This window comes from Aquila chrysaetos, chromosome 2, assembly GCF_900496995.4.
Source record: "Aquila chrysaetos chrysaetos chromosome 2, bAquChr1.4, whole genome shotgun sequence".
In the NCBI taxonomy this organism is placed as follows: domain Eukaryota; kingdom Metazoa; phylum Chordata; class Aves; order Accipitriformes; family Accipitridae; genus Aquila; species Aquila chrysaetos.
The window spans coordinates 23507735-23579823 of record NC_044005.1 but is presented as its reverse complement, the minus strand read 5'-3'; the positions used below and the strand labels follow the sequence as shown (position 1 = coordinate 23579823).

The window sequence follows — 72089 nt, the reverse complement described above, 5'->3', positions numbered from 1 at the left end:
CAGTGTGTGTCAATGTGACCTCCCATTCCCCCTCATTATCTTCCACTTATTAACCCTGATCTAACTGTTATTGATAGCTCCATTATTCTGCTTGGGACAGCAGTGACAGTCTTACTGACCTTGCCCTGGGTGATCAGAAACTCATTTAATTCTCAGCGTACTCTTTGCAAAAGTATACTGAGGAAAAAGTATATTCAGCATGAGAAGCAGGCATATGTTTTTACAAGGATTTCTTGTGGCACTATTAATTATCTCAAGAGGTGCATTGTGCTCCACTAAATATATTGAAAACTTGTCTAAATTTCTCTTTAGTCTTAGAGATAAAGGTTGTAATAAGAACAAGAGAATAAGAATTGCTAATCCTTGAGGCTGCATGGTGTTAATTGTGGGAAAATAGCCCAGGAAAGCAAGACTAAATGAAAAACTAAGGGTCTAAGATTTTGCTTGCATGATTCTCAATTTCTAACCTGTCTACCTCTTGGGCAGTATCATTAGGTGCTTTCTAAACACTCATTGTCACAGGGAATAAAATTCCACCTCCCACCCTCAAATTTTGCGTAGTCAATTTACTGGCACCGTGACAGCACTTCTGTTCTATAAAGACTATATAATCACAAGGATTGCATTCTATCAGGACCAGATCCTGAGCTCTTCATGTATGTGGAGAATAGTAATACTCTTAGAAAAAAGGAATGAGAATTGTGGCTGTCTGGCTCTTCCCTGAAGACTGGAATTTTATGGTATTCTGGCTTGTGCCACTGAGGCTTAAGGTTTTACATGTGAAGTTGGAACACTTAGGCTGTAAGAAATATTTCTGTAAGTTTATATTGATTTATTCAAGCTTCTATAGAAATATTTATTTATGATAAAGTTATAGTGTATCTTTTTGTGATGGAAATGGGTTAAAACGTTCATTTTCTGTAGTAATTATTTCCTTCTTTTATATATCTCAGTTTTGGCAATGGAAATAGTCATGTTGATAATAATCAAGCGTGTTGATTAATCACTGGTTTTAATTCCTGGTTTTGGTGTACTTGCATGTTGTTCCACTGCTTGCATCACACATAGTATGCAGGAATATTTAATTGCTTTAAAATAAGATCCTTGATGGAACTGAGATGTCCTTTACATCTGCTCACACAAATATGCATATGAGTGTTTTGGTTTTACAAAAATAATATTTTGAAAATCTAGTTCCATGAACAAACTAGACCTTTTAATCTTAATGGAGATAATACTGTTGGTGTGCTTGCTAATTGGAGACAAGAACGCTGAGGTTTTCTGAAAATACTAGCTAAATTGCATACAGACACATGAAAAACCCAGCACAGGTTGTTTGTTTCAATGATGCTTCATGTCATAGCTCCTTGTGTTGGCAGGAATTTTATTAAAAATAAGTCACCCATTTAATACATACAGAGTGCAGGAGAATGCAAAATAGTATTTGGTAAAAATGGCAGGACCTCAGTTTTTCAAAAAAGGATGTCCAAATAATGTATCCAAAATGAGTGTGTGTGTCATAGGGAAAACCTCTGATGTTCATTCCCCGTGGATAATGAAATACCAGGTTCACACAGGCTAGGTCAGCATTGGAAACAATCCTGTGGTCCCTATGGAAGTGCTCTTCAGCGGATTTCTGATTCTTGGGGGTTTGTTTTGTTTTCACCTTCAGGTTTCATGCCATTGGCTCCTGATGCTCTATTTCTTTCTTACTTTTGTGTGTCTTCAGCAGTAGCTAAATTGTAACAGATTAGCAGCTGCTGAGCAACCGAAGGTAGAAAAGTCAAAATATACTCTTCTTAGCACTGAAATTTCTCTTTGAGGCATTTTTTCAGGGATTCCAGTGTTAGAGACTGATCTAAGGCAGAGATAGCCAGATTTAGGTGAAACCATATTTTATGGATAAAATGTAACAGTCAGGCAGAGCTCAATAGGTGCTGTCCCTTTTTATGCTGGGGCTGAATTTTTCCTTGAAAATTCTAATAATAAGTAAGTGAGGAAAGGATGGTTATCCCACAAACAGAGAGGAATAAATTCAGATATGAATTTTGTGTTTGCCCTTTGGAAACATTGAAAAGATCTCAGTATGGTTTCCTGTAGGTGTTAGGTTGAGCTGTCTGAACATTACTGTAGGAAAGAAAATCATAGAATCATAGAATCATTTAGGAAGAAAAGACCCTTAAGATCGTTGAGTCCAACCATAACACTGCCAAGTCCACCACTAAACCATGTCCCTAAGTGCCACATCTACACGTCTTTTAAATACCTCCAGGGATGGTGACTCCACCACTTCCCTGGGCAGCCCGTTCCAATGCTTGACAACCCTTTTGGTGAAGAAGTTTTTTCTAATATCCAATCTAAACCTCCCCTGGAGCAACTCAAGGCCATTTCCCCTTGTCCTATCGCTTGTTGCTTGGGAGAAAAGACCAGCACCCACCTCACTACAACCACCTTTCAGGTAGTTGTAGAAAGCGATAAGGTTTCCCCTCAGCCTCCTTTTCTCCAGGCTAAACAACCCCAGCTCCCTCAGTTACTCCTCATAAGACTTGTGCTGTAGACCCTTCACCAGCTTCATTGCTCTTCTCTGGACACGCTCCAGCACCTTAATATCTTTCTTGTAGCGAGGGGCCCAAAACTGAACACAGTACTCGAGGTGCGGCCTCACCAGTGCCGAGTACAGGGGGACGATCACTTCCCTGCTCCTGCTGGCCACACTATTTCTGATACAAGCCAGGATGCCGTTGGCGTTCTTGGCCACCTGGGCACACTGCTGGCTCATATTCAGCCACGTCCACCACCAACCCCAGGGTCCTTTTCTGCTGGGCAGCTTTCCGGCCACTCTTTCCCAAGCCTGTAGCAGTGCATGGGGTTGTTGTGACCCAAGTGCAGGACCCGGCACTTGGCCTTGTTGAACCTCATACAGTTGGCCTTGGCCCATCGATCCAGCCTGTCCAGATCCCTCTGTAGAGCCTCCCTACCCTCGAGCAGATCAACCATGCCTCCCAACTTGGTGTTGTCTGCAAACTTACTGTCGGTGCTCTCAATCCCTTTGTCCAGATCATTGATAAAGATATTAAGCAGAACTGGCCCCAGTACAGAGCCCTGGGGAACACCGCTTGTGACTGGCCGCCAACTGGATTTAGTTCCATTAACCACAACTCTTTGGGCCCCGGCCACCCAGCCAGTTTTTTACCCAGTGAAGAGTACACCCATCCAAGCCATAAGCAGCCAGTTTCTCCAGGACAATGCCGTGGGAAACGGTGTCAATGACTTTACTGAAGTCCAGGTAAATAACATCCACAACCTTTCCCCTGCCCAGTAAGTGGGTCATCTTGTCATAGAAGGACATCAAGTTAGTCAAGGAGGATCTGCCTTTCATAAACCCATGCAGACTGGGCCTGATCACCCAGTTGTCCTGTACATGCCCTGTGATGTCAAATAAATGCAAGGAGAAGAAATCTGAATGTAGATGATAGCATATTTCCATACATTCTGTATGATATTTCTAAATATTTTGATGGTTTTAATATTTTGTACCAACCGTGGAAACTGGTTTGCTGCTAGGTGACTGTAAAAGTGAGATTTGGTAAATAATTATTAGAAATCTTATACTAACACTATGATTGAAACAATAGACAAAAGTATAGCCAAGCAATTAACTAGTAGAGGTAGTTTTTCATAAGTTTTGCAGTTCTTTGCTCTTATGACTAGATGTTCCTGTACACTAGATGAGAACAATGTTGAAACTGACCACATGTGATTGAAGCTGCGTTAAGCTTCAAGATCAAAGAACAAGGACAAGAATAAAGACTTCAAGGACAGCCAGCAAGAACTTCAAATGGGTTGGTGGTCGCAAAAGCAGCCCTTCGACTCAAATGGATCCTTCATTGCGCATGATCGGATGTAGGCAGTACTAAGATAATCAGTTGCAATTATTTTTATGTATATGTATACTGATCTGATTAATATGCAATTAGTTATTCTATATAACCTGTTAGTGCTAAAGCTGTGGTATGCATGCTAGGTGGAATTATCCCCCGTGCATCCAGCGCTGCAATAAAGAATGCATGCTTTCTAAAACTCCAAAACGAGTCTTAGAGAGTTTCTTCGACCGGCTTTTCGGTATCATAGACATTTTTATACAAGAAAATTTGATCAGTTTCTTAATCCAGGATCCTGCTTTCTTCTACCCAACCTCTTATCCTTCCTTCTTTATGAAAAGAAATTGGATTTTTGGATTCTAGATCATATCAGAACTTCTCCCTCTCTGACTTGTCAAAAGGTTTTGCTAGAAATTTCATTCTTATTCAGTGGTCTATGCTATTAAATCTAGCCTAAAATATTGCTAAGATCATTTTTCTCTGGAGTATCTTGGTACTTAAATTCTGATCTTGGATAAATCCCACAATGATTCTGGAAAATTTTGGAGCCTTCAATGAGATTTTTTTCCTTTCTGGTGGATAAAGAGTTTCCAGGAAGTGGAGGCTCTTCTGAAACAATTGATTAATTTACTGTTTGTGGCTAAGCTAGTGTTTTTTATGGAGAACTCAATTTCTATGCTTACATTTGTTTGCATGTGGTGATTCTAAGATTAACACATCAGTTTGGAGGGTGAAAACCTCCAGGCTCGGTGTTCCCCTGTTCTGAGTCTGATCTAGCTCGTTTTCCCACCTCCCATAGAGTTATCTCTGAATGCTTTGTAAACACTATTGTATTGTTGCCACCGCATGTCTATGTCCTAGTTGACTTTTACGCACTTGAATGAAAGCAGAGTTGGAGTAAGTGTGTGGGGGGTGGGACTGCAGCCATGTCTCAGGTCTCCTTCTGACTGTGCTGCTGGGAAAAATCTTGAAGTGATGAGAGTGAAGCTTTCTAAGGGGCTGTGATCACTTGTCCTCTTGTTAGTTCACTGTTAGCTCTCCAACAACTACCTCTGGGGAAGAGATGGCAGTTTTGAACTTTGAAATGGATTATGAATTATTCATTTCTTCATTGCCTAAGCCAAAGTGGTATGAATTTCAGTAACTGGATCCAGAATTCATTATCCTCCAGTCAATTTTTGCAATAAAGTTGAATATTAATCTATCACTTTTTTCCCCCCTCTCTTCTCCTGGTCGTCTTTCTCCTCTCTGATCTCCAAGGCTGTTCAGAACTGTACTGCACACATAATTTTCTGGTCTCCTCGCTATTCACCCTCCAACTCAGTTGTCTGGAGTGTTCCTGCCTCAATTCTGGTGTCACAAAAGCCTGAACTCTGAGTGTGTTCTTTTTGGGCTTGATTCTCTGTGGTACCAGTGTGAACTAGGATAGGTTCACCGATGTCAGTGAAAGACCATTAACACATAACTAGCAGGAATCAGTGGAATCAATCATGCTGGGTGATTCTCCCACTGAGATTAGCAGAAACGCTACCTTCAAAAGTACTGCAGAGTTCACCTATTGAAACAGTTTGGCTCATAATATGTCACACTTGTACAAAATAAATAAAATCTGTGTCTGTACATGCCTGTATCTTTAAGGGTGTTTGTTTAAAATCTAAGTGTGAGTCAGGAACTGGATTTGAACCTAAAATGTGCTGTCCCCAAACAGACAATGTCAATTGTCTGATTTGTACTAAGATAGATCTACCATTGATTTGACTGACCACCATAATAATTACCCAAGGAACTGATATTACTGTAGCTGTTGCCCAGGATTAAGGTATATGCTTACTTTGCCTCTCTGCATCAGGAAACTGGAATGTGTCTGTGGTGAATCTGTGACGCTATTTTCAGTGCAACAAAATCATTTTATGAGTGCCAAAGTCACTTCACTTCCATTGCTGAAAGTCAGATAGAATCAGATCTCAGAACCCAAGCTATTCTGGTTTGACCATTTAAGGACATAAACCTAGAAGTAGAGGAGAAGGGTAAAGAAAGGAAAATAATGGAGAAAAACATTCTCAGAGAAAATATTTGGAGTCACCTGTAACTGCTGAAAATGGTTCATTTTGTAAGAAGGTAAATACAATGTTGACATATATTTTTTTTCAACTCTTCAGTGGTTCCTCAAGTGTCTCTAAACTCCTCTCCTTCCTTATTCCAGTGGTAACTTACTGTGGGAACATCAAGATTTTAGGCTGTTTGATTTATCAACAATTTTCTAAATTAAGATTTTTTGTCTTTCAGGAACCCTGGATGTTTCTGGCACTAAGTACCATCTTACTTCACCAGTGTGACTAGAGGAAAGAGGAAAAGAATCTAAATCTGTCCAAACACATCACTGAAAGATTACAAAGGTGGTGGAGAATGAACACATGGAAATGCCCTCATCAGGTATATTCTGGTGCATGTGTAGTCTAAAAACTCCTTCTTGAAAACCCACTAAGAACCAGTGTTGGTGTGTGTGAACTGTGCAGAGACTCTTAGAACAAGAGCCTCCAATAAGATGGAAAATTTTCATTAGAGCTGGGGCCTTTGGAACTTTCAGGCTGCTAAAATATGTCCTTGCTGAGCATGAGAGCTGCAGTTTTTCAAAGACCTATTGGTTAAATGGGAGGTTTTTGTAAGGTCCATAAAGGCCACCTCTCTGGTTGCAAAAGAAATCCCCCAGCTTCCCTGCCAAAATTCAATGCCTTATTCAAAGCAGGAAGGCAATAATGCATTTCAAAGAAAGTAAAGTTTCAGTAATATCTTAATACAACTAAATATTTTCCTGTGGATAAATTCTCAGAAACAGCCTTCGGTTAACTTTTCGTTTGTTAAACAGTAGTAATGGTGATCAGCCTGGCAGATACCTGGCATACAAACTTAAATTCAGGTTATGTAAGTGGCATGACATCATAACCTCTAAGGCTGCCAGACAATTTTCATTATAATGATAGGCAGCACTGTCAACTTGGCTGATAATGAATCCAGTTTACACAGTGCAGCCTGCTATTTTAGGAAAGAAATGTAGATGTTCCTTTGTTCACACAAGGGCCATGCATCATTGTATTGGCTTTGTGTGGCAAGGTTTTGGTAGCGGTGGGGGTTACAGGGGTGGCTTCTGTAAGAAGCTGCTGGAAGCTTCCCCTGTGTCCAACAGAGCCAATACCAGCCGGCTCTAAGATGGACCTGCCGCTGGCCAAGGCCGAGCCCATCAGCGATAGTGGTAACGCCTCTGTGATAACATTAAGAAGGGAAAAAAGTTGTGGGACAGACAGAAACGGCAGCCGGAGAGAGAGTGAGAACGTGTAAGAGCAACAACCCTGCAGACCCCAAGGTCAGTGAAGAAGGAGGGGGAGGAGATGCTCCAGGCACCAGAGCAGAGATTCCCCTGCAGCCTGTGGGGAAGAGCATGGTGAGGCAGGCTGTCCCCCTGCAGTCCATGGAGGTCCACGGTGGAGCAGATATCCACCGTGGAGGACCCCACGCTGGGGCAGGTGGGTGCCCGAAGGAGGCTGTGACCCTGTGGGAAGCCCGCGCTGGAGCAGGCTCCTGGCAGGACCAGGGGATCCATGGAGAGAGGAGCCCACGCTGGAGCAGTTAATTAAGAACTGCAGCCCGTGGGAAGGACCCATGTTGGAGAAGTTCGTGGAGGACTGTCTCCCGTGGGAGGGACCCCATGCTGGAGCAGGGAAGAGTGTGATGAGTCCTGCCTCTGAGGAGGATGAAGCGGCAGAAAACGACGTGTGATGAACTGACCGTAAACCCCATTCCCTGTCCCCCTGCACCACTGGGGGGTTAGGTAGAGAATCCGGGAGTGAAGTTGTGCCCGGGAAGAAGGGAAGGGTGGAGGGAAGGTGTTCTGAGATTTGGTTTTATTTCTCATTACCCTACTCTGGTTGATTGGTAATAAATTGAGTTAATTTTCCCCAAGCTGAGTCTGCTTTGCCCGTGACGGTAATTGGTGGGTGATCTCTCCTGTCCTTATCTCGACCCACAAGCTCTTTGTTATATTTTCTCTCCCCTGTCCAGCTGAGGAGGGGGGAGTGATAGAATGGCTTTGGTGGGCACCTGGCATCCAGCCAGGGTCAACCTGCCACAGTCATTTTCCCTGCTCAGGCCTTATTCCGTGAGAACAGCTGGAGTTTTGCCTGAGTAAGGATTACATTATGAAGTTGACAGCATCAAAATGGGAGGTGATCTCTTTCAAGGGATGCTCCAGAAGCTGTGGAATCACAATCCAGTCATTTAAATGGTCTGTCATTGTGAAAACCTGTGCTAAATCTTTTTTGAGTTAAGTATTTCATTAAAAGACAAAGGAGCCATGTCTTCTTAGGTGAGTTTTTAGGAAGGATGTTGCCACTGAATCCATGCATAATGCTGCAGATGAGGAGTATGCATAGTTTTCTTTGGCCAGGAAGGATCATTCAGTCTAGCCTTGTGTATATCATGGGCCAATTAGAGTCACACAGTTTTTCTTGTATTGAATCTAGCAACTCGTGCTGGACTGAAGTTTATCGACTCAAAAAAATGGTCATCAAGAAATTGGCAATCTGCTGCTTCTTTGGGTAGTTCGTTTGAAGGTGTTTTTTTTCATCTGCACTGTTTAAAAATGTTCCTTATTGTATTAATTTTAGTTTGATTTTAATTTCCAGGAATTGCTTCTTGATTTGTCTTTCTGAATTAGACTGAAAAATTCCTATAGTAGAACATACCACCTTCCTATAGGAATCTGTGTGAAACATTCAAATTACTCTTATTATTCTAGTGATAAAAGTGGTTAATGTGTTTAGTTTCATTTAAAATTGCACTGAAAACCCTTTTTTCCCTCGTTCTATATTTGTTTTTATAATATTTCTCTGTGTCCTTACCTTCTCAGGGAAACCGATCTTCAGCATTTTTCAAATTATTGTGGGAAAAGGGACAAGTATTGTTACATTAAAAAGGAAAAAAAGACTCCAACTTTGTTTAGAGAAAGGCAGACACACTGTTCCAACAATGTTTAAGCCGGATTACACATAGTGATTCAGTGGGGAAAAAAAATCACTGAATTCTGTGCATCTTAAAGGATAGATGGAAGTACAGAGTACATTTCTTCTGTGTAATAGCAAACTACTGGCCAAAGTATTTTGAGTGCCTTGCACTTGAAGGTACCAAGAGTGATTTACCGATACTATCGAGTAGGCTTTGCAGCACTGTGTTGACAAAGATAAAGTAGTGTTCTCCTTCTACAGAGGAGAAAAGAGGCAGACTAAGTGACAGGAGGAAGTTGACATGAGTCTGAGGAAAAACTGAACCCAGAATCCCCAGAGTTCAGTTTCTTGGGTTCTCTGGTTGCTCCCCAGTAAGAATTAACCCATCATGGGTTTGATAAATACAATGTGATGTTTTTTTCTTGGAAAAATCATAGAATTATAGAATTATTTAGTTTGGAAAAGACCCTTAAGATCATCGAGTCCAACTCTAAACCTAACAAATGTTGCTTTGTGTATAGAATATAGAAATATAGAATTATTATATCTATATAGAAATATAGAATTATTATACCAGTTGTGAGATCTTCTCATGTAAGTGAAAAGAGGTGCAAAAGTGCTACAATTCTATTCAGCATAATTTCAAGTTTAAATCCTATTACTTTTCTTAGCACAATTCTATTCTTGGATGTAGGTGTAATTGATCATTAATGCAAGATGCACTGCTGTTAGGCAGAAAGGCAATTCATCTCATGTTAGCTTCTTTATTTCAAAGTCATAAAATACTTCAAGTAAGATGAAAATGAAGTGTTTAAAAATCCCACACTGTGAATCGCTGATCATTGCCATGCTTTCTCCATTTCCAAGGGTGAAGGACATTATTTACTTTTAAGAACATTCAAAGATTTCAGCTGTGATGAAACAGCCACCTTGTGCTTTGAAAGGAAACATGGGACAGTGGATGTTCCATCATGTCTGAAAGGTACTGAGGTGCCAAGTCAGAAGACCAGTAATCAGCATTTATGGACACAGCAGGGTGCCAGACAAGAGAGGAGCAGCAGCCGATGAGAAAATGGCGGTTTAAGAAAATATCCAGATTAACTGAATTGTTGATACAATGATAGGTATCAAAAAAGCACATAGGTACAGTGATCTGATCAGACACAGTAGGGATGTGCACGTCACAGAGAATTTATACCAATGCATACAAACTCTTCTGCAGTAATGAAATAAATGCTCAATAGGTTTTAGTAGAGTGAAGTGTATTTTAATAACAGATTTTACAATAGGATTCCCCACAGCATCCCATATGCTGATAAATCCATGCAAGGTACATAGTCACACTTATTATTTGCATTTTGGAGACAAAGAAATGGAAATATAGGGTAAAACTATCTATCCCAAATTGTAAGAGATCTGGGATAGAATCTAGGTTCTTATCCTACTGTACATTAGAGGAGCGGAATTGTTTCTTCTCCCCAAGAAGCAGCAATTCAACCATTCTTAATACAAACAAACAAACAAAAAGAAAGTATGAATTGATTCTCAGTGGATTAACCCGCTGTCAGAATTTAAATCCTGCTCGATGTTGTTACCAGGAGTTACCAGACTTCTACCTTTCATTTTAATCTGCACAGATTCAAATTAATTGAGACTAAGAAAGCAAAATATGAAATTATGAACAGCTAGCTTTAAGCTGATTTCAAAAGAAAACTGCATGTTGGGGCAGAGGTCTTAAGAACCTTAGCAAACCCAGCAGAGAAACATACTGTATTTGTGTATTTGAAAGTCAGACAAGTCCTGTGGCTTTGAGTTCACCATTTTTGCTCCTCTGGCTTTGTGAACAGGATTAACATTACAATAGAATGAGGGATGCTTTGTTTCAGTGGGAGCCTTGTTCTGGAGAGATTTTTAAAGGTGAATTCATTCTGGAAATTACTAGGTGTATGGCAAGGACTCTCAGTCTCACTCTATAGCTCTTTCACATTCAAAGATAGGATGAGATTGCTGAACTTGATTATCACAGTGCTTTTAGTAAGATACCAAGTTACTTATAGCACGGATCCAAACAAAAGAGCAAATGGTACAAGTCACTGGTAGCTTTATTGCTGCAAATTTTCCTGTTGAAAAAAAAGCTTGTAATTGAATCAAGTTTTTCATACAAAAGCATCAATTTCTGAGAACTACTGAGGGTTTTTTTTTTATGGCAGGAAATATAAAAGTGATGACTTTTATGCACCAAGTATGATTTTAATTAAAATGTACTTGTTATTTTGTTTCAGTGGATAAACAGCTTTCATTTCTTTGGTTTAAACAATTAAAAACTTCACAAAACAACAACAAAAGTGCCCAAATAAATCCATCTTCTACATATAAATGTCAATATGAAATTAAAGGTCTCATTTATTTTTACTGAGCGGGTACAAATTCTTTGGCACTTCCTTTCTCACAAATTTTTGTGTGTGGGTTTTTTTTTTCTTAAAATGATCAACAAATTTTTTTTCTTAATTGAACAGTCCGTATGGTATGAAAAAAATTCGGTATCTAGTGCTACCTTTCTGCAAGTGCTGGTGAGCTTAAAGAAAGGGAACCCAGGTTTGGGGATTATGTATTCAGCTAATTTTGAAACTTGTGCAGCTTTGGACAAATCACCTTCATTTCTTGTTCTTTAGTTCCCCAAACACAAAAGGGAAATAAATGCTTCCCTCCCTCAAGCAAATGCTGAGAAGCTCAGATGGAAACTACTGGAGAAGGATGAAGCACTGTGTAATATTATTAGCTTCGTTAATCCAGGTCAGCCCATTTGTTTCTCACAAAGACTGAATTGCCTCTGTTCTCCTCTTTGTATTTCCTCAGTGTTCTCCATCCTGTCTCCAAATTGAACAATTTTAGCTGTTCTAAATTTAGCTGTTGCTAAAGGGTTTAAAACTCTTGATTTGTGGCAATAACTCCCACAAAGATGCATTATGGGCACTGAAGTGATTATCCTGAACGGGCAGAAAAAGGCAAACTAACTGGAAATTGCATTCCAGTGTCTGCCCCTCAGCCTAGCACCTGCTTTACAGACTCACTGTTCCATCCCAGAGAGCTTTATTCATTAGTAAGGGCCATTCAAGCATTTAATGGAGCTCTTTACATTGAAACAGTTTTGTTTGCTCCTATCTATCTTTTAGGCTTCTTTTGCTGAAGACAAGTCTTTTAAAAGGATGTAGTTTTGCTATGACTACTCAGTGAGTCCCTCCTTGCTCCCCTGGGTAGCTTTGCTGCCGCTCACCTGCAGATGGAAAAGGTACCCAAAAAAGCAAATTTGTATTTTTTTTTTTTTTAATCTCCAGGCAAAACATTAAGAAAGTTCAGCTTGTTGTTGCATATACTAAGATGCTATTGTAAAGCTTTGTTTTATGACACTTGGAGGGGCTCAGAGGATTTTAGCAGTTTGTACATTTTTTCTGTGTATGATTCCAAGGGGTTTGGACCTTGTGCTAGGTTATACCTACAGGCACACTCTAATATTAAAAGTAACCAATTATTTTGGTTTTAATAGACTTTTAAAACTCTCAGAAATACAGCCCCCGAGCATGGAGAATAAGACTTTTTAGAAAATTCTAGGAAATGCATGAATTTAGAGTTAAACCCAAGTCACAGTGCAAATAACACATGGGTAAGAACAATGGCAATAATATATTCAAATGAAACATAAGCCATTTCATTGGAAAAAGGTAAAATTGAAGCATTAATTATTGAAGATCCACATATAAGTTCACCTCTTTACGGACTTCTGTATGGACAGCATGATTAAGCTATGAGCTTAATCCTGTTGTGGGAAAAAAGTGCGACAAGAAAGCAGGAACCTTCTCATTTAACTCTTTCTATCTCAAAGATCCAGCTGAGTAAGCAAAGAATAAGCTTACCTTCTCTGGACCTAGAGATGGCAGTCCATCTGGGTGTAAAATTCCCAATGGCAAAGTCCTGTGGAGTCAAACCTTTTCTTCTGTTCAAGGCTATGAATGTTTTTTCTGCTGAATTTTAGCTTTTGGAATTTAGTTCAACCTATATAAATAATGATCCATGTTTATTTTTCACTGCTTAGCTTCTGAATATCACCAGTCTCTGAATCCTAGCTGCACCAAACTTTCTTTTCCTGTTGTGATACACAGAACTCTTTTGAGCTTCCGAATTACTGATTTTAGACTTTGGAGACTCAGTCCTGATCCTTTTTAAATTGGCTCAAATCCTGTTGTCAGTTAGGGCTTACTTTAAGTTGGAGGAACTATCCTATTAAATATGCAAAGGTAAACAGCCTCTATTTCTTTCATTTTAGGCTTGAGTCTTATTTTTTTAAAAGATTACTGACTGTCAAACTGTATTCAATAGTAGTTCCATTTGTATAGGAATAACAGTAGAATATAGTTTCAGCCTGAGTCTTCCAGTCAAGGAAGTTCAGAACTTGACTAGCACGCTCCAGTTCCCTTTTTTTGTTGCATACCTTGCTGTTGTCCAAAGTATTAGTGTCTGCTCTAAATAGGAACAAGACATCCTCTCCAAAACACTCTGAAAACATTTATGGATGTGTAATTACTGAGTAAAAAATGCTGTTTGACTATATGCCATTTCTGAGTGGTGCTAATACACATTACTCAAACAAAAAGTATTTAATTTTTAACATCTATATTTGCTTGCACTTCTTGAATGAGGAATACTTTTTTAAATTTAAAAATATGTGCCAAAGTGGATATACAGGCCAATAATAGTCTATTAGCTTTTGCATCAATATCATAGTTTTCCAACTGGACTGAAATTAAATTTCTATTTAAGACACCAAGGAAATGATATAGTATGGTGATAGGCCAATTTTTTCCTTAATACAATGTTTACAAAGTCTGCGATGTTAGTCAGGGGATAAATTTAGTGGATAAAGCCAGATCTTTCTCTCTATAAATCAGCCTGCCACCTCTAGTGGCAAATAAAAGCAGGTTTTGCTGTATCATATTTATGGAAATAGCCAGGGAGATAGTATAGAGGGAAAAAATAATCTCTCTTTTTATGGGATTTAAAGTCTTTAAAAACATATCACAAGCCCATTAAATGCTTCAAATAGCTGAAGAAGATGCCGGTCAGCTGTTACTTGTCTCAGATATGTGTTGTGGCAGCCAACTCCTTCTGGTTAAACCCTTATCAAAAAGCCAGTAGGAACCTGCACAATTTCCCTCCATTTAAACTAATTGATTTTCACATTTGGATCTAATTGCAAGCCATAAAACCCATAGATAACATGGAAACATTATTCTGTTATTCTATGGGCAGTTTTGGCTTTAAAGAAACAAATAGGGGCTTCCACTTACTGCATAGACTCAGAGGCAACGATTTTTCCATTTTGCTTCCTTTACTCACTCATGTCTACTAACTGCTTAAAAGTCAACAGTGCCACAACGTTTACCAGTAGTGTTTAAGCCAACCTGTAGTAAATATGGATGGGCTTGAATTTACACCCTGAAACCTAGGAGATCAGAGTGAAATCTGAAAGCTTCATTTAATTCTGTAGCTTTGACTTGTCCTAAATTCATAACGAGAGTTAGGCTATGTTTCTGACTGTGATTCATGTTTTGCCAGATGGGTACAAGCCATCATTTGCCAAAAGCACAGCATGTTTCATTGTGAAATACAGAAAAACACTTCACGCTAGTATGTCAGAGTGCTTTTGACTAGGTCTGTGTCTGAGATATATGCAACCTTTCCCCTTTGGGTTATCTGTTTAGATCAATGTAAGTGCTGGAAGGGATCAAATGGATCATTTCCATTTAAGTATTATGAAAGAAATGTTTGGATTAACCCCAAGAGATTATTCTGTTTATTGGCGGGTAATAGTATCTCCAAGTATAAATCTGTGCATACTCACAGGCCGGGAAAGAGATTCCCCTACATCGCATTTGGCTGGTGATACTTGTTCTACAGTATACAGAAACTGTTGCTTTCTAGGGTTGTTAATTCACAGAACTAAATCATTCGCAGATAAAAAGATTTTAAATGGTATTTTTGGCATTGTCTTTACAGTGGCCCAGAGAATGGAACTCAGTGTTGTCCAGTGTATTTTTACAGAACTGTGCAAAATAGTTTAGATAACAAACCTGCTGCAGATTTGTACCTCTCTAAGTTCTCACTGTTCTACGCTGCTTGTTCAGCAGCTGCCTTTCTTCATAACTGGGTTTTGGCAAAGAAATTGCATCAAGTTCATATACAGTAAAAAATACTCAGCAAAAAACCAAAACCAATCTTTTTGTATTTCTGTTTGTGAATCAAAATCAGATCATAAAGAAGTCTGTTCCTTGAACCAATGAGGCTGCTCAGTAACTTAGAAGATGGTCTTGGATATATCTATATGCAGCCTCTCCCTTCTGGAGCTTTGCATGAAAGCATTTGTCATTTCATTTCACGTAATTATACATCAATGAAATGTGAAAATGCCAACACTTGTTCCATATTTTTTTGACTCTGCAGCTGATTCATAAGGTGCTGCTTTCCTTCGATGTCATTATTAGGAAAAAAGAAATGTGAGAAATGAAGTAGAACTTTAGCATTTGAATTTTGGATGTTGGATTTTCAAAGTTTGCTCAGAAAAGCAGCGTAAGTTAGGAAGATTTATAACAACGCTGAATCTTAAACACATAACTCTGCATTTTTTCCCTTTTGCTCCTTCCCTGATTCTATTGGGGCTCAGCCACCATAATGTATATTAGAGATTTTCAGGAAAGCCAAATGAGTGATCATTTTTGGCCCATGGAAGGGACAGTAGAGACACTTTCACTATGATTCTGAAGAGCCAGGAGCTGCAAATTGACTGTGACATTGCATTCTTGCATAGTCTCTCACATTGGAACGACTACTATCCTAAAAACTATCCTTTCTGCTTCTCTTTGTGCTTCATCAGAGAAACACAAAACCAGTGTGAACAACCTGTAACACCACTTATGGGAAATGCTTAGGTGGGATGCAACGTCCAAGGAGAGGTTCCTGCACCTTCATTGCTCTACCACCTTTTTCTTCACTATCATTTCTTTTTTGAATATCTGGCTAGACTTCTGTCCTTCAGACCACAAGACTTGGATCATGGTGGAGCAGCTACTTTAACTTGTAAGTTTTGGTCTCCACCTGAAGGGTACTTCATGGCTTTCCAAATTGCGTGGAATAATGGAAGCAGATTCAGGTGTCATTTGAACTTGTTTACTGGCTGATCCTGTGGGGAAACTGAGTGGCACAGAGTGTCTTTTGTCAGGGAGAGGTAAAATACGTGCTGTTATTTAAAGAGAGATTGATAAGAGGTACTTTGACTAGAAGGTGCCTGGGAGACATGGCAGTTACTTTGATTGATTTTGAGCCTTGATTCCTTGATGATGGTATTTTTTATAATCCTAGTGACCGTTACTGCCATGTAGCCATGATGGTGCTGAATTAAGGAAGCAGTGGTTTTCTCCAGGCCCAAGCAGCTGCCAGTTTTTCTAGTTTAATATGCATTCATCTTTGCTGTATTCAGAGGAACGTGTAATGAAAATCACCAAATTAAGAGCTGTCTACAGTGAAGAATTTCAATTACTGTGGTAGAGTGTCAGCTTACTGCAGAGAAGGGATACAGCATGACACATCAGAATAACAAATGCATGAGAGTTTCATTTTAATTGTCTTTCTTATCTGTACTTAACCTTTATCATTGTAACAAAATGGAGAAGGGAAGACAGGAGCTAACCTTCTTTTCTTAAGGATGATGGTAGAAGGCTGCTCATGGCTTGGATGGGTGTACTCTTCACTGGGTAAAAAAACTGGCTGGGTGGCCGGGGCCCAAAGAGTTGTGGTTAATGGAACTAAATCCAGTTGGCGGCCAGTCACAAGCGGTGTTCCCCAGGGCTCTGTACTGGGGCCAGTTCTGCTTAATATCTTTATCAATGATCTGGACAAAGGGATTGAGAGCACCGACAGTAAGTTTGCAGACAACACCAAGTTGGGAGGCAGGGTTGATCTGCTCGAGGGTAGGGAGGCTCTACAGAGGGATCTGGACAGGCTGGATCGATGGGCCAAGGCCAACTGTATGAGGTTCAACAAGGCCAAGTGCCGGGTCCTGCACTTGGGTCACAACAACCCCATGCACTGCTACAGGCTTGGGAAAGAGTGGCCGGAAAGCTGCCCAGCAGAAAAGGACCCTGGGGTTGGTGGTGGACGTGGCTGAATATGAGCCAGCAGTGTGCCCAGGTGGCCAAGAAGGCCAACGGCATCCTGGCTTGTATCAGAAATAGTGTGGCCAGCAGGAGCAGGGAAGTGATCGTCCCCCTGTACTCGGCACTGGTGAGGCCGCACCTCGAGTACTGTGTTCAGTTTTGGGCCCCTCGCTACAAGAAAGATATTAAGGTGCTGGAGCGTGTCCAGAGAAGAGCAATGAAGCTGGTGAAGGGTCTACAGCACAAGTCTTATGAGGAGTAACTGAGGGAGCTGGGGTTGTTTAGCCTGGAGAAAAGGAGGCTGAGGGGAAACCTTATCGCTTTCTACAACTACCTGAAAGGTGGTTGTAGTGAGGTGGGTGCTGGTCTTTTCTCCCAAGCAACAAGCGATAGGACAAGGGGAAATGGCCTTGAGTTGCTCCAGGGGAGGTTTAGATTGGATATTAGAAAAAACTTCTTCACCAAAAGGGTTGTCAAGCATTGGAACGGGCTGCCCAGGGAAGTGGTGGAGTCACCATCCCTGGAGGTATTTAAAAGACGTGTAGATGTGGCACTTAGGGACATGGTTTAGTGGTGGACTTGGCAGTGTTATGGTTGGACTCAATGATCTTAAGGGTCTTTTCTTCCTAAATGATTCTATGATTCTAAGGTAAATCAGAGACTGGAAAGGCAGCCAGCAGCTATCAATTTATGAAACAACAATGTCAAGAAACCTTTCCATGGAGACAGGCTGGTATGTGTTTTCTGTCCTGATCAAAACAGTTTCCATATAATCATCTGATTGGGTATTCCTGCTGCTTGCCACTGCATTATTCATGAGATAAAGAGGACCAGCTGGCAATCTTTTGTCTTAATCAGGGTTTTGAAAGAGGTAGTAATAGAAGTTCTGCCAGTGATTCCCTGTAGCCATACAGGAGTGCCTTTAAGTTGCTCCCTCTAGAGCAGTATGGACTGGCTTTTGTCCTGTTAATCTGTCTTTAAACTTTTCATCTCTGCTCCAGAATTATCTTTGCCCAGGTTGGGGAAAGGGTTTGTTTGTTTAATGGTGTCAGTGGGGTTATCTCCAGACTTGCAATCTACTCAGCTCAATGCCCTGCAGCTGTGCATCGCTGCACAAATATCTTTCCTGCCAAGCATCTCTGGGGCAATGACACAAGTCTTGAGCTCTTTTTTGGAACACTTCCCATACTTCAGTACTCAAGATCAACATCATACTGCATGTACAGAAATATGCTTGGTTTTTTTTTTTGGGTGGATGCTATAAACAAGGTAAGTCAAGGTGGGAGTGTTTGAGAAATCAGTAAATCATTGGGTGGGGATTATTTTCCCTGGGAAATAAAAATGAATTTAAAAGCAATAGACTTTTCTAGTATGTCAGAATTATAATTACTGCAGCAAAAGGAGGCCCTAATAACCTCTAATCCATCCCATGTCTACCAATTGTAATTTGAATTTTAGGTGCTGATTCTGGCCATCTGTACTGTGGGCAGAGCAAGATGAGCCTAGCGTTGTATTTCAAGATGACTGAAAGGTGCAAAGTAAACAGTATCAAAGATGAAAAAGCAGCCTAGAGCTTTGAATGGGCTCTTGGGATCTGACTCATGATTTCTGCTTGACAGTGGCCTTTTACGTTAGTCTAAATATGTGACATAAATATTCATGAGCAATCCTGATGAAACATGCCACACAATTTTTTCAGCTGTGTTTGTAGTTTCTTCACCTGGTTCCTTAAAGATGCTACTGTTATGTTGTTAACTCATAGGTTATTTTATCCATTTTGATGGATTGGATGTAATGTTTCAAGATACAATAATCAATATAACTTTTTGATATAATGTTTCAAGATATAATAATCAAGATAATTTTTTTTATTATGTACCTGTACTTGCCTCCCAGATATCATTCCTTCAAAGACTTAGAGAATTTCAGTGGAGATTTTTAACAAGACCTTGATTTTTAAGCACATGAAAAAATACTAATTCTTTAACAAAGGCTGGATTTGATAAGACTACTTATGTTACATGGAAACATCCTGAGACTTTTTCTTTGGATTGCTACTGTCCAGTGAGACAGAAAATTTAACAGTCATTTAATCCTAAAAGGGATGTTCTTTTCTCTGATGGAAAAGAAAACCCTGGTTTTCACAACTAATGTGTGCAGCTCATTGTGCTGTGCTTCCTTGGCTTCTCCCTTGGGTCTCTGTTTCAAAGTTCTTTTCATATCTACATTGCCAGAATGCTACTGTACCCTAAACCACTTTATTATGGGGCTGGGTGGCTGTCTGTGCTGGATAAATTCCAATTTCTTTGTCAACAGTTGATTGTGCCTCATTTGAGATTGTGTTGGTCTGTGGTTGCTATTGTGAGCTGATCTTTCCTTAGTGTTGAATCCCAGGAATAACAAGATCCATTCCTTGGCTTCCTCTCAGTTGCAAAATCTCCCATACTCTCTTGCTGTCTTTGTAGCCTCTGTGTTTCATTTTTGCCTGGAATTCATGTTTCTGTTTTAGGATTTCATAAATAGTGTACTTAGTTTGAGTTAACTGAAGCTGCTAAACCGCATCAAATGACTCAAGGATTGCTCATTGTCAAGTACAAGATATGTATAATGTTTTTTATTATCTTGTATTCCTTGCAGGTAGAGCACACAAAGCTGGGTATTTTCCAGTTTTCTGCAGTTCTGGAGAATTTAAGCCCTCATGGAGCTTGGAGCTGCTCCTCACTTCCTTCACACAGTTCACTCTTGCCCCTGGCAACATGCACTGTTCAGAATTATATCTGAACAGAGAATCTGATGTCTTCAAAGTTTATCTCAGTCCTTTGACTTCAGTTTTGTTACAAGTGAGACTTAAATCTCCCACTACCTATGTACTTTGTCAAAGGCAATTTCATTGTCCTTTTAAAGAGACAGAAGAATGTTATCAGCATCACTAATGCTATGTACAGAAGTGTTGACTAACCAAGCCCGGGAGTTACCTACATGCTGAAGCTGTTCCTTGGTTTTCACATCCAAATTTTAACCTTCTTTTAACTTTGGAGTAATTAAGATATATTTCCACTTCTGACAAGTATGACTCTAAACAGTTTTTAGGTTTAGATTCAATTAAAGAAATTCCAAACATATATTTCCAGCTGGCTATCCCCCATCAAATTTCAAGTTAAACCAAGTAGTGTAGTTTTTGACCAAAAAAAAAAAAGGGGGGGGGGGGGGGAGGAAGGAGGGATAAAAAATTCTTCAGGTGTTATTTTCTATGGAACTGTCAAATTGGATTACGAAGTAATAAGGTTCTGTTTTGTATGCTTCACTGAAGTGCAGAAAACTACCATGTAGTCATTTAAATGATTAAATTTAGTGCGAGGGTATAGGCTACAGGCCACACAAGAACCAATGACTCCACTTTTCAGATGAGTGTGGCTCCTGAACTATTTTTGACCCACAAGGCAGGAGTGGAATTCAATCCAAATGAATGAAAAATTATGTGGAGAAAGCAGTCCTGTGTAAGTATTTACCATGACATTTTCTAAAGCAGATAGCCACAGAAAAATCCCTGTATTTGTGTACAAAGCTTTAAAGTGTGATTCTATGCTGAAGAATGATGGAACCATCCTAAGAGATCTGCTCTTTGTGTGTGTTCAAAGTCAGACTACCTGACTTCTGAGATGACTTATTAATGGGTTTTGATGATATCCACAAGGCATTAAGATGACCTGATTAATTCAGTAATGGCAATTAAAAGACAAAGATATGGGGAGAATAGGAGGAAAGAGTATCGTGTATTAAAAAAATCCAGTTGTAATTGTCTGTATTTTATTAGACAGTTATTTTTGTGGGGAGAGAGATGGAGTAACTCTGTGCTGAGACTCGGACTTTAAATCAACTCAGTTGCCAAGTTGCTTTGGCAGATATGGTCCATACATCTTTAAAAAGATTTAAATGGGCATACTGGTATCCTAAAAATCAGCTCCAGCAGTTTATTCCCTAGAATGGAGACTCTGAAATAGAACATGAAGGAGATTATGGCAGAACTAAACAAGCAGCTCTACTTACGGGGTGGTGGGAGTAATAGACAAGCACAGACTAGGTCACAGATGTAAGCTGAAACAGACAATGTGAATGTGTGGCTCTTATGGAACCAAAGGAGACTGAGTTTGGATCTATTTTAACAGATTCAGCATAGAGCTTTCTGCCAACTTCCACTCCGTTGCCTGTGATCCCTCAGTCAGTGGCAGAGCTACAGTATCACCTAGAAGAAGGCAGCTTAGCAAATGTTGATGGGGATGGCATCCTATTGGAGAAAACAAACAAACAAACCTCCCCCAAAACTTAGTTTAAATCTACAGTCCTGGCCTGGATTTGCTGTGATCCCAAAAGTCCACATGTCAGCAAACAAGTAAGTGTCACCTAGTCACTGGAAGATTAGGAATGGGAAAACCTATACAGGCTGGTTAAAGGAGAAACACCCAGAAGTGTTATAAAACTGGACTATGAAGTCTCGGTGTATCCCCAGCGCCCCCTCATTTGACTATGTCCAGATATCACCCTGCCTTTTTACCACCTGCACGTCCCTGGTAGGACACATAGCAAGACTGCTGGAGCTGGATCCTGGCAGGTGTCTGGGGCTGCTGCTCTGCACCTCACTGTGGCAGGACACGGGCTGTACCCACCACTGGCTCTTGAAGCCTCTGTGGAAAAATCATCATCCCACCTCTCCAGGGCAGTGGGGCTCCATCTTGGGCAAGCTGGGACTGTCCTGATCAGCCTCTGTGGGAGACTATAGCTCTGAAGTAACCTCCCTTGTTCGTCTGGTTCAGCTTTGGCACCACGCAAGCCGTCAGGCAGCAGCCCTGGGCATGCAGCCAGGGTCAGCCCAGAGTCCAGGCCATCAGGGAAGTCTGTGGTTAGGAGACAGGTCCAGGATCAAGCTGGGAATGCAAATTGGCAAATCAGGATCAGGCCCAGTGAGGAGAGCAGGGCCATGGGGATGGGCCGGGGAGGCCAGGCAGGGGCAGTAAGGCCATGGTGGGCTAAACTGTCCTTTGGAAATATCACTTCTTCCCTTCCAGGGCAAAGCTGTACTCACTGCTGGAATGTGCATTTCTTGTTTTGAATCTATTGGTTAAATTCAGTCATAATATATGTCTGCATAGCAGCCAGGAGTAGCCAGGTTCTCACCCCTTCAGAATACTTATCCCTCACATAATGTTGGAAACAGTTAAGATGGATGCAGTCCTGGTCTGAATGGGCAGCCATGACCTTGCAATACAGTAATGTGCTGTGTTTACACCATTAATTTAGCTTTAACTGCCTCACATTTAACTTGAATCTCCAGATTGCCTCTGTTTGCTTTGTGCTGTTTTGGCTCCCACTGTAATTCTGTCATTGGAGAAATGAAGTAGAGTGATTAATGACATTTAAATTAATTAAAACAATCAATTAATTAAATTAATCAATTTAAATTAAGTTAATTAGTGAAATGAATGCTAGTAACTCAGATTGTGCTGCCTGCTTTAACTCTGTGTCCTTGGTACCAGGGCACGTTGTGGTGGACTGTCTGATGGGCACCAAGAGGAAGTCCCCTAAGGGACAGGTGCAGTGAATTTATCACCAGAGGCCTCAAGAGCCTGTGATATGCCTCAAGTGACTTGTTTAGAATCTATTTCTCAACCCTATTCCTTACTTACCAGAATTAGGAAATGGCTAAGGAGGCCCTGGTTTTACTTTTTTTGAATACTAACCTGTACCACCAAGAGATCACTAGTGCAGGTGTATTTATTGTTTGAGTGTGTCGTGGTTTAACCCCAGCCAGCAACTAAGCACCACGCAGCCGCTCACTCACTCCCCCCGCACCCAGTGGGATGGGGGAGAAAATCGGGAAAAAGAAGCAAAACCCATGGGTTGATATAAGAACAGTTTAATAGAACAGAAGAAACTAATAATGATAATGATAACACTAATAAAATGACAACAGCAATAATGAAAGGATGGGAATGTACAAATGATGCGCAGTGCAATTGCTCACCACCCGCCGACCGGCACCCAGCTAGTCCCCGAGCGGAGATTCCCTGCCCCCACTTCCCAGTTCCTCTACTAGGTGTGACGTCCCATGGTATGGAATACCCCTTTGGCCAGTTTGGGTCAGGTGCCCTAGCTGTGTCCTGTGCCAACTTCTTGTGCCCCTCCAGCTTTCTCGCTGGCTGGGCATGAGAAGCTGAAAAATCCTTGACATTAGTCTAAACACTACTAGCAACAACTGAAAACATCAGTGTGTTATCAACATTCTTCACATACTGAACTCAAAACATAGCACCGTACCAGCTACTAGGAAGACAGTTAACTCTATCCCAGCTGAAACTAGGACAGAGTGTCTCCTGCCATGTTGGTATCATGGGGAATGTCCAGAGTAGTCTGCATTTGTTACTGAGTTTCTGTTTAGACTGTAAGTGATCCTTTTGGTATCAGCACAGCTATAGATGTCCAGTGAATTTGAATGGTACACTGAAGTGTAAGGAAAGGGTCCTGCTCTTCCGTCACAGTAACCCCATGCAGCGCTACAGCTTGGGGAAAAGTGGCTGGAAAGCTGCCTGGCAGAGAAAGACCTGGGGGTGCTGGCTGACAGCTGGCTGAATGAGAGCCAGCAGTGTGCCCAGGTGGCCAAGAAGGCAAGGGCATCCTGGCCTCCATCAGAAATAGTTTGGCCAGCAGGAGCAGGGAAGTGACTGTCCCCCTGTACTCGGCGCTGGTGAGGCTGCACTTCGAGTACTGTGTTCAGTTTTGGGCCCCTCACTACAGGAAAGACATGGAGGTGCTGGAGCGTGTCCAGAGAAGGGCAACCAAGTTGGTGAGGGGCCTGGAGCACAAGTCTTATGAGGAGCGGCTGAGGGAACTGGGGTTGTTTAGCCTGGAGAAAAGGAGGCTGAGGGGAGACCTTATCACTCTTTACAACTACCTGAATGGAGGTTGTAGCAAGGTGGGTGCTGGTCTCTTCTGTCAGGTGGCTGGAGATAGGATGAGAGGAAATGGCCTCAAGTTGCGGCAGTGGAGATTTAGGTTGGATATTAGGAAAAATTTCTTTACTGAGAGGGTTGTCAGGCATTGGAATAGGCTGCCCAGGGAAGTGGTTGAGTCACCATCCCTGGAGGTATTCAAAAAGCATGTAGACAAGGCTCTTCAGAACATGGTTTAGTGGACACAGTTGATGGTTGGACTTGATGATCTTAAAGTTCTTTTCCAACCTAAATGATTCTATGATTCTATGAAAACTCCTAAGAGATGTCATAGAGTGGCTGCTAAAGACCCCAAGCAGTTGACTGATGTCAGCTAAGAAGGTTATAACAGGGGCATAATTTTATAGATTCATTTTTCTTGTGAGGAGAATTGAAAACATATTGGGATCGCATCGCCCCAGCATGGGAGAAATTTAACCCCCCCAAATTTTCCAGATACTTCTGTTTAAACAAAGTGAGGAATCTTTGTAACAAAAAGGCTGCTTAACATAAAAGGCTGTAAATTTGTACTGAAAATATTAAGAGGTGAAAGTCATCTGGATTTTTTCATACTGAAACTAGTCACTGAATTTTTGCAGAATGTAAGGCATTTGTTTGAACACTTTGCAAAGTCCTAATTACTCTTACTTGCATGTATACCCTAACTGTTGTCTCATTAAGCATTTTGTGCCCAGAGTAAGCTATAATCTCAATAGTTAAGATTAAGAACAGAAGACAAAGAGATGTTGAAGGCAAGGAATAGAGATGAAAAGACAACAATGTTATATCTACACCACTTGGTTAAGGAAGTTCTAACAGGCTGCAAGTGCAGATTGCAAACTTGCAGATGTAGATTATATATAGTTCTAGGCTATACTTTCTGAAGCACATAAGGACTAATGTGTTCAAACATTTGGGTGTTCAAATATCCTGCCAATACATTAACACCCTAGAGCACACAGAGTCTCCAATTCATCTTGAAGGCAATGATTTGAAGAGGGGATATGTAGAGGGAGAACTTCATTATCTCTTTAGAGACTTCTGTTTTATAATGATATAGCTGTAACTGATGATCACATGCAGCATTTGTGAGTCAAGGAGTAATCCCAGACCTTTTAAATCCCAGTCCAGAGTCCTGATCTTTTCTCATATAGGAAATCTTTCTTGTATTTAGGTTCTTGTACTCTGCGTTCAAGTTTGTATCCTATAAACCTAAGGGATTTCGAAGTACAAGGTAAATACATTCTAGACAAATTCTTGAAGCATATAGCACAAAACTACAGAATTAAGGGGTTACTTGTTTCCAAGGGATATACAGTATTCATATAGCATCACAGACAAGCCTGGAAAATATCAAGGGACTTGACAGAATACAAGAGCTGCTAAAAGCAAGAAACAAAATAAAGCAGAAGAAAGGATGGCATATTCTGGAGACGTCTGACTACTGAGTCTGTAAAGAGAAACAGCATAACTTCTGACACAGTTTGAGTAGAAATTAAGGGCATTAAAAGGGGCTGGATGATGTCTCCCCTGAGAGCTTTAGAGCAATTAGAGAAAGGAGAGGATCAGGAGATGTGTTTACAGATAAAAGACAGTAAGAAGGCCTAAGACTTTGATTGTAAGATTAATTACTTGAATATTGATTTAGGTAACAAGTATGCAAAACCTAAGGAGGGTGTATGTTTGCAAAAAAACTTCTAGGGGTTGCTGCCTTAAACACATTAAAAACTATGTAATATGAGGCCATTTGGGTATGCTAAAACATGAAATGAATGACAAGGTAATACCCAGTATTTCTCAACGATCTTTATTTCTCATGGATCTCGATGGAACTTCATAAGTTGTGAACCAGATCTACCATTTTTTCCTGCATCCAGAGTCCTGTATTCTTGTACCCTTGAGTAATAGCTCGAGATAAATGGAACTATTGGCAGAGTCAAGCACTGCACTGAGTGAATGAAGCAGAATTTAATCCTCAGTTTTTACTCCTACACTGGCCAAATTCCCTTTCATTTTTGTGTGGGTAAGGACAGAATAAACACCTCAAGTTTTGGCAGAATTATTTATTAAACACAGACTTAACTTCCATGCTTGTACTGCAGCGATGCTTATATTTCTGTTAAGTATACAGAGGGGAAGAAAGCAGTGGATGCTTTTGTTTTAATTCAGTCCCTGCAATTAAGTAAAATATAAACACAGGAGAGCTAAGTCATCTGGAAAGAGGTGAGGTAATGATAGGGCATGTGCTGTGGTGTCTGAAGCAGCAATGCAGCAGATTTTTGGTAAGAGCAAACAGATAGCTGCCAAAGAGATGGCTTCTGAGAACTGAGCCAATCAACTCTGGTGCAGGAAAGGAGGAAAATAATTGGAGGGATAGCCATGATGAAGACTATGGAGGTGGATAATGAAGTCTCATGCTGTGTCTGAAGTGAAGACTGCATACAGACACTTTGGATCCAGCCATCTTGTTTGAAGCAGAAGCAATGCTTGGTAAGTGGTATTGCCAGTACAGCTTTCTCATGGCAAAAAGCTTGCGCTCAAAACAGCTTTTATGTACAACTTGTACTTTCAGGTGAGAGTGTTTATACTTTTGTTCCTAAGAGCTTGCACGGTACTGGCATTCTCATTGATCTACTCTTACTATTACTGAACTCTGTCTTGTGTAGCCACCATAACCTGCTCCACAGGTGTGCTATTGTGTATTGACTCTCTTTCCATCAGTGAAATTCTATTGCTGTTGGGATGGAGTTTATCATTTGCCAGTAATGCCAATTCATTCCTGCCTTAACTTCCTTGCTTTCAAAAGGAAGCCAGCTTTGACACCATTACTATGTAGCATCTTCTTATGCTTTACCTGCATTGCAAATAATTGCCTTTTCTGGAGTATAATTTAGCCCGAGTTGATGAAAAATCCCTGTATACTTTTAGAATCACAAGGGACGAACCCTTGGGAAACTGATCATTGACCAAAATATACTTTGAATCACAAGAACTAGTCATTGATAGGACTAGTTTTTGGGTAAGTGTAGAGTTACACAAGACACTGACTACAAGCACTGAAAACGGCTCGAGGAGCTCTTGCTCTCTCTTGCTTGTTAGTGCTCTCATGCAACCCTGTGTTCTCCCTTCTTTGTGCCAGTACAACTGCTAGTGGGATTACACCACTGTGTTCTGGATTCAGCCCCTCTTCAGTAAAAAAGAGAAAGGGTTACCTTTTAAGCTGAATTATTTCAAAGAATCCATTTGTAATGTGGTTTCCCAAATAGCTCTATGAACAAAACTGAAGAGGTGGGAGGAATAGGAGCCCTTTTAGCTATCTCCATCAACAAAGTCACAGTTTAAGCATATCCTGACAAGTAGAAGATTCTACTGAGTAATCTATATGCCCTACTAAAGCTTTTGCAGTTTCAAATGCTGCATTGCCTTGAAGTACCAAATGGGCCATGACGCAAGATTGATTTCAGTGAAAATAAAAAATAATTTGCTGTTAAATGTTCATAGAGCATTATCACGTACTGCTTCTATGAAATCCAAGACAGAATATTTAAAGTGAGATTGATGTTAGAAGAATAGCAGGAGAGATGATGCAGCTGCAAGAAAATTAATATACTTGTATGTATATGGTTATATAGGGTTATTTTGTCTTAACATATGTCTTTCCTTCCTAATATGGCACTGGATACTGTCTTCCCATAGAGGAGAAAGGGATTAAGACTTCACATGAAATCTCAGGCATTTTCCAACAGAAAAATGAAGTCATGGAGCAAACAGTCAACGTAGTTCCCACACACAATAAAATACAAAGATGCAGCAGAGCTTCTGGGGCTTGAAGATATTATTCCTCTAGCAAGTCCCCTACTTTCACATAAAGGATGTTCTGTAGTGCAGAAAGGCATTACAACAAAAGGTAGGTAGGCATTCATTGTTGGGGGGAGGAAATGAAGGGCTGTGGTGTTCTCTATACATTAATATCTGCTAATGTGGCTGTGCATGCTGTTATGTGCTGTAGTAGTACCCACTGGCTGGTCCCAGATTTCTCGGGTACCTTGAACAGAATGTAGTGTGGGTGTTTCAGCAGATTTTGTGGTATCCCTGCATCACAGGGCTGTCTCCTCTCATTCCTAATCTTCCTCTAGTGCTCTAATCATCTTTGAATCTAAAGGGGTTGCATGACTGAGGCTTTTACCACATAGAAACATGCAAGAGAAAGGTAAATGCATAAACAGAAACATGATCTGATAGTACCAGTATAATAGGGCTGGAAACTGTCCCCTACCCCAAACTTTGCTTAAGATTTTTTTCAGTAGCAAAAAAGGTCAGAAAAGATGGTGAGAGGGGAAATTGCACAAGTGCAGGGCCAGATGCAAAGTTGGCACAGATCAAACTTTCAGCTGTAGACCCTGGGGTTGTGCTGATTTACCCCAGGTTCAGGCAGAGAGAAAGCTTTGAAATGTCAGTGCAGAGGTTGGTCAGGCACAGTGTATTGGGGGTGCTTCCTATCTGCAACACCCCATTTGTGTGTTGAATTAACAAGACAGACACATCAGGACAACTAAAATGTAATTTGTGACCTATCCCTTTAACTGGTACTTCAGTGTGATGGGCTCATTAAGGGTAAATCTGCTAACACTCATTTCATGTTGGCAGAAGACCAGTGCATGGTACATGCTGTCATCTCAACAGGAGATCCAGAGATATCCAGCTCTGACATGACCCATTATTGCTAAATAGCAAATTTGTGTAGTTACTTGTGTTTCATGAAAATGCTTGATGCACATTAAAAGAAACCTTTTGAACCCAAAGCTTATTAATTTTTTTTAGTTCATCAAATTTGCGGGCAGGCTGCTCTACAGCCCAGTTCTCAGCACTCTCCTGTCAACTGTCTAATGAATATGGATGTTATTTGTACTGCTCTTTGGGGCAAAGGCCCAAATCCTGATGCCTGTGTGTCCCCTTTGGCATTAACTAAATTTGCAGCAATTAGGGTCCAATCTTTTGAAGTGTTGAGATCCCTTAACTCTGCTGATTATAGCAGACTTGGCATCCTGACCAGAAAGGCCATTATGCCAGTGGAAATAAGCAAAATAGCTTGGCATAGAACCTGTACCATGTAGTCATCTTTCCAGCTTTCTGTGTACAGTTTCTGTTCCTAAATGAAAAATGGCTAATATGCTTCCTTTCACTCAACAGCGGATTCACAACAACGGTTAAGTTTTGCTTGGGACTGATTTACTTTCATGATAGGCATAGATTAATTTATTTTTTTTTTTCATTGAAGGCTTAGTACAGAGAATTGATCAACTTCTGCAGGTGAATATATGCTTGGGAATAGCCCAAGTGCTTGGTACCTGGAGTTACATATTCCTGTTTCCTGCTTAAGTGTATCCAGCCTCAGAAGTGCCCAGTGGTTTTACCACCAGGCAGTAATCAAATGGTAGCAAAGTTGAATGGAGTTAGAATGACCCAGTAATACAGTAGTGTCCCCATCGTTATGTCTGGTTATAAGTAGAACCCACTTTTCTTCTAAGACTACCAGCTGGTCTAGAAGAACTAGTCTTCAGTAATCTCAATCGCTAAACAAAAGCCTGAATGTGAATTGGGGCTGCACTCGGTCCTAGATAGTTAATTACTCTGTTATACTAGTTTCTTGAGGATGAAGTTGTAAAGGGGTAATGTGAATGAAATGTGTGCTGCCACTGCTTCTGGGCAGTTCTAAGTATGTCATGCTATGTTTGCATTAAATATTATGTTCCATGAGATACTTGTCCAGTACATTTTGCTGCTACTACTACTGAGAGGAAAGCAACAGACTTTCCTTGATAGTGTAAACTAATACTCCAGACTGAACTAGACTCTGAAACACAGATACACATTTTGTTGTGATAACTCATCTGCAGAGTACTTTCCTCCAGCACATGGGAGAGGTGGGTATTCAGTGTCAATGTGTTTATGATTTATCAAATTTCAGCAGTTAGAGCCCTTAAAATGAATAAAAGGGGTAGCTGAAAGACGTAGCATTAGACCAGAGCATTTACCACACATTTTGGTAGACTTCAAAGTGATCAGTAAGTGATACCAGACCTGGGACAGGCATTTGTGATGGACAGCAGTTAATGCTTTTGAAACTGAAAATACAACAGTTAACCATTTTCAGGGTTGGTATATATACATTGACAAGGCAGGCAAGACTGATTTTTCAACTGGACGAGTGTAAGGGAGTCATTAGGAGTCACAAGCAGTGGGTGAAATAGGTCAGGATCGAGAAACTATGTAGAGGATTCATCATCGAAACATCAGGTGGTTCTGACATGCTTAATCTGAACATACTAGCAGAGGTATCAGTTAAAGGAAATGTAACTGAAATTTGTTTACCTGACTGCTCTACCCTGTGCTAATAGTCTGTCTTTCCCAAATATTTTACTGACTTGCAAATTTAAATAAATAAATCCTTTCAGTCTTAGGTGATACTGGCTTTTACCTTTTCCTAAGAGGGAACAGAAACCAAAGCTTGCCATTCACTGCTGCTTAGATTTCAGTGGGCTTAGTGTTGTGGATATTGCTAATAATGAGTCGTCTTATTAAAACATCTTAAGAAGTTGGTCTGACGGATAAAGATATGGGTTTATATATATATATGTAACGAAAATATGTTGATATACAAGATCTACATACCAAAACCTATAAGCTAATAACTTACCAGGCATCTTGTCTTTTATAGTCTCTTTTTTCTATGTGGTATGTCACAATATAATGCAAAATATAAGCATTTGTGTTAGGTTTATTTTTAGATGGCAGTTCTGTGATAGACATATTAGTAGCATAGGCTGTGGGAAAGATGGTCATAAACACTTTTCTAGATAAGGCATTTCAGAGCCTTTGCAAGATGAGTTGCAAATCAGAGGTGCACTGGCTAACGGGTATGAACAGCAAGCCCTTAGCACTCCTGCATGCAACAGAGCTGTGTACAGCGTAGGGAGGACTTTTATGCCATGGCTGTAATCAGTAAGATTCCACAGAAGTCTTTATTACAGCTTAGGCACAAAAAAAAATGTGATAGCTCACCTTTGGTTATTCACCTTGCCCCTCTTCATGAGATCCATCTAGTGTTAAATGTGGAGTGGATTTACCCTTTCCTGCCCTGTTCAGTCACTTGACCAAAAGGTTCTAGTCAGAGAGAAAGTCCACTTGGGAAAATTAAAAATACTTAGTTTTAAAAAAACAGTCAGCTGAGGACTAGTAACATTTATGGTGAGAAGGGACAAAGAATTTAGGCAGTAGGAGAGCCTTTCTATTTGTAAGAGTAATGGAAAGTGAAGCACTGGAAAAATGACTGTGAATTCTTCAGAACTGGAAACATGAGTTGGTCCTGCTTTGGATTAGATCACTTTTTGTGGTCCCTTCCAGACCTATTTTCTACCATTATGACCATTTCATCCACCTACATGACACAGCCCAGGAGATTTCAGCAAGTCCAAAACTGCTGGGAGAATGAGAGAATTTGGCGTGCCTTGTTTGCAGGCTGAGTCACTGCATTTACACTTTTTTGGCCCTAAGGCCAAGCACACGGTCACATCGACCAACCATCCGTATAATTTGTTGCTGAATTTGTTGCTGGGTGTGCTGTCAGGGCTGCCTTTTGAGCAAGCCAGAACAAACTCCCAGGGCACACCACTCAAGGGTGCACTTGGCTGTTACACACATAAGGTCCAGGAGTCTGCCTAGACAAGCAGCTTCCATCTAATCCATCTGCTCTCATAGAGGTATTACATGGCTGATGGCCAGCAGGCCAGATGGCACTGAGTACTTTCCTAAAAGAGTCCCAAGCATCAGCTGCTACAATGATAGGAGTTCTAAGCACTCTGAGCACAGGCCAGGTTTAAGTAGCCTCTAAGAGAGTAGAGATGCAAAAGGTCAGGTCTGGGGAGTTCTCTGGGATGGGTCAGGTCTAATACATATCATGTCTATCATGTATTGGTACAAGGTCATTTTGCCTATATTCAACTTTTCTTTACGTTAAAGAGCCCTCTTCTATACAGGGAAGAGATTCCTCATAGTGACTTGGAGATGATTCAGTCAATACTTGATCTGTATTTTGTTAACCAAGACAGACTGACTTTTGCTGACCTCTTCAGATGTCCTCCAGCAAAAACTGGCAATTCTTTCAGTTGCTGTTTCTGCAGTAAACATTCAATCATGTCAAAGAGCTTTGGGTTTTTTACAAAAATGAGAAGAAAAAGAAAATCCCTCTTCCATCTTTGCAGTTCAGCTTGTTGTTCTATTTGACACCTGGTGTTGGACCTTATGGCAGTCTGTGCTTAGGCAAATTTCAAGTTCAATACACACATCCTTAACACACCATTTGGGCTAGACTAGATACAGACATAGTTAACACTCTTTTTTTCTATACGTGGTATCTAGTATGATTTCAAAAGCCTAGATCCATGTTTAAGGTTCTAAAGACTATTGCTAAAGTCTTTTATTTTGACATTAAAAGTGTGACTGAAGGGAAAGGATAATCATTCTATCTGAGACTGCAAATGTCATGAAATAAAGGGGTAGCTTAGTGGAAATGTAACTAAATGTATGCACATTAGAGGCTACTAGAATTTATAAACAAAGCTCCTTTTATTTAAAATAGTCCAAAGCAATGATAACACCAAAAACCCCCCAATCCTAAAGATTTTCACCTGGTCATTAACATGTAAATCACCATCTTAATTAGAATTCTAATTAATGAAATATTTTTCAGTCCTTATTCCTAAGTGTTTTCAGTATTATTGAAATCATCAATTAGATTTGTTTTGAGTCTTTTAGTTGCTGGAGAAAGACTGAGCTGGCTTTTAAATTTTTTAATGCTGTGAATGGCAAAAAGGGATGGAGAATTGAGAATAAGATCAAATGTTCCCTATGTTTAACCTATAAAAACCAACAGGAACTATCAATGACTTTGTGTGTGGTATTGAATACATGATCTAGGGGAGCACTGTTTTACAGCTTGACAGACAGAGTAATGACCAAATGAAAAAGAGCCTTTCTTCTGCTCCTTTTTCAAAGCGGACCTGTCAGGTCTCACGCTGTTCACAAGCAGCTGCAGTCTCCTGCAGAATCCCAAATCGGGGTCGGAGGGGAGTAGCTCCTGGGCACGCTTTGTGCCCTGGTAGGCTGTTAACTCTTGTCACCCAGGCTTCTCCTTGTGTGTCCTCTCTTCATTATGTCTCCTATTGTGGTCCAGAGAGCCTGGACAACATGAAACAGACATTGATTTTGCAGGATTCAGTCTTGTTACAGATGGGTGGAGATACAAAATCCAGTTTTCAAAGCATTATATCCCTCTAGCAGGTCCTGTTTCTATTGAGGTTAGGTCTGTGATACCACAGGAGGCAGGGTTACTGTGATGAGTTTGCTTTCTGTTGACTACTAATGAATACAATCAAGGGTCAAGTGTGCTGAGGAAGCAAAACGAACAATACACTAACTAAACAGAAATCGTGGTCATTCATTGAGAACCGAAGACCACAGATGCCAAACTCCACCATTCAAGCTAAAAAAAATTTCCACGTTGGTTTTGCCAGCATATTATCAGTCCTGGCCAGTCATCTATGTGAGATAATTGCTTACACTGAACTTGTAATAATTCCTGTCCTTCATCATCTTTTTCAGCCTGGCCACCATAGGCCTGCCAAACCCTTACCTTGAAGTGACAGCCTCTAATCATCCTTCTGAAGCCCCTCTCCTCATGCTCAGTTGTATCTCTTGCATGGTAGTAGTGAGGTTGCTGAACCTATGATTTCCAAATATATACTAGAGGCAAGTTCTGCAGAGGTAGTGTATTTTATTAGATCAATGATAAGGTTGGGGAAAAGCAGACAAGCTTTCTAAGCTCCCCATCCCTTCCTTGGAACATAAGAAGTGTATCTTCTTCAGCCAGGAAGCACTCACTCCCTTCTTTTCCTGACAAGTGCCCTTAACAAGCTACCTAAACTCCTCCTTTGTTGTAGACTTTTTTCCTTTATTATTTACTGAAGGTATCATTGTCTGCAACTGACAGCCTCTTTTCAACTAACATTCAGAAGACTTTCTGCCATCTGTTCCAGACCTTTCTGCTTTGGACCAAATTTGCATTTGAATTTTTGCATTCAGAATGAGCTCATATAAAGCAAGCACAAGTTATCATTTTCTTTCCTCTGAATTAAAGATTGCAAGTGATCAAATTTGCTTAGAAACAAGACAGTTTTCTTTTTCCAAGGGAAATGGTAGACCACTGGGCTTGTTCTACCTCTGCCCAAAATAGCATTATTGAAAAACTAAAAAAACATGTACTTTAAAAATCATAGAATCATAGAATCATTTAGGTTGGAAAAGACCTTCCAGATCATTGAGTCCAGCCATCAACTGTGCCCGCTAAACCATGTCCTGAAGTGCCACATCTACGTGCTTTTTGAATACCTCCAGGGATGGTGACTCAACCATTTCCCTGGGCAGCCTATTCCAATGCCTGACAACCCTCTCAGTAAAGAAATTTTTCCTAATATCCAACCTAAATCTCCACTGCCGCAACTTGAGGCCATTTCCTCTCATCCCATCTCCAGCCACCTGACAGAAGAGACCAGCACCCCCCTCACTACAACCTCCCTTCAGGTAGTTGTAGGGAGCGATAAGGTCTCCCCTCAGCCTCCTTTTCTCCAGGCTAAACAGCCCCAGCTCCCTCAGCTGCTCCTCATCAGACTTGTGCTCCAGGCCCCTCACCAGCTTGGTTGCCCTTCTCTGGACATGCTCCAGCACCTCAATGTCTTTCCTGTAGTGAGGGGCCCAAAACTGAACACAGTACTCCAGGTGCGGCCTCACCAGTGCCGAGTACAGGGGGATATCACCTCCCTGCTCCTGCTGGCCACACCATTTCTGATACAGGCCAGGATGCCGTTGGCCTTCTTGGCCACCTGGGCACACTGCTGGCTCATATTCAGCCAGCTGTCGACCAGCACCCCCAGGTCTTTTTCCGCCAGGCAGCTTTCCAGCCACTCTTCCACAAGCCTGTAGCGCTGCATGGGGTTGTTGTGACCCAAGTGCAGGACCCGGCACTCGGCCTTGTTTCACTTCATACAATTGGCCTCAGCCCATCGATCCAGCCTGCCCAGATCCCTCTGTAGAGCCTCCCTACCCTCAAGCAGATCAACCCTGCCTCCCAACTTGGTGTCATCTGCAAACTTGCTGAGGCTGCACTCGATCCCCTCATCCAAATCATTGATAAAGATATTAAACAGAACGGGGACTAACACCGAGCCCTGGGGAACACCACTTGTGACCTGCCGCCAGCTAGATTTCACCCCATTCACCACAACCCTCTGGGCTCGTCCATCTGGCCAGTTTTTCACCCAGCGAAGAGTACACTTGTCCAAACCATGAGAAATCCATCCACATTTAAAAGTTTTTCTATGGCTTTTTTGAAAATCTTTGTTTTTCCCTTCTTCTTCCAAAAATGTTAGCACAGAGCAATCAAATATCTGTCTATTTATACTTTTTATCTCAGCATTTTCATCACAATCGAGCTGACCCATAAGAGGGGCTTGAATGAACAGTCAGTCCTTTTTCTTCAGAATTTTAAAAGTAATTTTTCTAGGTAGGTGTCTGTTTAAAATTGACTTTTCTTTAATGAGTTATGCTAAATTTACCTCTGAAGAGTGAATTTTTTCATTTGTTCACAGGAATGCAGTTTAGTTAGCAGGGACAAGTGTTTTTCTCATTATCAATTCTGTACTGAAGTGCAAACACCTTGGAAACTCACAAATGAAAAATCTTCAAGTCACACAGCAGAAGACTGGGAGCTACCTTCTTATAATATTTGTTCACTTCAGTCTTGATTGAGTGAGAGAAGTTTGTGATCAAAGCAATAGGATTATTACTATAATTCGGAGACTCAGAAATGCTACAGATACTGTTATCTGCTTATCAGTCTTATTGAGGCTTTAGTGTTGCTCAAAATAGAATAAGACCAGTTGATCATTTTACATGTATGACATTGGTCTGTGGAAACAGTGGAGGTGATCACTACTAGGAAATGGCATCTGGCAGCATGTTATTCTTAAGTCTGACTTATGCTGAAAACTTGGTGGGACTCTACAGTCATATTATTCCTTCCCTTCTAGGCTCCATGAGTTGGCTGGTGATATTTCTCAAGAAGCTCAAGCTGTTATTTCCATTCTGCTTGTTGCAGCCTCAAAAACATTTAGAGTGCAAGCTCAAGTTGTAGAAAGGAGAAGATGGGGAGCTAGGCACAGATGGCATTGATAATAAAGCAAAGCAGCTGTCAATATTATCTCGGAATGAGTTATTAATGATTAGCACTCTAGCTTGATATGTTGACAAGACCAATCTTGCAGTTTAGAGTGCGCTAACTTGCATGCCAAGAGCAATATGACTAAAAGCAGAGAAGAGGGACTAGCCTTTAAGAGTTTCTGATTGCTGAATCTCACTGCTTTTTTCAGTAGGAGCTGCAGTCATTTGCTGCAATGCCTCATATGAGCTCATAAGTATTTGAAAAAATGGTAAGAAGAGAAAGCAGACGGTAGAACAATGTCATTCAGTTGGAACAAGTAACTCCTGAAGCATTTTGAACCTTGCCCTTCACTCATGCTGAGATCAGCATGCATCTGTATGTCATTTATACAGGTCGGAGAAGAATCTTCTGTCACATGATGGGCTCTGTCAATAGCTTTTCATTCACTTGAAGTACCAAGTGCGGGCTCTTTCCAGAAGCAGGATATTGAACTAGGTAGACCACTGGTGAGACACAGCTTAACTCCCCTGCATGACCTCACTTACTGATTGAATGAGCATGGCTTTTTATTTACCTCTTTCTCACTCAACAGTGCTATCCATCTCCTACTCTGGAAATGTGTTTACTGCAAAATATTTACTGTGACTGTGCTTATTAGCTTGAATTCTAGCCTCCCTGAGTGGTACAATATGCACAGGATATATTATGATATTGTACTGTTACACGGCTGCAGTTTGAATGTCTCAAACGAGTACTCTGAAAACGAATGTCTCTATTGCAAGCCTGTGATGAGCACCTGCCAGACTGTAGTTTGTGTTAAAATAAGAAAGTGGCAGTGAGGTGACTGTATCATATGTCCATCTGAAAAACTGTGAAATAAATGAAAGTGAAAAAGGAAAACGCATCATCTTTCAAAAAGAAGGAAAAAAAAAAATCTTTTTTTTATTTTTAACCAAAGAGCTTTAGTTGATGTGCTTCATGTATGTCTGTCTTCTCCACTAAGTGCATTTTTGCATTTCTTTCTCTTAAAGGTATCAAAGGCAAATCCAGCTGTCTTGGGGTAAGATTTTTTGCTTATATTTTTTTCTTTAAGATTATTTAAGTGTATATGCAAGACTTTACAATGTGAAGTTTGCTTCTGAAAGGGAAGTTTAGAAAATAAAGTATTAAATCAAAATTTCTGACAATGCTAAATCAAGTACTGTGGAAAAATCCAAATATACTATATCAATTGATTTGCCTTTAAACAACCAACCTAGTAAAACTTAGAGGAAGCAGAAGTTTTATCTAACAAATTCTGTCTGTCTTCCCTGAAACATTCCACATTTCTGTCCAGAAATTTTCACATCACAGTGTTCTAGTGTTTTGCCGAGGATGTCTGAGTCTTCCTGGTTAAGATTTCCCTTTCTGATTATTGAGATTTTAGTTGCAGTTGTCCATCCTTTGACATTTCTCCAACTCTCAGAAATGGTTGCCAGTTGGAATTTACAGTTTAGAATGCACTTCAAACTGATTCTGGTAAGACTGTTGTCAGGTCCTGGAGAGCATTTGACTTCTAGGAGTTCAGCTGGCGAAGGTATAGAGTTCAGCTGGCTGAGTCCAAGGTCAGCTCCTTTGCTGATAAGAGCTGTTGTGAATAGACCTAGAACTGAGGCCTGCCCCTCATGTCCCTTGGGAGCTGCTTTTAGCTGAGACTTTAGTGCTGCTCCTGCCTGTGCCACACCGCAGCTGTGTAGCAGCTAGGTCTGTGCCTAGTCTTCCACCTCTGTGAGTCTGACCTGGACCCGCTGGTTTGGCTTCCAGGCTTGGCCTCGGACCTGCCTCACTGCTGCAGGCTTGCTGGGTGGTCACTGTGCTGTGTCTGACCCTGATCAGTCTCTCGATCACTGTCTCTTCTGACCTGAAATCGCTGCTCTGCATCCTGCCTCCTTGCTGGTTAGGACACTGCTCCCACATACTTTATTATCACACTTGGCTGCTGGCTCACCTTTCCTTGTGGAGCAGCAGGCCCTTGCTGCGCCCTGAAAACTGTTGGGTACTGAAAGTGGTCCAGGTCTGTCAATTTAGGAATGTTTTGTTTGAGCCAATGATGCCTTTATTGGAGATGGCAAACGTGATATCCTGTTACTCTAATATCAGGATGGAACTAGCTCGGTTTTCCACATCAGTATGTACAGTATTACCTGCATCTGAAAATGGACCCAGGTAGAGGGCTTAAAACCATGATTTAAAACCATGGCATACGTGTACCAGTAGACACGGATTTTTGTTCCCAGTCTTGTCTTTTAAGGGTGTTTTGTAGATTTCTGTTGTAGATCTGAGCTGAAAGGTCAGAGATTGACAGGTCAGATGAGATGACTGGTTTGTGAAGAGTATTAATCTCCTTTTAAATGGGTATTTCTGATTTACTGATTGTTCTGAGAAAGTTTACTCTGCTGTATAAGCAGTTGTTTGATTTCATCCACAGAGCATGTATGATGGCATTGTAATGCACTGAAGGAAGTGGGTTTCATTCTGGGAGAGCTTTGAGATGGGGGCGAGGTAAACATCCTTTTTTGTAGATGTGAGAAATGCATTGGAAGATGTTGCATTTGTCGCTTAAGCACAGTCTGACTATTTGGTCTGTGTGAGTGTACAGAAATTTGTTTCTGAGCATTTTGAAAGGGAGGGGCTTTATTTGAAGAGGAGAAAAGGGAATTTGAAAAAGGGATTCAAGTTATGATCTCCTTCCGGGATAGTTTATAGTTTGAGGGTTGACTTTCTATATATGTTCCAGGACAGGATAGTATGTGGCTTATAATACGATCATATGTGCCTAACAAGAAGTTTCTTCAAAAAAGTAATCTATTTGATAGAGGCATGGTCTTGGTGGGTAGAGGTTATCTTTAGGTTGGTCGTGTACATTGTGCAGTTCTCCCAACAAATGCACTCCTGTCTGCAATGTTTAGGATGAATTAGTTATTCTGTGGAGGCACTAGTTTGTGTATTTTGTACAAGACCATTTTTCTGTTGACCTTTAACTCTGCAACACTGATGCTGGTGAATTAACGTGTATTTTACCTTTTCTCATCCCCGCAGCAGCTGGGGGATGGTTTTATGCTGTGGTTAGCTGACAGTGCAAGCATTAAACAAAATCTGTTCTAAGTCTCCCAAGCTTTTCCTCTTGAATCTTCAGGGACTGGAAAAACTTGGCTTATTTCATCAAGTCGGATTTGATATCTAGTTAAATTTTCTCTGGATCTGTACCAGAATTTACATATCTGTGCCGAAATTACCAAGAGTTAAGAGCTGAATGAAACATATGCATAGTTTGGGTGTTGATGGATCTGATCCATTTCTGCAGTCTAACTACTAATTTCCAATTTCCACTGCATACTGCTTGTCTTGTCATGTTCTTTTCCATTGTTACCAAATGTCCCAATGAATTTTAGCTCTAAAAAAAAAAAGCCTCTGTCCTACAGTCTGGCATGTAGGACGAAAGATGATGTTTCTTTCCTTGTGTCATGTTTGTTTAATTTCTATCATTTCACTGGTCTTCACCTTCTATACTTACAAATACAGGAGTTTCAAAGAAAGTCCAATGATGTCCAAAATTGTGAGATGTCTTGGAAGTGAAAAAAGACTCCCCAAGGCTTACTTAGTTTTCTGCTTGAAACCAAACTACTTGGCATCTCATGACAGAATGCAATAGTTCTCAGAAGTTGCTAGATATCTCTATAACTCTGATGGTATGTGAAGTCAATGGGATTTTCTATTGATGATGTAGTGACTCTATCTGGTAGTTCAGCTACGCTCTATTCATTGCATGGGTGGTTCCTGGAAGACTCAGGAACTACTATATTCCATAGGATTGTGCAATCTGAATTAATGTATCCAGCAAAGAAATTGTCACTCAATAAAATTTAAGTTTCTGTAATACCTTCTGTAACCTAAGGAGTTAGGTCTCTGTTTCTGTTGCCACATCCAGCAGTGGAGCCAGGATCAGAAAGGAGAACATGACTGGGGATTGAGTCTCCCTTGTCCTTAGTATGAGCATTGAGGGAGAAGCATGGAGCAGAGATGCTGATCCTGCTGGAGGATTCTTTTAGAGGCTGCTTTGGAAGGCAGATAGGATTTTTACAGCTGTTTCTATTAAACTGAAGTGATTTACTTCCAACATAGCTCTGTCTGTGGTGCTACTTCTTTTTGATTATTAAACCTCTTCTATGGTCATTTCACAGTTGTTTTGAAGACCACACTATCTTTTTCCATATAGACAGAATAACTTTCACCTTACTTTGACTGTTTATTCCTGAGAACATCAGCCCAGAGCTGGTCTGGTTAGTTAGAACAGATACACAGTTCTGTGTACCTTTAAAACTTTAAAAACTGGCATTTTTTTAGAAATAGAAAAATACAGTACAACAGTAAAAGATATACCTGTGCAGATGACATAGAAAAGTACCACCAAAAGGTGCTGAATTAAAAAACTCAGGGAGGTTCTTTCTCTGGGATGATAGCGGTTCTGATGGTTTGGAGAAAACATATTTCAAGTTTGATAACTGCTCGTAACACAGATGCAATGGAGTTCAAGATGCTTTTGATGAAACGTTATAATCACAGAAATGTTCTTTGGTAAAAACATGCATTTTCACTTAGAAAGTTAGGTGGCTGGATAAAAGTTAGATTAGGAAAAGTGTTCCTGAGTGCAGGGTGAATTTTTGTGGGAAACAGAAAAAAAGTAATCATGTTCAAACCTCTTCTCTACTTGTTTCAGACCAATAATTTTATTCATTCCGATACTTAGTGACTTCCTAAAACATCAGTATATTTTATGCTGACACTCAAACATATTATTGTGTTGGAGCTGTTCTACACTGTGGAAAAAAATATAAAAAGGAGAGATGAACATCTTTAATATTACGGCTTAGTAATGAGGGAATTAACCAGAGCTAAACAGGACAACTTGAGGGAGGTCTGTTCTGAATGAATACTTAGTCAGAATGTGAACAAATGGCTGAAATTATATCTTTCTCAGCTCAGCAAATCTTAGCTTTTCTTTCTGGAGAGAATTTTGAAGATCCTCATGACATCACAATGTGGAATTAGAAATTTACTTGAAAAATCATTATGAAATTTTGTGAGTGGGGAAAGCATTGGCCATTGTGGCCAAACAATGACCATGACAGGATTCTTGTTATCATGGATGGAACAGCTGGTCCCTGGAACTTCTTCCAGCCTTGTTTTTCTATAATTATCTCTTAAATCCTATTGAATGTATTAATTTCCTTCCTAATTCCATATTCATACCATTAGCTGCTCTTTATCATTAATGAGTTTATATATCTCAATATTGACATTGATTGCACTCTTAATTATGTATTACCTGTTGATGTAACATTGAATCAAATTCTGAGAGCAAAATAAAATAATTTTGCAGATAAATAAGGGAGGGACACTTAAAATTGGGAGAGGCTAGACATGGAACATTATTCATAACAGCTGCAAATTCATTGTGTTTTGAGGCCACCTCTACAGGTCACCATCAGTTAAGATTTTTCAGAACCAGTCTCCTGGCTTCTTAAATTTGCTTTAGTTGTACTGCTCTAGCTTTAAGACTTCAGTATACATGTGCATCTCCCATCTGACCATTAGACTTATATGTTAAGGTCAGGACATTCTGTTTCTATCCATCAATGTGACTTTCCAGCATTTGATATTTTCTTTTTCCTTGTGCCACCCCACTACCTTCCCGACTATATCCTTTTCTACCATATGCATAAGAGCAAAATATCACAGGATATTTCCTGCCAATGTTCACTCACGTTTTGAATGCACTTACTTTTCACATGCTCTCTTTAATATCTTTATCAATAATCTGGACAAGGGGATCGAGTGCAGCCTCAGCAAGTTTGCAGATGACACCAAGTTGGGAGGCAGGGTTGATCTGCTTGAGGGTGGGAAGGCTCTACAGAGGGATCTGGACAGGATGGATCGATGGGCCAAGGCCAATTGTATGAAGTGCAACAAGGCCAAGTGCTGGGTCCTGCACTTGGGTCACAACAATCCCATGCAAAGTTATGGGCTTTGGGGAAGAATGGCTGGAAAGGTGCCCGGCAGAGAAAGACCTAGGGGTGCTGGTTGACAGCCCGCTGAATATGAGCCAGCAGTGTGACCAGGTGGCCAAGAAGGCCAATGGCATCCTGGCTTGTATCACAAATAGTGTGGCCAGCAGGAGCAGGGAGGTGATCATCCCCCTGTACTTGGTGCTGGTGAGGCCGCACCATGAATACTGTGTTCAGTTTTGGGCCCCTTGCTACAGGAAAGACATTGAGGTGCTGGAGTGTGTTCAGAGAACGGCAACGAAGCTGGTGAAGGGTCTACAGCACAAGTCTTATGAGGAGCGGCTGAGGGAGCTGGGGTTGTTTAGCCTGGAGAAAAGGAGGCTGAGGGGAGACCTTATCACTCTCTACAACTACCTGAAAGGAGGTTGTAGTGAGGTGGGTGTCGGTCTTTTCTCCCAAGTAACAAGTGATAGGACGAGAGGAAATGGCCTTGAGTTGCGGCAGGGGAGGTTTAGGTTGGATATTAGGAAAAATTTCTTTACTGAAAGGGTTGTCAGGTATTGGAACAGGCTGCCCAGGGAAGTGGTTGAGTCATCATCCCTGGAGGTATTGAAAAAGTGGGTAGACAAGGCACTTCAGGACGTGGTTTAGTCAGCATGGTTGATGGTTGAACTCGATGATCTTAAAGGTCTTTTCCAACCTAAACGATTCTATGATTCTATGCTCACATACCTCTTGCATAGCTTTCTGGGCATATCCTAGAGATTCAGCTGACTGGCATGCAGGTACTGTGGTATTACATGCAAAAGCTTTAGAAGAAAATGAATATTAAATTTGTTAATGCAAGTGTTTGACCCAGAAGTATGTAAACATTTATCCAGTCTGGGAATAAATATCTCATGGAGCTTATGAGAACAATTAGCTAGTCAGCAGTTCAAGAGGCCCCATCTTAAAGACCTTGCACATGTGAATAACCCCAAATACAAAAATCTATCAAACTACTTTGGTATTTTTCTGATTTGCAACTATAGCAAATACCAAAACTCTCACAGAAAATTACTCAGCCCAATTTACAGAGCTTGAAAGTTCCACAGTTATTGATTACACAAATACTTTTTTAACAGATTCAATAGATCTGTGACTTCATGGTCACTGCTTTCTGCTAGCAAGAGAGGTTATGGTAGTAAAGCACTCATTTCCATGTATTTTTTTAGACTTATCTGTGGACAGGCCCAACTGCCCATCGTTACAAAAGACAGCATGAAGAAATATATTTCACTATTATTGTAATAAGTGGAGGAAAGAAGCCGAAATCTAGAAAAGCTCTCACTGAGGCAGACATGCACAAAATGGAGGAAAACAATATGCCAGAGTCTTACTCAAGACACAAGAATCAATGGCAGAAAAGGTGGAGAACACATGTTTCTTAGGCTTGGGTCATTAGCAGAGCATTATTTTGTATTGTGCAGGTTTTATGAATGAGGTTTGCTGTTTTTGATTGTGCAAGAGATGGACTTGCTAATACCTGCTAAAGATGATCTGCTTAAAAAAGAAAAGGCAGAGGCCTCAGCACTTATGTTTATGTTAAAATACAATCCTGGTTTCCTATAAATGCATAGCGTAATACTGGCTGTTGCTATTCTCTATTGGCATGGGCTCATTGAAGCATGAGCCCATGCGGAGGATGACTGTTTGTTCCCTAGCCTCATTAATACTCCTTGGAGCGCTGTGCTACACACTCTGTATTGAGAGGAGATGCTATAGATGTCCAGCTAATCCCCTTGCTGCTGTCAGCCTTACACTCAAAGTGTAACTGACTCCACATACAGGAAGGACAATGATTCATCAAGTAGATGGACTACGTGGGAAGTTTCATACTGCTCCCCAAAGGATCCAATAGCAGAATAAGGAATTAACGAGAAGCATTGACCTATCTTGTATGAATGGCCTAATTTCCACTTATTTTTCCCCTCAGGAACTGACAGATGCAGTAACACAAGATAGCACAATAACAGAGATAGGCTGTTGGTCTTTCTTGATACCATAGTCCCTATTTGAGTTAATTCATTAGGAGGAAGAAGCTATTGTGAAATTGTTCTGAAACCAGGTCTCCTAATCTATTGTAAAAAATTAGTTGCCTAAGCCTTTGTGACAGTAGTAAATGTTCATTTTAATTTGCTTGATTCTGATGCACATATAGTTTTATATTTTATTTGATTATTTATAGGGTTATAGCATGAATCAATGTGACATATTACTAGATTCTTATAAATAATGTATAGAAGGATTACACAGAGTGATAAAATTATGGTGATTTATTTCCTGCAACTTCATAAAGATCATGCAACTGCCAGGAGGTGAGAGAACATAAGGTATGCTATACCTGGTGGACTCTACTCTTATGTATTTATCTTTGCAATCCTCCTGTAAACTAATTCAATATTTTTGTACGTATTTTAGAGATGAGTAAGAGAGAAAATCAGATGAAGTGAGCACTGAAGTCAATAGACAAGACAGAGGCATTGGCTTCCCACATTAAGCCTTTAACTTTCTTACGTAACTAGGCAAATTCATATTTCATCAGGTTCAGGACAGGTTAGTTACTGAGTAATTGGTGAAAAGTTTTATTATTGTTTAATTGAATTATGGTTTAATTAATATAACCTGGAGTTTACTTGCTATCAAGATAAATTGTCTACTCTAACATCACAGCTGATTTTAAGATTACCAGTGCTTGGGGGTTTATAAGATTAAAATAATCCTGTCTTCCTTTACCTGCCCTTCTTTTAAGTCCATAGAAACTTGTTTTCTCCAGGGACATGAGTCCCTTAGCTGGGAGGCAGACCACATTTGTGCTTCGTACTATTTTTCAAGAGCTTACTTTATTAGTTAGGTTCTCTGTGAGATCACTGTTAATTATCTCTGGAGGTAATGATTTGGCAAAGGTTAATGACTTGCCTCATATAGGAAAATTTGCAATTTAGTTCTACTTTTAAATGAAGGTGTTGATTCCTTTGGGCAAAAAACCTTTATGGCCTATCTAAACTTTAAATGGAGTATTGTAAAGACTGCATTTGGAATAATTTGAACCTAAAGACAAGTGAAAATCTCCTTTTTTCTATGTTACACGATACTGGTTTTAGCACTGGGCAGCACAGAGACAGTGTTACATATTTACCATGATACTGCAAGATAGTTATGAATATATCTTACTTTGATATATGGCTCATATAAAAAAATTAACTGGAGGAATTTAAAGTAAGGAGAGTTTTAAAAAAATGTAAAAAATCCCACCAAAATTGAAAAAATACTATTTGCTTTGCATGAAGTAGATGGCTTACAGAATTTCACTTGTTATAGATGGGCATAATCACTTCTCATTCATTCCTGTGATATTCTAGTTTCCAGTATTACAGGGGAAGTCAACATTAAAGAAAACAAAAGACCTTTACCAAAGCTTTATTATAAATAATGATAAAAGAACCAGCATAAACATCACGTTTGCTTGTAGTAAATCTTCAGTTTTTCAACAAAACTTAATTTAGATCTGAGCTACTTAAGAATCTATTTACTTTTTCAAGCCAAGTATTTGAAACTCATCAGCATGGTATCTGAGCACCAAATAGAGTATTGCATTCTAGGTTCCAGGAGGGTGCTCATAAAGCGCATTTTTTACATGACGAAATGGGGAGGCACCCAGCTTTCCTTTCCCTGATGTTCTGCTGTAGATATCCTGATTCTTCTTTGTCTTATTGGTTTGTTGCCCCTCTCCCTTTGACATCCTGAAGGAGAAAATAAAACACCAGGCAAAAAAACCGAAGAAGGTACAGTGTGTTCCTTTCAACTTGTGCTTCATACACAATTCTTGGTGACCATTTTACATGTATTACCCAACACCAAAGACAGCCAGAGGTCAAATCAGTATTTAAACAGACATTCTAAATGGAAATGAGCTGCAAATCATTTAGATGCACTCACTGCATGCAGATTCCACTCTATCTGTAACAAGGGTGGAGAAGGAGCCTGAAAACAAAACCTGTAAATATTGATTCCTCTGTATACTTGAATGCAAATCTGGTACAAAGATATTTCATTATCTCTTGCCCATCTCTCTCACAATGATGAAAACAGGGGTATTTCCTTGCAGTATGTATGTTCGCTCTTGGTTTCTTAGCTGATGGCACTTCCACATTTTTTCCTCAAAATGCTAATTCCATCGCCCAATACATAGCAGGTTTGTACAATCTTCCTGCTATTTAATTTAGTTTTCTTTTGCTTAATTTCACTTTTTATTTCTGTTCTGCAAATGAGTCCTTATCCCAATACATTTAGTGTTTATTATTGATTCTCATGTACTGTCTCTCATCAACTTTAGTTGCCATATGGCTGACAACTCTATGACCAGTACCTGTTACACTTTACATCATGGCCATATGGGCCTTTCTACTGTCAGCAGGTTAACATTCAGATCCTTCTGTTCTTATTGTGCTTGCTGGCTGACACTCCCCTGACCTAAAAGATGTTTTTTTCTTGAACATGGGGTCCTGAAATAGAACCATCCCCCGAAAACATGCCCTGCATGTCTGAACACAATGTTCTGTCACTGTTATTGCCCCTTTTGTGCCTGCTTTCCAAAAATATTCTAGTAGGCAAGCTTGCCAGCAGAGATGTTATAGGCATCCTCCTGGGAACAAACACATGCCATGTGTTTGCTGTAGCCTATCAAATCTGAACAGCACAGCTGGAATTTCAAATAGCAAATCCTTACAGCTAAGTACTTGTGGATGAGCCACTAAATTTATCTGGGAAATAAGTCTGAATAGAAAACTAATTCAACAAAATCATGATCTGCTTGTCAAGTCAGAAATGGGGAAGAAAGGAGGACTTGTCAGCATATTCTTTGGAGCATTTTTGCCTGTGACTGATACATAATTAAGTAGTTCCAAGAATTCTGACACCAATACTAGTCCATTCATCACATCATTGTGTTTAAATCAGTCTCTCCATATGTTTATTTTTCATCTTTTCCTAGGTGCCCTTTTTTCTTTCAGTTCTTTTGTGTTAGTGAGCAGTCCAGGACTAAATACCGTATCCTCAATGTAATTTCACTGAAACAGCAGAGAAAAAAGCTAGCTCCTTGCTCTATAATACAAAACTTCTGCATATATATCCTTTCTTTTCCTACATTCCTGTTTTTCATTTCAGCTGCCACAACAGCAGATTGTATTCAGTGGCAGCAAATAAAGACAGAGCCTACTACGGGAAAATATATTTCCAAATCATTAGGGGCTCATTTTCAGCTATTCAGTGAAATTTATTGCAGCTTGCCACCTTCAGAATGTAGTTTAGGAACTGTTTTGAAGACTCTCTCATTACTCAGTAGTATAATGAGAAGCTTTCTCAGCCACTCAGAGACCAGAAAAAAGGTTTGAACAAATAGGCTAGGAATTTTCATTGCTCTTGAATGTATCTGATATTCTAAACTCCCTTTGTTTAGGGTATTTTCTAAAGGCACAACTGGAGAGAATGTGTGCATTTAAATGCAAGTCCATCACCATGGCTGGTTTTATTTGATCAAAAAATCTGTGCGTTTCCTAAATCCCTGTTAGATAGGAAGCAGAATTTGTGTTCGAGTGACACTGAATTGATTTGCTGAAGCAGGAGGAACTGAACTAAATATGTCATTGTGAAGCAAGAAATGGCTACTGTGCTACTCTGTACCAACCAGATAGTCATGGATTTGTTGCATACAAGAAAAAAAATGGAGCAATATGTAAAAATTATAAATTATTGACTGTTAACCTAGAACTCCTGCTCCTTGATCAAAAACCTAGGTACAGAGTAGGGAATAAGACTGGAAGAACAAGGTAAAAGCACTGAGAGCTACCATGCAGATCTAGAAAAGGATTTTGTTGTACTCCTTTCAGTGTATAGCATTTTTCACAGATAGAGATACTTGGAATGGTATGGAATTCAGATTCCTCTCATTATTTTTGCTGATTGAACTGTCTTTTTTGTTTCTTGTTTATGTTAATCAGAAAAATGTTGTTACAAATCTTATTTAAACAAAGATCCTGATACAACTTGCATTACATACTTTTCATTTTATCCCTTTATTTAATTCAGCAACTAGCAGCCTATAGACTGCTGACTGGCCAGGTGGGGAGTTCCTAGTAAAATACCAAAACATTAATTTTGATTTACTGTCTGAAAAAGCACTAATTGCATGGCAAGTGAAACTAAAATTCACTTTCAAGTGACAGTTCATTTTATGGACTGTTGTATGAGGTTCCGAAGATGAGACCCTGTAAAGAAGCCTGGAAGTTCATAAAAGGCACAAGAAAACCTCAGGATTTTCAAGTGGCTTTTGTTGAAAAGTTTTATTTTCCCTGGAACAGCCTGGAATAAAATCAATTTTATAGCGAATTAGGGTCAACAGTTTGACAGATCTAGGCAAAGATCTCTTTCTCTCTTAGGAGATGTCTCATAGTGTTTTTTAGCTTATCAGTTGTTATAGTAACTCCTAACTAAAACCACTGAAAATACTGCATTGAAATAAATCAATGAGGACACACACAAACTTGCTAATTATTGGTGAATACTTTTCACAGGATCTGTCAGAAAAAGCATCCCATGGAATCTTTCAACAGTTTAAGTGATTGTGGAACATTCATAAATTTTGTAAAATGCAGCTTTTCAGTACCGCCATCCCTAGCAAAATCCATCAGAGAGAGTGATTAAATCTGCATCAGTTATGTAGTATAATTAATCAATACAGCATAGAAAACCGTGGTGCAGTGCTGATTAATTTGTATTTTAGGTGCATACCTTTCTTGCTTCCAGCTCACCTGAGAAATACATTAATCAATTTAGCTGTACAGACAGAAGTGGTTTTAAACAAAGATATCATAGCTACTTCTATTCCTTCCCCCATTTACTGAATTTAGTGCTGTCATCCTTATAGCCTCTGTTTGCTATCCACTGTTTTCTGGATATAAATTTATATTTTCAGATATAAATGTCCAGAATAGGATTTAGGTATCAAAGTGAAATTTAAGATCCTATACTGAAGCTCAAGCTTGCAATCCTGAAAACCCCATTCAACTACCATTTAATTTCAGAAGTCTCTGAAATTAATACACTCTAAGTATTCTGTTTCTTAGTTCCCGACGCATCTTTCTTCTCTTTATGCATAGAAGTCCATTGGTCATGAGTGAAATGAACAGGCTGAAACAAAGTCTAATCAGGCTTCAGGATGTAGGCATCACTTTAGTGTTTGACTTTGATGGGCATTCTCAGGCAAGCTTAATGTAAACAAAGAGAACAGGAATCCTCAGAGTTACAGTATTCATGTCAAATGGGAGACGAGCTGATTTTTGAATGGCTGCCCTGTTTGACATGTGTTTGACCACACTGAGCACCCAGGGCCCCAGATGTAACATTTAGAGAGAGGCAGGTACTTAAAATGAAGTTCTGGATTCCCAATGGGAACCAGACATCTAAAAAATGAATAAATGGAATGACTTTAACACCACTATCCCCTTTTTGGATCTGTCAGAAGAATGATCAAATGCAGGTATTCAGAAAAGCAAAAATAAATACCTGAACTACTAGCCAATATCTTCTAGAACAAAAAGGTACAGGGTAAATAGAGGAGTTTCATCGTCATATTTCATGAGACTTCCCTTTAATTTTTGATTCCCAAGTTATTCAGCCACTTTTTTTTTTTTTCTAGTGCTGCTCACAATTGTTATTTCCCAGCTTAGTTTAGATTTTTAAGTGTTTCATCAATAGCACTTCCAAATTCTGGGATAAGCTGTATGATTACAAAGGAGGAGGAGAGAGATAGGGAGCTTTCCTGTGTAGCCACACAACTTTATTTTTACATATGCTGCAAGTCTGAAAATTAGCTAAGTCTGTATCCCTTTCAGTTCCTGTTAAGAGAAGTTGTCAGCTGGTGCTTGTGCTCCTCAGTGATTGCTGTATTTCAAAGTGAAATGTACAACAGCTAGTTGGGCTGTGAGGATGGAGTGAAGGGAAGACAGCAGTAAATGGAAACAACAACTTCAAAGCTTTTAGTATCATCAAAGCATCACAGTGCTTTAGCTTTCTACAACTTTAGAAGTCTAAATAAAATAATACCAATGTGTTTTCACTGCTGTGAAAGGATGAAATTAGCCAAAGGTGAAGCCTGAATGATTTGGAACTTTGTTTCAGGGAAGCACCTAAAAGTCTGAATTTTTTAGAGACAGCATAATTAGACAACAAGGCTGTTTTAGAAGTTACCAGGGCAACATGGCTTAGGAACTGACACACCTCTGCTTCCAGATGTAGTGGCCAGGGGAAAAAAACCTATATGAAATGAAAAAATAATTTTCAGTAGTCCAACAGGTCCTCCTCACCAAGAGTCTTTGCTACAGCTTCTCTTTAACTACTGTCTGTGGACTGGAGACAGCAGAATCTTTAATTCCACCAGGAGAGAGAGAATCAGATGTATCGCTGTAGATTGCTCCACGTGGTACAGAGGAACAAAGTGGAAGTAATCACATAGCTTCTCAGGGCTACAAAAATGTAGCAAGAGGGTAAAAAGGGTAATTAGCTCTTGAGCCCCACGAAGTACAGACTGACCCCAAAGCAACACCCAGTATCTGACTTTAACCTCAAAATGGCAGTGTGCTATAGGAAGGAAAGAGACTTGCATATATGCTCTCTGCCTCCCCGTGGGAAGGCACATATCATCAAGATGCGTTTTGAAAATGTTTTCTTGAGATGGTTTGAAGTCTTCAGCTCTCTAACCATGCTTCTGCCCTGTACCTGTAAGAATGGAGACATTCTTAAAACAGCAGTTTGTTGAGACCGAAAAGGAGGAAATTGTCTGTTCTGGTTCCTTTGTTTCTAAAAATAGATATTAAAAACTATAAATACCTCATTCAGTATTTTCAGATGAAAAGGTTTCCATTTTACTTTTTAAAATGCTTATTCCACTTGTAAATTTAAATTATAATAATAGTAAAGTGCCAAAAAAGGATAACTTGCAATTACCAAACTGAAATATTTTGGAAGAGAAAATATTTTGTAATCTCAGCATTTTTTCTGGGTTGCAATTCCTCTCCCTACTCACTTCTAATTATATGTAGGAGGTGATTACACTCCACAATGGGGAAAATGTATTTAGTCTAAATTACACATAAGTTCATTTTTGATCAGAGTTCTGCAGCCTGGTTACGTCCTTCATCCAAAACTGCCACTTACATTAAGATGTCAAGGACAGCCTGGTGCTGCTTGTCCCTTGCACACAGTGAAGCCATGGGTAAGGTTCTTCCCTGAAATGAGGCAACATGAGCAAGTGCTGATGAAAATATTCCTCAGAGAATGTGATGCATTGGTCATACCTCTTCTAGTCAGGTTTATTCTCTTACTACTCTAACGTCATTCTTTTTGAGAACTGCCTTTAACAATGTAAACCGTACCTATTGCATACAGGGGTTTTTTCACTCTTTCTCCATTAATACTTAACAGTTCAGAGATTCCCATGAGTTGCCAATTTAGATTGATAAATGGCCTGCACTGACCTGTACGTTCTTCCTCCCATTCTCCTTAACCCCAGGACTGCCATCTCAGAATCCTGCCTTGTGGGCTAGGCAGCTTTACAAAACATGAGCGGGAAAGCAGGGAAAAGGAAAGAGGAGACTCTGAAGACTTCCTTACTCCCTTCCCTTCCTTCCCATGCCTTTCTTGAATTTGAATTTGAATAACAGTCACAGAGCTTTAATCCAACAGCTCTTTCACTGATGTCCTGTGATCTAATAAGCCAAAGAAGATATATATGCGCTGGAAGAGCCAGTCACCTGACCTCCCCTTTGGTCACAGAATCCCAGCTTTCCTTGTAATAAATTACCACCTTTAATAGTGAATGACTTTTGCAAATAGCCTTCAGAAATTAGTCCATATCAGGAGTCATTAACTGGTTTGTGTCCCCAGACACATCTTCCCAAGAGCCATAGCTGGCCAGAGGAGAGAGCTTGATGCTTTTTCTTGCTAGCATAGTGATAAAGAAAGTAGAGTCTGAGGGAAGGGGAGTTAGAGCTGAGAGCAGCCAAAAGCCTAATTCCTGTTGCTACAGCAAGTGTAATTATGAATGCATACTTAAAATAGTGACTGAATGGTTCCTGTAGCTTAGTGAAACATTGATTTGGTATCTAAGTTGCAAGCTCTGATCCTCACAACACAGTCGTTGGCTGAAAACCATTACCACACAGCAGCTGTCTGAAATTAATTGATGGTCAGTCTATCGCCTGATAGACAGGCATGTATGAAATCATTCTTGTTAATACCCCAACCTTAGCAGGGGACCTTGGAATTGGCAGGGCCATGTCTAAATGTGGAAATTGTTTGCATCCCTAGAAAAGTGTAGAATAATAGTGGTAAAAGTGGATTAGAGTTTACACAAATCCCGCTCTGCCCCTCACCTATCAATTCACTGAGAACTTAACTGCCAGAGAAATGACCAGGCTTGACAAACTGGAATCTTGCTCATTTCTATGAGCCATTCCCTGCAGGAGACAAAACTCTCGCTTCCAAAATTAGATTTTAAGAGCTTATTAGAAATGCAGCAAAACTGATAATTAGACTGAGTAGCTCCACTGCTGTCATTCATTTCCTACTAATCAGAGACCAGAGTATGCTGAGGGATGCTTATGCTATACAACTCTGGATTTCCTATGACTATGCTATAGTATTCAGCAAAATAAAGTGCCTTGCTGTTGCTCTCTCCTCTTTGGACTTGTCCCAGGATGCCCTTGTAACGAAAAAGACTTAATAGGTTTTGTGGCTGTGGATTATTTCTGTGAATACTTGAGTACATAACATTATGTTCACTGGAACTGCTCAGTCTATTCAGCTAATCAGTGCAAGCACATATAGCTTATTAAATAATTTGTTCAGCTTTGCAATATATCTGTTTCTTCTTGTTTGTACTCAGTCTCTCTGAATCTGAAAGCTTTGTAACACTACAGGCTTTCAAACCTATGCAATTTTGACCCTGGACATGCTAACATTGGTAAAGGGTGATCTTTCCAACACCTCTGTCATGGGGAATTTTTGCTGTTTGTTCTTAACAGAATGATTACTCCATATGGAAGGGCAGAGTTAAAATGTTTGAACATGCAATTAGAAGGGTGATCTTTCCAACACCTCTGTCATGGGGAATTTTTGCTGTTTGTTCTTAACAGAATGATTACTCCATATGGAAGGGCAGAGTTAAAATGTTTGAACATGCAATTAGAAAGACTGCTCTTTAGTCTTGCCAATCAGGCTGCTTTCCAGATGCTGGCACAGCAGAAGTATCATTTTTTCCCCTCAGAATCACTGTGGATAATTTGATGTGGCTTGGATGAGAGGGAATTTTCTACAACTTGACTCAAAAATTACATCCCTTGGAGGAGAGAGTGAAGGAAGCAAGTTTAGCATATTGAGAGTTGGGAACATTTGGGCACACATCAGATAAGCATGACTTTCTTTTGTATGCTCAGCTTTGAAATCCGAGTTACGAAACACAGTACATTTGTGTCAATAAGGCTTGTAATTCTCAGTGACAAACAGGGTAAGATAGCTACAGCAGTAATACTTGAACTACAAAGCATCCCTCGTAGTCCTCACAAATGCATATAACCCTTAGAGGAAAGCTGTTTCCTTTCAGGCTTTTTAAAACTCCAGCCTCCACTCCAACAAAGTATTTCACACAAGTAGGTCTTTCTGTCCTAGCAAAGCCCTCTTAAAATCAATAAGGCTTTGGAACATTGCTTTGCTATCTTGCTGCAAAGGAGGACTCCATTGATTTTGGTGTAGCATCTAATTGGGAAACAAGGTACTATATATTCTTAAAATGAAGAACTGGTACCTGACAGTACACAGGCAAACTTTTGTGATGGCAGGACTCCAGTCAGCACAGCATTTAAAGTCTTATTTGAGCTATACAGGAACCAAACACCCTCTTTGCACAGAACTGATAGACATTTTGAACATTTTCGCATACGTACAGAAGGGTAAATTAGTTTACGCAACTATACAAAGACTAGGATCTGAGCAGGCCTGTTCTATAGGACTGAAATGGACTATCTGAAGAGTTGATAACAGTGCACTTTGAAGACAGCATCCTTAAACTATACTTTGTCTATTTATTTCTTTGATTCATTGAGATAGCTAACCAGTTCTAATAAAACACTACTACAGTTCCAAAGTTTTTATTTTTGAAGTTTTTCTTTTTTAGCTGTATAGAACTGACAAAGCTGTTTCAATATATAGTGAACAAATTGCAGAACATGTATTCCCTGCTATATATCCACCTGTCTGTCATCCCATATACATTTGTAAGTCTTCATAACTGTACTTTCTACCATTACATGTTCTAAACCAAAAATGCATCTAGAAAAAGTACATAACTGTCTTAACATCTTCTGCATAACCATTGACTATAACTACCCTAATAACATGTTATGTTTGTTGTGGTTTGGTTTTTTTTGTTTGTTTGATTTTTTTTAAATAGACTAGATGGGGTTAAGAGGAGGCCCTTTAAAAAGAGGAGGTCAGCAGTATTGAAAGATACTAATGATTAGCAGGTGTGTCAGTTCAGCTTCTTTCGAAAGCTAAAATAGGGCTTTTTTTCTTTTATGCTAAGAAAATACAGAAGTAGTATTAAGGAGTGTGTTTTCAGCATAGGTTAATCTCTATGAGAGAGGAAATGGAGACCTCGGAAAAGGAATGAAAAATGATTGCTAATAGGCTACCTAGAGACCTCAAGTTTGATTGTAAACAGTGTATGCTTGGGAGGTGTATAGTTGCAGAAGAAATAATCTAAAACTCTAGGGGCTTTTTTGATCTGGTGTTAACTTAGTTCAGCAGGGTTGTAATGCTCTCAGAGCAGAATTAATAGGGTGGTGATTCAGGTATACTAGATTTAAACTGTCGTGCTTTTCAAATTTTGTAAGATAGATTCAAAGACTCCAGCTCTGAAATTCAGCATGCTGGAATATCACTGCAGGCTTGAGCAGAGCAAGAGAGCTTAAGTATGAAGAAGTACCTTTGTTCTGTCACTGATTCTAGGTGTCACTCCATAAATAACACCTAGAACCTACAAGTACTGTGGACTCTGACAGGAGCTTGGTTTGGGTGCCTGGATTCTTTGCAGGGTCTTGAAGAATGTTAGGCACCTCAGACCACAGTCTGGATGATGGACCATAGTCCAGAGCGAGTAAGTAGGAAACACTAAATGTAAGGGTGGGCCTGAAAGGTGAGGGCTGGGTATCTGGGTTTCTGCTTCAGAATTCTTACCTGAGAAGAGATGCCTATTATGCTCCTCTTCTCAAAAATAAAACATATTTTTTATTTCATGTGCCTGCCTTTTCTTTGAACTAGTCTAGTGGAGGGAGTGTGGGGATACAGGCTACTCCAGGATGCAGCAATGTGGGAAGACACAGCAGGTGCTTCTGATGGTGAGACATTGTGGAGGAAAGAAGACACTATTTGCTGGGCTGGAGGTGGGTGGGATGGCAACTGTTTCTGGCTTCACGGTTAGAGACCTGATCTAGTCTTGTGGAATACAGCCACTGAGTTCAATGTGGCAACAGTACTTTACTTTGCTAGGTGGATGTGCAATGCCTTCATTTATCCAGTACCTGAACGTGACTCCCACAAATAATAAACAGTGACTGATAGCAGCACATCAGTCTTGACAGTGTGTAAGCTTGGAGACTGCTTTTAATTTCTCTTAGCCTGAGTTTTGAATTTGCTTGTTTTAAGGCCATTTCAGGAGTTACCAATGCTTGTAGAGTCAATAGAAACATCATTCTGGGCTGTTACAAGTTTTCAGTTTTGGTGAGGAGACAGAGGTGTTTTGAGACTTTAAGCCTTTGCGTTTACATCCACTTTTAAACTACTGTGTGTTGTATGCAACTTCTGATAATATATGTTGCTAGCGTTCTCTGATGTTGTGCTCTCCAGTGCAATGATCAGCCTTTTGTCAACTCTTGGAACAAAACAAAAACTTTAAGTCAAAGAAACACAGTAGCGTTATTAGATATTGCCAGAGATCCAGATAGAATATAAAGTGGCATTTCCTTGCTCTCCTAATGCAAATGAGTCAAAAAGTCAGTTTTACCTATACCACTGTTTTCACTAACAACCAGAAAGCAAATCTGAAAAAGATGAACTGCTGAGAAGCTCTGTTAGGTTTGGCAATAGTCACAAACCCACCTGAATCCAGAAAAGGAACAAGGCTTAATGGGACTTGAAAATAGAGGCATGTGAGTGCTGTCCCTGGGTAGCTGCCTCCTTCAGCAATATTTTCTTCTCCCAGCTTTGTCTGTGCTGTTTGTTCAGGTATCAGGCTCTGCCTATGGATCTGTCTCTGAGTATGTCTAGCACAATGGAAATGGAGACTTGATCTGGGCTGCGATCTTTCTCTGTTACAATTAATAAATAACATGGTTACTTAGCATCCATGTTATGTGATACAACTAGCTTGAATATCTTCCCTTTCCTGCATGGGGGCAGCCATTTCTCTTCTGCTTTCCTTCACCTCCCAGCATGTTGCCTGCATTCATGTGTGTGGAATGTGTGGACAGGAGAATATTGTCCTCTCTGGAGGCTGCTCCTCTATTTGTTCAAGAAGGGGAGGTGTAAACTGAGCCATTAGTGGGAGAAATAGAGCCTGAGCACACAGCAGCAACCATTTTTTAATGAGTCTATTTGTACTGGGCCAGCGGGTAGCCCTGACGTTGAGTCAAGCCTGCGACTGGATCTGGCAGCCAGCCAGCGTTCTGCTGAGAAGCAGCTAAATTATGCATTTTATTTAGTACATTTATTAAAAGATCTTCTAACATTTCCAGGCAAATGTCCCAAAACAAATGCTACTATCATTTAAGAGCCTTGCAATCCTGAGCTACATTTAATGCATTACAATTCCCTCATAATAGCTTTCTGGTGTTTGCTGAGCTTCATCTCTTGATGGTGTTTTATAAATTGTTACGGTAGAGAGATATTAAGTGGAAGGAGTTCTCCCTGTGCTAGAGGTGTGGAGGAAGATGATTAGTGCCTGTGAAACTGAGACGGATCACGCTGCCTCCCTGGCATGCCTCAGTTCAGGCATCAATTCGTGACTTGGTGTTTCAGGTGAGGGGGATGCCCAGATCCATCCTGACTTAGAGCAAAGCCTGGCATTGCAGCCATGGCTGCTCTGTAGAAAGGCAACTGCTGCTTGGGTCGAGCAGTGCAGTGACTTCTGCTAATAAAGCTGACACACATGCTGATCAATCTCAGGCAAACACTATGGGGTTATTCACAGTTACTTTGAAACTCCCCTCTCCCTTTTTTTTTTACCTTCTCAGTTTTGAGGAGATCAAAAATACCTCCTGGAGAACAGCTTACTCCTCTGTGAGCTTTCTAGCACTCCTTTGTAAGCATGGAGTTTCTGCCTAGGAAACAAGCTTTTTTCCAAGCCTAGCCCTACATGGTCTGCTATGGTGTTTTAATAGGACATCAGGCAGCTCTACTACAGAAATCTTTATCTGACTGGAACTACAGGTACTAGGATCCCTTTACACTGTGCTGAACCTTTTTACAGATTAAAACCATCAGATCAGAGCAGAGGAACTCAGCTTGTGACTGGAGTTTAGCTTACTTGCTAAATGCTCAGTAAACCCCATGCCATAGAAAGCAGTACATCCTTCTGACCAACTCTTCCTCTTTCATTATCCCCTACAGCCATATTTTGCTTCTCAGCAGCTGTGTGCCTCTCTTACCAAGTGAGCAGTTCCCACAGGTGCTACTGGCTGGCCTTTCATCACTGGAACTGCTGTATGCATGTTTGAGCAACACTCAGTAAATCTGCATCCTGACAGGGCCTAGGTATAGGTCCTGGCTTGAATTTCCAGCCCTTTTAAAAACCTTTTCTAGCCAACTTGCTGTCTGTATTTTTCACTTTATCCAAATGATCTCTCTAGAAGGGCATATTAAGGTAAAGTTTGCTAGAGATGGTAAGAAATCACTAGATGATAGCATTTTAAAAATTGCCTCAAAACTCAAAAATTATCCAAATGTAGTGGAAACTACTCCAGGAAAGCTCTCTCCCTCTGTGTAATTGTTAAAAAGTGAGATAAAAAGTATGGCGTCACCCTTTGGAGTAGCAATAATTTGTAGTCAACAGCATGTTACTGCTCATCAAATCATCAGTCTTCTTACGTAAAGGCTGGTACAGGTAGCCTAGAGACCAATTGACCTTTTGCAGTCGTGTACATGGGACACACGGGCTTCATGTCTCAGATTCCTATTTCACCTTCTTCCAAATGCTTACTGTTCAAGTTTGCTTATTTTTTTATATTCAATGCTCTGTTGAAGTGGTAACAGTTTAAAGCATAGTGACACAGAAAGCAAGGAAGAGAATTAACTGTTACTACTTTACATTAAATGTTAGCACTCCAGCTATTATAGGTGGGCCTCATTAGACTGCCAATTGTAGCAGCTCCACAACAGTTAAGGTTGAGAACCATATATTATTTAAAGGTCAATTCCTTTAAAAGATCCAGTTTTTCAGTTGCCAGACTTAATGACATGGCCCAAACAATTCCCATGTTGAATGTCAGCTTGATGCAAATACTGTTTTTGAATACGCTGTCCTAAATGACTCTGTTTTTTTGAGAATGAAAATAGCAAAAATGTAGTTTGTTTAGTTGTTTTAAATGCCATCCTGCTTTGGAGGAAGAAGTTAATATTTGGTTTAATGAGCAAGTCTTTGGAAACACATTTACATATCTTCTACAGATTCTGCCTAGAAATTTGCAGCTAAATTCTGTGTCCACAGTGAGAGCACCCCTGTGAGAGATGATCAGAACCACACCTATGACTGTAACTTTGAAATGCTGCAAGCAATGGCTGCTCTAGGTGCAAACACTTGAAGAGGCAGTCAATAAGCAACTGGGGAGTGAGGCAATTAAAAAGTTGTCCATGCAATTCATTGCCTTTGGTTAGATGCACTTCAGTACCAGAGACAGGATACTAAACACTTTTTTATAGTAAGGTTTCTGTCTCATTCAGAACACAACATTGTATACTAACGGTTTTCTTTGTAAAACCTTGAAGATGCTGGGAGGTGGCAGGCAAAGGAGAGAGGAGACAGCAGGAAAAGGATTCATGGTTTCTTCATTATGGCAGCTGATTTCTACCTGGGGAAGCCGTCCTATATTTCTAGGTGATGTGAAGCAAATTGCTTACACCTGATTAATGAAAACATGGGTTTATTTTACTTTCAGAACGTCTTGATTGAAGACACTCAGTAATTTCACAGAAGAGTTGTTTGTATTGGGTCTGGCTGAGATGGAGTTAATTCTTGCTATAGCAGCCCTTGTAGTGCTGTGCTCTGTATCGGTAGCTAGAAAGGTGTTGATAACACACCAGTGTTTTGGCTACTGCTGAGCAGCGCTGGCACAGCATCAAGGCTGTCTCTCCAACATTCCCCCCACCCCTCACCAGCAGGCTGGGGCTGGGCAAGATCTTGGGAGGGAACATAGCCAGGACAGCTGACCCAAACTGACCAAACAGATATTCCATACCATATGACATCGGCTCAGCTATAAAAGCTAAGTAAAGGCAGATGGAAGTGGGGGCATTTGTTATTTATGTTTGTCTTCTGGAGCAAGCGCTATGAGTACTGAAGCCCTGCTTCCCAGGAAGTGGCCAGACATCGCCTGCTGATGGGAAGTAGAGAATAAAAGATTTTGTTTTCCTTTGCTTTCACATGCGACCTTTGCTTTTGCTTTATTAAACTGTCCTTATCTCAACCCACAAGCCTTTTGTTATATTTTCTCTCCCCTGTCGAGCTGAGGAGGGGGACTGATAGAGTGGCTTTGGTGGGTACCTGGTGTCCATCCAGGGTCAACCTACCACACCAGAGTAGCCCAGGAATGACAGGTTGCAAGGAAGGAGTATGGAAACTGTACTAGGAGAATATTCACAACTAAATATTGAATAAGCACTGAATGCAGAATGAGCACTCTAGCAAGAGTCATGAAATGCATTATATACCTGGATGCCACTTACTGTCCATGCTCACCTTTTAGTTAGTAACTTTATCAGCCACAGGACTATCCTAACCACAGGAATTTAGGGCACACTTTTTCTCCCAGTCTGTATTCCTTGTGCTGCCTCTTTAAATGTTGAAGTTGTTTGTTCATTCACAAGTGGGAATAGCTAGTTAATTAGGCAGTTCTTAATTTTGGGAACCCAGTTATATGATTCACTCTGAATTGTTTTGGGCAGTTCTCTCATTGTTTAGTCTTAGAGATTTTTAAAAGGACTCTTTTTAGTGTCAGGGTGTTTTTAATTCTTGCCTAATTTAGGTTCCCTAGAGGCTAAAGATAACCTCAAACAATTTAAAAAACAGACAAGACATATGTATGAATATCCCCCCCAAAAGATAGTTATTGAGTTTATGGACTCAGGACTGGTAGAGTTGCAGTGGGAATATTATTTTCTCTTTTCAAGGTTCCGCCTTTGATGGACTTGATTGTTCATAAAAGCAAGTGGTGAAGATGCTGAATTCTCACAGACTGCAGCTAGCCCTAGGCCAACTCAGGAAGCTCAATTAAAGCCAAGAGTGTTATAGGAGCTAGTGCTCTCCATCCACACCTATACTGTTCCTTGTAGATTGATTTGGCTCTCCTCAGGGATGTTTGAAGGCAAAGCAGCACACCCTGTACCTGTATTTCTCATGATGTCTTAGCACTTGCTTATTGGCCTTCTCAGGCTTACCACTAGCTGTGTGCACCAGTAGGGCTGTGAAGATGATGTTACAAGACAAACATGTTCTCTTAGATGTGTTTCTTTCTGTCATAATAGGTATCAAGGTCTTTTGGGATTGTTTAATTTATCAATAAACCAAACAAAGTAATATACTCTAGCAACCATTACAATATACCAGTGATGAGTCCTAGGAGAACTGCTGAGTGTATATGTGCAGCTCTTTGTGACAGTATTGATACAACTTACCCAAAAACCTTAATGATGATTTAACTTAGTTTCCACAGGAATCATGTAAGTTATTAGCATGATATCTGAATTCTACAAATTGCTTTTTTTTCAAGTCTTGTCTGACTTTTATCTGATTACACGCTGTGTAGACTATAGTGAAGATCCAGACAAAATGGTGGATAATACAAAGGCAGTTACATACTGATTTAATGCCCTTATTCTTGGACCAACCCCCCTTTTTAGTTGATGATATTAATTAAAAGCATTAAAGAGCACTTCATCCTGTATAAACACAAGACATCGGTATAGAGCCAGATCTGGCAAATGCCTAAGCAGCTAAATAGCAGTTAAGTGTCTAATTCCTAATCTGAGCCAGAATTTCTTTGTTTGGAGCTTCTTTAAAAAATTCCTTTCAACTGCAAAATAATTAAGCCTTATAATAACTATTTTACAGTGAGGAAATGAAAGGAGAGTGTCTTTTCTTTAAAGAATGACTTCCCTGTGGCCATCTAAAACTGACGTGCTATTACATGTGGGGGTCATGTATACTGGCTGGCAATTTCCTTCTAAAGCCATGATGTTATACCACCCACTTTGCCAAAGCTGTCAGTCTTGGACAGAAAAAAACCCTAGCATTCACTCGTGACAGCTCTTATTATTCAGTCTCCTAGGGTAACACCATTTCTAGTGCTAACTCTTAAACCATAACCTTTATCTAACTGTCCAGAAGAAAGAGGCTACTGTTGCAAGAGATTGTTAAAGACCTTCCTCTGAATTGAAAACTAGAGTGAAATGTCTGGCTTGTAAAAAGAAAATAAGAACTGAGAGTAAACAAGGTAATTCCTACCTGTTGTAACCTTGGTTTCTGAAGGCTGAGAATTGTGTTGTTCATTTAAAGAATATTAATTTGCCATCATATTAGTTCCACATGAAGATTTTAAATCCAGTGCTGGTATCTGGGGACAAGTTTTTCCAGGACTGGTGAATATGCTAATTTGAAAGAATAAATAAAGCATATATTGCAATCAGGAAAGAATGTGGACTGGAAAGGTGCGGATGGAGACTATGCTACTGGGAGCTGAATATGCATCCAGATTAACAGATGAACCAATGTCAGAGGTCTTTGTACTGGCTTCTACTCTCAAAACATAGGTATACTGGTATGATTTATGATAGCTTCCTGTTGCTCTCAGGAAGCTACAGGTTGTATCTCGTCTGAGAATTGCTGTGCCACTTTTCCCCAAACAGAAAAGGAATCTCATTCTGTGTTGCACCAAGAAGTCTTGGATTATCTTAATCTCGCTATGGAGTAACAAAGCAGAGATTTATTCCAAAATAGAAGTGTTTTAACAGTACAATTTAGTTTAAAAAACATCTCTATTTTTTTTGAGTGAATACAAACATGGGTATGAAGGCTGATGAAGGAAGAAGTGCAGGGCTTCACAGCTTCTGCCTGAAGTGGAACTGTCAGATCTTTGGTGCTTTGTAAAGCTGAAGCCTCTGGAAGACTACTAAATTAACTTCTTCCAGGACTTTTCTCTTTTGTGCTTCTATTTCTCTTCAGAAGTTATTTGGGATAGGAAATAAATCATGGGATGCAGCTATTCATGTTCAGTGCTGACATGTAGGAGTACTCTTTATTGCTTCTTATGATTCTAAGGCTATCGTGTACTGCAGGTGCTTGCATTCGCAGCGTTTTTTTCTCTCACATGTTATGTGAGTCAGAGGGACATTTCACAAGCTAAAGATGGAATCTCTGTGACAGCATGATCATCCGCCTCCTCCAAGTGTGGCAGAGTGGCTGTGCCATGCATTAAATAAATGACTAGATCTTTGTAATGCCAATGCAACTTTATGGGTGAGGGTTATTTGTATTTATAGCATCCATAAAGCAATTTATAGTCCTTCTGCTGCCTGTTATTTTGTGCTTCTGAGCAGAAAGAGTGGACTGCAATGACTTAAAATGCAACTCAGGGGTGCTTCAAAGGTTGAAAGGCTTTCTAGGTCAAAGGCAGTGAATGTGAATAGCGGTAATAACTACTCTTTTTTGTTACCTTGTACTTAGAGGTTTGCCTTTGGGCTGCTGATCTCCTTGGGGAGAGCAGATGTTAACCATGCCTTGCAGCATGCATGTTTTGTAAGTCTGCAAATCAGGAAATGGAGGTGCTGAGGTGACAGGCTGTATCCTCTACCAGACTGCGGTGTTTAAAGCAGAACTGAAGTCGCTGAGTCTGTCTGAAGGTGCTACTCAAATAGTTCTGTTTTAATCTTTGTAAATCTGGAGGTACTAGAAGACTGCAACTCAAAACTAAATTTGAAGCTTAGTAGTTGTCAAACAGGGGAGTCTGAGGACAAAGGCACCATCTGTTGAAAAAGGGACAGGATCATTCTTGGTATTTGATACTGCCTCAATCATAGGAGACGGTGCCTTAACCTCTGTACAGAGAGTCACGATTGTTATAGACGCTCGTGACAAATTGGAGGAGCCAATTTGTATTAAATAAAAGATCAAATTTATTAGCAAGCGATAAAAGAGCAAAACAGCGCTGGGCGGCCGGGGAGACAGTGCTCCACCACAAGCTCGCACCCAAACAGGGGAAGAGCCTCTTTATTTATACAGTCTTTTTAGTCCCTGATACGTGACGGCCGGCTGGTATCTTCGGTATCTTGTGCCATCAGGTGTTAAGTGGTCGTAATTTGCCTTCTGGTGGTTGTTGGGATGAAGGCCGAAGTCTTCCTCAGCTGTTCTTTAGGTGACTCAAGTCCCATTCATGCTCTGTAAACGTCTCTCTACATATGCTAATCATCGGTACTCATGGTCTTAGATAAGTGAAGAATATCCCTACCTCCACATGCGATTTCATGAACAAAGTTAACCCGTTCATTACAACGATGCCTTCTGATAGTGGTGGTGTGCATAGGTTTTCACATACATCCAGAGGAAGAAAGATGGGAAGAAAGGCTGAAGAAAGCCAGTGAATAGTATGTTACAAACCACAAAATGGTTGTGTGTTTGTTTAGCAACAGCCTCTCCAGTTTTGCTTCTTAATATTAGCTAAAGTGATACTGTGCCTCTGTAAACATAGAAAGAGTAGCACGTGATACTGGGAAGTTAAATAATTTTCTAGTTTTGGCATCGCTGATGTCTCCAGAGGACACATTAATCAAAGGGGGTGGGAGGTATAAGACTATAGCATCATTAAACCTTAAAACAAAGTGCCTTAAAACCATCTATTTTTCTCCAGATAGCAGTACTAATCCAGTCACTGAGCTATATTACTGAGTCACACTTCAATTTCTTTTCTGAACTGTAGGAAATTTTGAGAAGACAATGTATATTGCAGTGGCAATTCAAGAACTGAAAAACTGCTACAAAAAATGAAATCCAGGCAAGTGTCTCTGGTAAAAAACCAAAACCAAAAACCAAACAAAAAGACTCCTAACCTTTAAGATTACTAGGATTGTCTCTTGGCATACTATCTTCTGTCTGTTGTTGGCCAGGAATGTTTCATCATAGAAAACGGTCTCTTATGTATTTTCTGAGGAAGTATACATACTTTGAAATCCAGTGGGCTATTTTGCCATAACTTTTTTCTTCTTCTTTTGTTGTGAGTAGAGAGCAAAGCAGGCATCTGTACCTGCTGTCTGTGCCTGCTACAGCTAATTTTTCAATTTACATAAATAAATAACCTGCCAAAACTAATTACTTCTCTTCAAATTCTAAATACATTCTTTCTCCTTTTCCTCCCCCACATCTGTCTTGGTTTAATTATTTTTGCATCAGTTGTCATTTTAGGAGCTGGTTTGATCTAAAAAGGGATGATTGTATATGTCTTGTTATTTTAATTTAACTAATTAAGATTGCTGCTTTTGTCTTGGTATATGGAGTCAGAAATGGAGTGGATGCTCATATATTGCTGCTCTTGATTTGATGGATAAAGAAATTGTTGTGATCCAACATTATCGAGTAAAAAACTCCAGCAGAAAAACTCAGGCCAGGGTTTGCAAAACTGGTGGGTTGATTTTAAAACATGCTAATCAGAATTAACAACCCAAATCCCATTTCTGTTTATTGCACCTTTCCTCTATAACCTCTGGTGCATGATTAGTCCACAGAGGAGGTGCTTCAGGAATGAGTTGCCCAGCACTGTTAATTAACAGTACAAAATTTAAGTATCAGAACTACCAGTGAACTTCTACATAACCTTGAGTGTGTCTAACTCTTTGTGGATTTCTTGAAAGTATTTATGCTTTAACAGAATTCCTCATATCGTGAAGCATCCCATTCATGACAAGATCTTACAGTTTTGTTCATGCCTGTTCCTTCTTTGGGGTTCTTCAGATTAGGGGTTCTTCTGTCTCACTGCATTGCTTAGCTGGGAGCGCATCTAAGCTCAAGTACTGGACTCTGGACAGGCCATTTGAGGAGAAAGTTTATCCAGCAGCTCTGTGGCAAAGATACTTGCCCAGCACAGCAAAATCTAGTCTTGTCTCTCTTTTGCCTGAATAGACTTGAAATTATCTTTCTTATTCTTAAGGCAAGCATCCGCTGCACTAGCTGTGAGGGATCTGGTGGTGGTAGAAAGAACATATTCTTATTCTCATCCATTTCAAGCTAGTTCTCTCTAAATGAAGCAATTAAATAAGCAGAGAAGGTCAACCTGAGTTCACCACAAATATGATACTTCCAAGTAGATGCAAAGGTAGCAGGTCCATGGTTGCTGTGATTGCAAGGGTGGATTAAGTTTGCAATTGTACTGTGTGTAGAACAAGTAGATATCAGTGCCATTTAACCTGCTTCCCTCCAGGAGACAAAGGCTTGTATGGCTTAGTCCACATACTGGTGACAGCAGTTTCTTACAGATGTGTTCTAAAATGAGGTGATGAGGATTACTTTCTTCTGGGACATTGTTCCAGGAGATGTTCAGGCTCTTCTCTCCAACTCCCATCTGTCTGCTTTCCTTGCACATTCTTACCCACCTCACTGCTCACTCATCCTACCTCTTTCTCTTCAAGGATGTTCCCAGGCTGAGACAAACACTTCCTATGCTAGACTTGTTGGTCTTTGTTTTTTAACATATCACTGAGACATATTTGATTGGGTCCTGGTAGATGGACCTTTATTTTGTGTTGTAATTCGCCACACAATCTTCATTATATTCTTCTTTAATTTCAAAAAGAGCTCTTCCAGTCTCACTCTGCTTCACTGAGGTAAGTGTCTTTGACTGTCATGACTGCAGGACACTTAGGGAGGTGAAATCTTATTCTACCACAAGTCAACTGAAATTCTGGAGGCAAGACTTTACCTTGACATTTTGACACTAAGTAACATTCTTCCTGTTTACAGGTCTGAGAAGAACACAAATTTTGTTACATGCTCTGTATGCTAAAGTCTTAGCTGTGGTTTTACTGCCAAAGAATCTGGTCTTTCATGTATCCAGTGGGAATACTCTAACTGTAACATCTGGAAGTCCCATTTCCCAATACTTTCTGAGAAAATCCTCAAAATACATCTTTATTGTAATTCAGTTTATCTTTGAAGTGTGTTCATTAATCCATTTCTATTTAAAGGTACTTTGGTAAATACATTTGCTAAGGCACCCTGTAACTTACGTCATTTGTTTTAAATAAAGATCAGTGTTACTCTTTTTCATACAAACAAGCATACATAATTAATCTTTTGCATATATATTGTAAACAAACACATTAATAATCCTATCACATACTCTGGTATTTGCCATGTGAACAGAAGTGATTTGCTATAGCTGAAGTTAGTCATGATGTTAAACTCATATACATTTAAAATTTCTTTCCTTAGGCTACATACAGTCACTTAGATTATTATTTTCAGCTTTTAATAATCTAATTTGCTTTTTACCAATATAAATAGTCTTTTTAATTTTTACAGATTACTCCATTTGATCAGCTGAAGCAGAAGTTCCACTTTTCCTTAGGGTTTCCTATTTTGTTACCTTTTGTTGTTGGCATTAAGTTAGGGCCTATGATAAGCTGGAGACACTAACCAGAATTATATTGCATAAGGTACTGTACATAGGACAAAATTGCATTTAGTTTTTTCACTGTCACCTTCAAGTCTTCAGTTATCAACCTATTGCTGCAATGCTTTGGTTGAAAGCACAGCAGTGAGAAAAAAATATACCTGTTTCAATGAATTATTAAAAAACAGATATTTTCCATGGATTATTTAAAAATATTGATATTGCACTGAGCTTTTGACAGAACTTGCAGTTTGGTCTTTCATCATGGATTTCATCATGGACAGATTCACAACAGCAAGTAGTGTTTTGAGAACCTTGTGACTGAAACTATATTTGTTTTCCTGGCAGCCCTTATAGGCATGCGGTGTGTGCAACAAGCATTAAAAGTGGCCTTCCTTATGAGCTGAAGTGGATATGTCACTGTGCCAGGAATGCTGCCCCACTAATAGCTTGTTCCAGCAGTGGAACAACCAGTTTTGTAGCAAGTCCTTCAGGTAGAGTGCTTCCCCAGGTTGGATACTCATTTTCAGGTCTGTCCTTGCTGATTTTGTTGTCTGTATTGGTTCACTGTTGCATTAGCATGGTGGAAGGACTTGCCTTTCTGTGTTTTGGGACCTAGAAAGGAACTGAGAACAGTATTCACAAGAATGAGCTCACGACAGCTAGTGGCTTCCTTTGTACAACAATCGTGGCAGCATCAGAAGTAAATTGACAAATAGGAAAAATTCTGAAGGATATTGGAAGCAGGGAGTGCAGTCTGCAATGCCTGGCATGATCAAAATACAGAGAGATCAGTGATGAGAGGGAACTGTTGGCTGACTCTGTCATAGTGTATAGAAACTCTGCTTCTCTGAATTCTAGTGGTTTAGTGCATGTATTTCTCACATAGTTACAGTATATCAAATTCTACTCTCTCCATTTCTCTCAATCCTCCCTGAGGCAGGATATTAAGAATGAACTCTAGAATTTGGCCCTTGATGTGATGGCTTGGCTGGGATTCGAATTACCATATCTCCTTGCCAATCCCAAATGTGCCCAAAATATATTCCAAGGAGAAATGATCCTACTGTTACCTCATTCTGAAGCACAGTTCTGCTTTTTTTCAAAAGTATGCATGTGCTTGCTTCAAGGTCTACCACATAGTTTCCTGCAGTGTGAACTTAAGAACCCATTTACTTCTACCGTGCTCATCCTGGAGTATCCTGCATGAGACAGGAGCCTGGTGCTTAAGCAATTCCAAAATAAATGGAAATTTATGGTACTTGCTACTTTCCACAGACAAGGAAAATTTCACAGAATCAGGTCCTTTGATACTTATATACTGTTTGTGCTCTCATACTGCATTCCAACCAGATGGGTAGATAATTTCCTTATATTTTGGCTGAATGAATTATAAATACCCTAAATTTAGATTCTGGAAGTAGACCCAGTGTCCCACTGGAAGAGTGTGCAAACACATGATCACTGTAAAGGTGAGGGCTGCACAACCAAGAAGGACACAAATCCCACAATAAGATGATCTTTCTCTGTCTATAAAAATTCTGTCATGTTAATGCATGATGCATAATTCCAAAGGGCTTGTCAGACTTCCCAAGGCCAGGCATATGCAACTCTGACAATCGTAACAGGCCCCGGATATTCTCACTACATTTCATAGTAGGCGTCTGATGTGTCTGAAACCTGACAGCTGTCAGGGTCTCATTGCTAGAACCAGGACAGGTCATTAATAACTGTGGGTTTATTACTGTACCCCTCAGGCTTGTATTATATGTTGCACCTTCTTTATTGTTCCAGTCAACAACAAAAAGAAAATACACAAAACCTGAATGAATCCAAGGGAAAAAACATATTATGGTACAGTTATCCACTATTTTATCCATATATATTGCAAAGTCTCACTTGTGCTGTCCTTGGCTGAAAGGACGCTTGCTGCCTTCACTGTCTTTTTTCAGATTTAGGGTGCGGTGACAACACTTACTCTAATTTTGATCAGCTTACCAGGCAATAACATAATATCTGTTACTTCTGACTCAGCAACGAGGGCCATAGGCCAAGGAATTGTTTTTTTTCTTGAATAAATATTTGTTATGCGACAGCCTAGGAAGGGGAAATGTGATGGCTATCTTGAGGTATGTCTGTGTTAAACTGACCTCAGCTGTACACAACTGGATGCATTTCCTCTGGCAAATGCCAGTTCATCAACATGTTCCAGTGTTTGAAATTTCATACTGAAGAAACAAAAATTAAAAAAAAATCAGTAATGTCAAAACTTTCTACTCTAAAATTGAATGTTTATTTCAATTTCAGTTGAAAATTAAAAGGTACTGCTAATTTTTACTGATAAGTAGACAGAGTCCTTGAGGCAGTTAATCAGATTGGGTATCCATGGCCAAATTGGCAATGTTTATTAAGACGTGAAAGCTGACAGAGGAGGTCTGTGGTGATCTCCCCAGGACATGTGTAGGTTGGCTATACTGACAGCATCCACACTACTAGTACACTTTTCATTTATGAGGCCAGAGGCTGATCTTCTTCCCAGCAGTGCACATCAGGCTGTGTAAACTTTGAATGTCACCACTGCACATTGTACCTGATGCCACATAACCAGTATGGTCCTAAATGACGTGGCTGTTGGCAGTAACTATGCTGCTCCATGTAGTCCCTGCAGTCCTGAAGGGTCTGAGACTGCAATCAGCTGCCTGACTGCAAGAGGAGATAACTGTGTGGGACAGGCTGGATGTTGCAATGATCATTTCTGAAATTTTGTGTTATTTAGGTGCCCAGTGCCATTGTCAAAGGCTCCATAGTGTCACCTGGTCTGAAAATATGTCTGTGTGCCCACTCTCCTTCCTGTTTCTGAAAGTCAAATGCACTAGAGTTTGTTACAGTTGCCTTCAGCTCTGGAGTCTACCACAGAGCTGGTGGAAAAAATGATAAGAAGGCAGCACTGAAAAGGGCGTTCATTAGCAATGTCTGTCTCTTTGCGCTAGACATAGTCAGAGGGGAAGAGGAAGCACATCTTAAATTACAGTCCCAGAATATCTCAGCTGAGTCCTGGGTGATGAATGTCAATTTTTCATGAGAAAGAGAACTCTGCTGAACAGCACTGGACCAGTATTTGCAATGCTGGGCCCAAACACAGGACTTCAAGTTCAAACTGGGACTGTATGCATTAACCCACCAGTAGCTCGTCTTCTTGAGTGTCCTTGCTACCACCTCATATACGTTCAGAGGTTCACTGGTCCTGGACTACTTTCTTATAGATGTCCATGAAGATTGTCTTTCATTTCCCTATGTCTTTTTTGCTGTTTCATAAGGTTTTTTTTCCCCCTAATGCCTTGAGAGAAAGAAGTGTCAGGGTCCTGAGTGCACCAGTAGGTCTTAATTGCCCTGATCAGCCTCACCTGGGACAATTCCCCCCCTGCCCTGACATGCCTTCTGCTTCTTGTGCCGGGTACTCTGGCACCCAGTCCTTGTTGGAGCTATGTGTGCCTGTCTCCAATCCTGTTCCCTGCTGTTCCTGAGTTGTTGTTCTAATTTACTAGATGGATCTTGCCTTTGACTCACTACCTTGCCTTTGCCTGATGGTTATTGGACTCCTGATGCTGGAGCTGGGGCCTCTTGCAGTTACTCCTCCTGCTCTGTTCACCCTGTTTGGGACCGGGGCACTGTGCCCTGCTGGTCATGTTGCTGCACTATCTGTGCTGTGGTCATCCTCAGAGACCAGCACTACTGGTTTTTTGGACCTGCTCTGCTCTTTCTTTGCAGCTCCTAAGAGTATGGACTGGGGTGTGTGTCAAGACATGGTTATGCATTTGTGTGGAGGCCTGAGACCCTCCACAGAACTGCTGCAGTACCGTGCCACTGCCAGCATGTGAAAAGGGTGAGGTCTTATCTGCACCAGTTAATCTGAAACTTTTCCTGGCCTGTGCTAGCTCCTGAGCTGTGCTCCAAGTCACTCTAACAGTACAGGTGATTATTCATTCCCCATCACAATTCTTATTTGCCAGTTTGGAATTAACCAAATAATGCAAAAGTTTGTTCTTCTTGTTGAGCATCAGCTGATTGCATTTGTTTAAGATGACTCTTCACCACACGGCACCTAGTTTAGAGTTCCCTGCATAACTTTCTCAATTATCCACTTTCAAAACAGGCATGTTCCTTCAGACTTCAGAGTATTATGTGGATGAAGTCCAGTAATTACTGTGAGGGTTGCTTGGACATAACTGTAAGTAGCAGTATTTTTGGTTTTTCTTTCATACTTTGTCCCCCTTGCTCTGATGGAACACCTGCTATTTTTCAACTTGCTTTTGACTACTCTACCATCACTTCATATTGAAGTCATGGTAACTCAAGTAATGAGAAGCAGCCATAAAAACATAAGAAAGATGAAACCTGATTTCTGACATGTATCCTTTTCTTTATCTATTTTCAAATAATATGTTGTCTCTGTCTTTCAATTGCTGACTCACACCAAGTCCTGCATCACCTCTGTGCATCCTGCTGCTTCCCATTATGTTGTACTCCACCATTTCCTCTGCTGTCTTCTTTCAGTGTGTGCTGGTATTTGTAACAATAATCAGCTCATGCAGTGAAATACAGAATAGCCCCAAAGGAGCAGTCAGCTCTTCAAGTTTGAGGTTAAGGAATTTCAGACAAATGTGTCATTTGTCCTCAGAGATGCTTG

General features: G+C 40.2%; 1 long non-coding RNA gene across 1 annotated transcript; it reads left to right on the top strand.

The window, feature by feature from the left end:
* The first annotated feature begins 26427 nt into the window (after window positions 1-26427).
* On the top strand, window positions 26428-37400 carry LOC115336555. Its single transcript, XR_003921826.1, has 3 exons — window positions 26428-26555; window positions 27764-27972; window positions 37371-37400. It is a non-coding gene; the product is annotated as an uncharacterized LOC115336555 (long non-coding RNA).
* The last annotated feature ends 34689 nt before the right edge of the window (window positions 37401-72089 follow it).